Source organism: Pogona vitticeps, chromosome 5 (genome assembly GCF_051106095.1).
Source record: "Pogona vitticeps strain Pit_001003342236 chromosome 5, PviZW2.1, whole genome shotgun sequence".
NCBI classification, from domain to species: Eukaryota; Metazoa; Chordata; class Lepidosauria; order Squamata; family Agamidae; genus Pogona; species Pogona vitticeps.
This window is the reverse complement of record NC_135787.1, coordinates 23,715,587-23,787,675: the sequence shown is the minus strand read 5'-3', so window position 1 is coordinate 23,787,675 and position 72,089 is coordinate 23,715,587. Positions and strand designations below refer to the sequence as shown.

At 40.5% G+C, this 72,089-nt stretch overlaps 1 long non-coding RNA gene across 3 annotated transcripts; it reads left to right on the top strand.

The window, feature by feature from the left end:
* Positions 1–45,463: 45,463 nt before the first annotated feature.
* LOC140707792 (uncharacterized) lies at positions 45,464–63,600 on the top strand. Of its 3 annotated transcripts, none has more exons than XR_013536854.1 (4): positions 45,464–45,547; positions 49,556–51,241; positions 58,723–58,807; positions 59,479–63,600. It is a non-coding gene; the product is annotated as an uncharacterized LOC140707792 (long non-coding RNA). The 3 variants fall into 3 exon arrangements; XR_013536853.1 differs by lacking the exon at positions 45,464–45,547 and adding an exon at positions 46,540–47,755; XR_013536852.1 differs by lacking the exon at positions 45,464–45,547 and having other exon boundaries at positions 47,794–51,241.
* Positions 63,601–72,089: the final 8,489 nt, after the last annotated feature.

Below are 72,089 nucleotides of genomic sequence, written 5' to 3'. Positions count from 1 at the left end.
CAGATTCCCTATTCTCCCCAAATGGATGTAATAAACTATAAGTAATGAAGTAAACCACCCTATGCCAGAAAATGCAGATGTGCTGGGCTCTGCACTATGGACCTCTAATGTTCAATCCACTGAAAACCTTTGCCAGAAATAGGTACCACGCCCAGCAGTGTTCAACAAAAGCTGTACCTCCCTCCGCAAGGCAATAAGAGGCATTAAAACATCTCTATAGCATTGGGTCAGCATTCATGTCCAAGTTAAGATGATCAACAGGACTTGGGGGGAGAGGGGAGAAACTACTAAAATCATCATGCGAATGTATCCTTGGTACATCCTTCTGCCATGTCCAGGCAAAAAAAGTCTTGCAATTGACAAAATCCAAATTGGTCTACTGCTGATGTCGCTCAGAGGAATATTGGTTAGGGACACAGTAGCCACTGAGATACGACATCTAAGTCCCCGATCATAGTCATCTGGGTCATCTTGACCTAAGAAGACAAATGCTGCTGCCACCCATCCTGTCTGAAGTCCTCATGAGTCAATGGCCAAAATCATATTGTTTAGCATAGTAAATTGCATTAGAATAGGCCCATTGAATCATTGGGGGGTTTAGTGAGTCAATTCATCCATATGTCCCATTGAGTCAAACAGGCTTACTCTAACTGTAACTCATGTAGTTGCAGTTGCAGTTAGAGTAGGCCCATTTGAATTAATGGACCTTATGGAGGATTTGACTCATGAAATACCAATTGATTCAGTATGACTATTCCAATGCAATTCACTACACTAAGCAACAGGATTTTGGCCACAGTCATATACACCCCTTATCACTGCCCTCACTTCTGTGTAGAAGCAGCATGAGCTACAAAAAACAGCCAGTTCTGATTTCCATGTAACAGGAAATCTCCTGGGACATTCCACCCACATTACCTGGCTCTATTGTGGGCTGTCTACACTATTAGCAAGATGAGCACACTGTAGTTATTTCAGTAGCTCAGTATTCAGCAGAACACCCAGCTATTTAGCAAAACAGTGGACTAACAAGTCTGGATGGAGTTACAGCATGACAGTCAAAATCAGTCATAATCCAAAACTGTTTCTGTGTTTCCTAGGACGACTAGGTCAACATTTTGTGTGCTTCCATAGTAACAGACACGTACAATGTCATAACACAAAATACACTCACTGTATACCCCCCAAAATTGAGATATTTTTTAAAAAGAAATACTTGAAGAGTGTGATGAGATAGGAATCACAGTTCATATTTAGTGCATTTGCATTAAATGCAACAATACATGGCAAACCTACATATACTAAATATTTATGTTGCCTTATTAACATTTATGAATACTTTGGTAAATTGTTGAGGAAAATCAACTCATCTTTGTTCTGCTTTTGACGTTTATCCTGTCCAGAGGCAATAGACGGTAGATTTTCATTCTTCACTTTTTTTACTTTTTCTTCTCCATACACACTGACCATGTATTTTCATCACTCATTTCCAGGCTCTTGTTGAATGTCTGTTGCTATCATTTGGCTGAAATGATGGTGAAATTGTAGACCTGGTCACGTCCCAGTATAGACTCCAGAGTTTTGCAAGCATTATACTGGGAACAATATCGTGCTGAGTGAATTTTGTTTCCAAATGTTTGTGCAAGTCTCTGGGAATATGTTTAAACTTGAATGCCTTACTTCTGTTTACTGAAAACGTAATAGAATCCAGAACGTTACTTGCCCCCATGAATAAGACATAATTCCTCTATAAGGTTCTAAGTCATGTCTTGATCAGGCCAGGACAACAAAGCGAGAATATCTCAAGCGCTGAGTTTGCTGATCTCCTGTCCCATTATGTCCTGGTGGTTTCTAGCTGAAGTTCTTCCTTCAAGAAAACTTCGCACAGCTAGACTGTCTCCCAGAAAGCTCCTACCATTGACACTCCACTCTCTTTGAGACTTAACTGTGTTATGCTTATCCAGTGAAACAGCAGATTATATTTCTTCCTTTCACTAACATGAATAGCTGGAATCCTCCCTCCTCTCCCACATTTTATAGTCTTCCTTACATATTTATTTTGTATGCGCTCATTGTATGCAGGTACACAAAACTGTCAGTATTACTTTCTCTCCACTTATTTTTCCCACTCCTAAATTTAGTTTCTCCTATTTTTGCATCACTCTGAATTTGTTGTTGTTGTTTAATGCATGAAAATTCATCCAGATTGTCGTGCACATTTCTGCTGGGTGTAAGTAATAGAATTTTGGTCATTGAGTGAGACGTGAGGGAATACCACCTTTCTTAATTGCATTAAAAGGATTACAATTTCCTTTTGAGGCATTTCCCAACTGTTTATGTCATCAGTTCATGGTCTATGTCATTGGTTCTTAACCTTGGGTTACTCAGGAGTTTTGGACTGCAACTCCCAGAAGCCTTCACCACCAGCTGTCCTGACTGGGGTTTCTGGGAATTGCAGTTCAAAAACATCCGAGTAACAAAGGTTAAGAACCACTGGTCTATGTGACCCTTCCACTTCAGCCTTATGGCTTCATCTATCATCTCAGGGATGGACAGTGTTGTTGAAGGCTTGTTTCTGAGGGTTTGCCCAGTATTACATTGCTACTGTTAAAGATTCTGGGGATCTTTCCTAGACTGGACTTTTTACCATCTACTCCAGTGTTTTGAGCAAGTAGTATGTACCCATGGGAAAGAAGAGATGTGGGTCTTTTTATATAGAAACATAATGAATATAGAAACATGATCATGTGTTGGATATGCATCTCCTTCAAAATGTTTACCACCCATCATCATGCCTGGAGTTCTTTGCATAAAGTTCCAGAAGAAGCTTCCAGGTAAGTTTGATGAGTGCATTTCAAAACAATAATGGGTCTGGGAATCCTACAAAGGCAAGGTTGGTAGTCATATGGACCCCAGTGATCCACAAGAATGTCATTTCAGTTTATCTTTGATAAGAATATATGAAAATCCACATGCATTTCTGCATATTTAGCTTAGAAAGAAATTGAGATGTTTAAAAGTTGAAACTAAAGATCCATCGGTTTGCATGTTTAGATCTTATATGTCTGGGTCTGAATTCCAGTGTGTTCCACCATCTTCGTGCTGAATCAGCTCCTTTATTCTGAACAGCTTCTTATCTGTATCATCTATATAGCAGGCAGCTGCAGTACCAGAGGACAGCTGCACCTATATCGAATTCAGCTGGTGCAAGTGGGGAGAATTTTATTTCAATTCATTTCTATAGCATTTGCAAATTTCCACATGGGTAAAATGGGAGGAACTGGAGGTTTAAAAAATTTGACTGCGGAAGAGAGCAAATCCTTTGCAGAGAATTTTTTTGTATATTTTATCCTCTGCGTAGGTACACTGGGGACCGGGCTTGTGTGCTTAGCCATTACACATGCATGGATGCATGAAGAATGCTCCTGAAATGACATTTTGGATCGGATCTGTTCTGTCCAATATCAACACGCTCTCTTTCTAGGGTATGGCTGCACTGAACATTGATGGCAGTCTCTTAACACTTAAATTGTCACGGTTGCATCCTATGGAATCCTGAGATTTGTCGTTATGGTGAAATCCTTAGAATTATCTGCTTAGAAAGTTCTAGTGCAACAGGCTGGGTGAGTGCACTACGGAAATCTGGGAATGCTCCATCTAGGATGCAGCCATGAGCGGCATCAAACTGTTATAACTCTGTAGCATAATAACACTCTTAAAGTCATCTTCCTGGTCTGAGGATTGTTTCTTGTTGGATCAAATTCATAGCTGTAGAGTTGCTTACAAACAAAACCTCTTGTTTCTTTCTTTCTTTTTTTAAAAGACAATTCTGAGACAATTTGAAATTAAGGTAGATTTTCTGCCTTGCCTATGAGTTGTTCATGCTTGTCTAAACCACTGCAGTCTTTGGCTCACACCATTTTAATAAGCCCCTGGGGTATTAAGTCAGATTATATGACACATGTTAAGGTTCATGTCTGATATCAAATTAAGTATCTGGATGATTTATGGAAAAGACTTCACCTCCCTTTCCCCCGCATGAGTTTTAATACTAATCTTCAGCAAGATCTTCCAACACTTTCTGAATTTTAAACCATCCCCACTCAGAACTGTCAATGTTGTTTTTAATTTCGCATGAGTCGGATACCCAGCCTCGCATCTGTTATTATTCCCTTGACTTCTCTCTTTGGGACAAAGTATGAGCCCAGTGTATATCAATGTGATTACTGGAGGCTGCTAAATTCCTACGGTTAAAGAAAGAAGAAAAATTGCTTTCCTCTGTCTCATAGCAGGATTTGATTATGCTATTACCCAATGCATTAATGTGCTGTTTGGCTATAAAGGGAATTGCTGAAAAGTTTCTTTTAAAATTCTTGCTGCACATTCCTTGAATATACAAATTCCTTCAATATACAATGAACCACAATTAGCACTCATCATCATCACCATCATCTTTGAACTGTAAAGCTGGAAGGAACCCTATGAGTCATCTAGTCCAGCCTCTGTGAAGGAGGCACAGGGGGGAATTGAACTCCCAACATCTCTCTCTGCAGCCAGAGACCTAAACCGCTGAGCTATCCATCAGTTCTACTCATACAGACAAGAAAATTGATCCATATAAATGTCCATAAAATTCCACTTATGCTCTCTTTTGTTGACAAGAGACACAGGGTCCACCTACCAGGCTTGTCCTTCTGTAAGCTTTGTTTGTTTGTTTTTTTGAAGGAGGACCAGTTGGGTCACAACCTGTCCATTCTTGCACTTTCTCTTCTCTTTTCTCTCTTCTCTCTCCCCCCCCCCCAACTTTCTTTCTTTACTGGAAACATTTGTTTTTAAAAGCCATCTGTGGAAATTTAATATTTCCACTTTTCAGCATGCTTGGTAATTTCGTACCATTTACTACTCCTTTCAGATTTTGCTCGCTATCTCTTTGTACTTTATGCCCCTTTCCCCAGTGAGCAGAAACAGGTGTAGGGTTTTCATCTCCTTCATTCCAGGGGCTTCCCCCTGCAATTGTGCCAAAGGCCCTTTTGGGGCTTGTACGGAAAGAAGTTTCCTTGTCTTTTCTTTCATTGACTTCCTTTTCTTTTCATTTATTAGATGGAAGGAAAAACAACAACACCCAAATCTTAAGAAACAACACAATCCAATCTAAACTCTACCCTTAAAGGTCTGTGTATATTGCATTTTGTACAGTGCACTCTGTATAGTGTGTTCAGACAGAGATCAGAGCCTAGGAAATTAATTTGTTTTATGCTGCAGTGGCCATGCCGGTTGGGGATTTTGGGAATGGTAGTCTGGTATAGTAAGTTTCACAATCTGTGGTACAGTGTCCATCTATATTTACATCTTCAGCTCTTAACTAACTGAGTCCTCACTGAACTGAATAGGCGTACCTTCTAATTAAAATATGGGATTATGTCCAGATTCATTATGATGGATTACATAGTTGAGCCAGGACTCTTTGGGTTGAAACCCTGAGCAGCTGTGATTGGGATATGATTGTCATATCTATAAGGCTTCCATGTTCCTTCTGAATTTGGCTGTTGTCATAGCTGCTGGGATTGAAATTAATTTTGTTGTTAGCTGTTGCAGTTGAAATGCAAAAGTCATGTCAGAGATGGAGAAGGTTTGTTTTTTGTCTATAAGGTGGATTTAAAGCCTAGGTTATCCATATCCAACCACTCCCAGCTGGCACCAGAGCTCACTGGTTCATCGTAAAGGGGTTTTAATATGTGTTATCCTTGTTCAATGTTGATGTACCAAAAATCACAAGTCAGAGGGGGGAACTGGGAAAGTTACTGATGAATACATGTGCTTGGGATATGTTGTGGTATATGTTGCAAGACAGGAAGTGAAGAACCAGCATTGCAACTTGTGAGTCTTCTTGCTGCAGAAGCCCTGGCAGTAGCAGGACATTGGCTGCTGGTGGTGGGGAGCTCTGTTGAAGGCTGGTGGTGAAACTACCACAAAACTTTGAAGCAGCACAACCCTCCCCCTCCCCAAAAAAAGACTTCCATTGTGTGCTATATACAATGCAAACTCCAGCAGGGATAGTAGCAAGTACTGCAGTTGCTGGGCACATTTTGCTGTTATTGGAATTATTTTTCAGTCTTGTATGTTGCCTTTAAGAGGTTTTGGCTTGGAGGGACCTTTTCTGGGCTGAGCTGACTGTAATCCAATCCAGCCAATTGTTTCTTCCCTGCTTCTGAGTTTGAAGGGAGACATTCCTCTCTGCCTAGGAGTATTTTCCCCTCCTTCTTCAGTCTGCTGTTGGTTAGTTAGAATGCAGCTAATTTATTTATTTATTTATTTATTTATTTATTTTATATCCCGCCTATCTAGTCAATAGACCACTCTAGGCGGCTCACAACAGGGGTACAACTAAGAGTCAGTTATGCCCTATTTGCGTAAGCAGTCATTTTTTTCCTACAACATGCTGGGCTTATTTAATCTGTCCAGAACTGTGAGTAAACAGAACCTTTTATTCTTTCTCTTACCAACATCCCAGACTGAGATATTGTGATGTAAGTGCCAGTTGATGAGAACCAAAAAAAGAGGTGACCTATTCTGGGGAGGCTTAAAGCTAGTGCACTAGCTCTGCACTATCTGCTGCATTGATAGATTTTTTTTTCTAGCTAGAGTCGTCTGCCAGGTGTTCCCTTCCTTCCTTATTATCATGTTGATCAGGTTTTAACTGGATATCCCTTATATCTATATCTACAGTCACCTTGCCCAGAAGTAGATCCATTTGCCTTTTCAAGCCCTGACTGCCTCGCTTTTATCACAAAGGCCCACTCTCAGGTTTCTGGTTCTGGTGCAGAAATCTCAGGGAATTAGATACTGGCAAATTTAACAATACCTATCACTTTTTTACTTTTATTTCCTCATGCATGAGGAGGTCACTTTTTCTCCCCTCACGTGTGGTGTCGGCCAGACATCTATAAATCAGTGTCTATAGTTGTTTTAACCATGACAAAACACATTGGATCCTGATAAGTCCCCAGGTGTGTCTTGGAAGAGTTTCTTACAAGCAGAAACACAAATATATATCTAAATCCAAATTATTTCTGGAACTTTGGAGCACCTTTATTCTTGAAATGAAATCATGTTCTCCATAATTCATTCCACTAATTTAATCAAGTATAATTGGATACAGAGTTGTGACCATGGTGGTAAGCATTTGCATTGCTGGCTGTGCATGAAACTTCCAATCTTTTATAAATATTATCAAATTATTTGCCTTTGCATTCATGTAAGAAATCTTTATTCTTCATTAGCCTCCTGTTTAAAATATGCCAATCACCTCCTAGAGACCCTGAAACAATGCCATTTGACAAAACATTAATAATAAAGAGCAAATGGTTTGAAGTAAACATTTCTACTAAAAGCATTGTTGTGAAAATTAATTTCACTGACTGTTTAGCTAATAAACATAAATGATGAACATCTATAAAAGAAACAGATGTTGATTTCCATAAATATATAAAAGAGAAAAACCATAATGAAGCTTAAGAATGATGGATTGTTTGATTAGTTCTGTTTACTATAATGCCATTTTATTCTTCCATGCAAACACACAGAAACAGACAAGACTATAAATAATGCATGTAACTGCTATAAACTAGTCTTTTTCAACCTCCAATCTGGTTCTTTCAAGATGTGGAGGACTATAGCTTCCATTGTTCTTCACTCACCATGGTCACTGATTGATAAATGTCTAGACAAACTGGGATTCCATCTCATGTAGATGTGGAGTGTTTCTATGCAGGTACATTATTACTTGTATAGCATCTCTCCATATATCCATCGGACTTTCTCCCACCACCTTTGATGAGCATGCAAATGATCTAGCTAGTTAAGAAGCTGCTCATCCACAGGTCACTGACTTCCTACTCTAGTGAGATGTGTATTGTATTTCTCATTAAGTCATCAAAATCATTTCTAAATTTCAATCTATGAATATAAATTATCATATGGATAATTCATGCAGTGCAAAAAGACAAACCCTATTTCCCTTTTCCTGTAAATATAATAACAGAATGCATACTTCAGACATGTGATGGCTTTTTTTTGGGGGGGGAGTGTGGGTTTTTGGTTTCATTCATGGTGGGATCCAAATACTCTGACTATGATTGGTAGAATGTAAACAATTGGGAATTTAGATTAAGATTGATCTGAGTTAGATGTACTATACCTGGAACTTCTGTGAAGTGTGGAGGTTTCATGGAACACCACCAGTATAACTCCAGAAGAATCATCCCATCATTATATGTCTTTTGGGAATCCTTGCAGGCTCTTCTCTTAAAGATGCTCTAATATTTGGATTAGCATTAAAGTGCTATGAAAACCTACTCTATAGCTGAAGCCATTAGTAACCCAGAAAGGGCAGGCAGCTATCATCACTCATAAAGCACTAACTGCTAAAAGGATTAAGAGAATATGTCTCTTGTTGATTGAGCCTTACTATTTCTACTGAAGGTAGAGAATGCCTGCTGAAGGAGGTAGAGGTCTTGAAGATGAAGTGGCAGAACAAACACCAGCGTTATTGCTTTTCAATTGAAAATCTGAATATATTTTTTATTAGAAGAATTGTTGTATGCTTTTTATTTAAGCCCAGGTTTCTACTTATTGCAGAAATGTATCTATGTCTAAAACAGCGGTCAGAAATAGAGATGGGCACAAAACAAATCCTATGAGTTGGGCTGTTTTGTGGTTCAATTTGGTGTGCTCCAGGAAAACCTGCTTGCCCAGAACGAAACAGTGAACTATTATCAGTGTTGGTAATTCATACGCTTCATGGATCATGCAATTTGGGATTTCCAGGAGCAGTAGAATGGTCTCCCAAGTGAGTTAGAGATGCCAAATTGCAGAGAGTCTTCATCTGACTCTTCTCCCAACCCCCTCCATGTTTGGTGAAGACAGGATTTGGGACATCCAAGTTATAACACACACACATCTCAAAGCAGGTTTCCCCCAGCCATCTGCTAAAGAGCAGTTTCCTCGGGGGACCTGCTTTGAGGGGCTATAACTTGGACATCCCAAATCCAATATTTTGCTGAATGTTAAGGGGATATGGAGGAGAGTCAGATGAAGACTCATGATGTGTATGGCATCTCTAACTTGCACAGGGGCCATTCTAACAATCCTGGAGATCCAAAATAGCATGAACCACAAGGTGGCTCATTTCATTAGAAAGTGTGTGGTTTGTGAATAGCAGTGGTCCAGGAACCATCACAAAACACAATTTTCTTGGTTTGTGCCCATCTCTAGTCAGGACCATAACATCTTTGGGTGACATACAGTCCCTGAAGTCCCAGTCTGACTCTATATAGGTCCTTAAAAAGCTGTGCTCGCTTCCTTGTGAGACTTTCTTTTGACTTTCCGGGTTTTGCACAATTTATCATCCGTTTGAAAGGTTGAGATGCCTTTTCCAAAGCTTACTTACTGGGAGTGGGAGTATTAAGCAAAACTGTGCTGATATTCTTCATTCAGTCTTTTTGTCTTCAGCTTTGCCCATTACTGGCTTATCGACGCCAAGGCAAAAACTGAACTTGCTAATTGAGCTGAAATAGTTTCCCCACCCTTGCTCTAAAACATCTTCTATTTATAATACACTAAAGGTTTTTTGTGCAGTTTCACAGGTAGCAGGATGGGGTTCTAAATAGCTGTATCATCTTCTCTTCTGCTTCCCTGTCCTCTCCTCTTCCATAACCTTACTCTCTCTTCTTCCCATGTTACTCAGGTCCTATTCTGAAGGTCCCCAGATATTAGGAACAAAGGGCTCAAAAGGGGAAATATATAAGAAAAGAGGGCAACAATGTCGCTCAGGTGCCCATAAAGGGCAGGAGATGTTAGCTGCCTGTAAATTGGGATGCAAGGACAACTACATTGTGCTTATGGAGGTTCTTCAGGCCTAAAACAATGGGCCAGTGTAAACAATGGGTGTTTTAATTTGTCAACCACAGGAAATGGTTGTCCCAATACCCTGAGATGTTCCTTGTGCAGAGATCTGGTGCCTAGGCTTGCATCGGTCTCTGACAACAGTAGGAAAATGGCCTTTACAGGTTTTGGCCCCAAACGTCTTGTGCATTAATGAGGAGTCACCTTTGGAGTGGCAACTGGAGAAGAAGGCACCAGAGTCAATTAGAAAGCAGGAAACTTTAGGGGTGTTGTGATGAACAGGTCAGTAACCACTCCTGTCCATCACAATGGAACCCTGATTTAACAACTAATGGGTGAACAGAAGAAGCGGAACTAAGAAAATATAAGAAGAATGGAAGACAGTTAAAGACCAGTTAGGGATGAGTTAGAGTTAGGAGTTAGAGTTAGGGATATCAGTTAGAGAGAAGCAGTTTAGACAGTTAGGACCAGCCTTGTGTTAGAGAAGAGTAATAGAGAGATAGCGAATAAGATAAGAAATGAAAAATACCTTGATTAAAATGATTCTACCTAAGCAAATATAAATGTCACCAAAGCACAATTTACTGAATGAATAAAATAAGACCATCCATGATTCACTTTATATGATTTACTTATAAACACTTAAATAAACATTGTTTTATTGATTAACACTGGTTTAAGAGTCATATTTCATAGGGTGAGGAATAAATCCTCTGGTGGCAGTGAAAAGGGTTGAAAAGTAAATGTCATACCCGAAAGTGAACCTGGGTTGTGTGGTAGAATAAACAGGGGAACTGGGGGTGTGTGATAGGTATCAGTGGAACAAATAGCCACTGCAAACAGCCACTGCACCTTTGCTGGATTTCAGTTCCTGATCTTACTGATTTTAAGACTCCCAACTTATTTCTTATCCTCTTTTCCTTTTCAAGGATGAATGACTTCCTTCGCTTTAAACCATCCTTTTCTTAATGATCTTTTTCCTGTTGATCCTTTCTTGGATCTTCCATCTAGGATCGAGGGGTAGGTTTTCTGGTACCTATCCAGGTTGGTAGGAACAAGTTCTTTGGATCCCTGTGTTGGATAAGTTAGACAGAATATTTCAGTTTCTCTTCTAATCATATTTTGCTTTGCAGATTTTCTTGCTCTTTTCCTCATTGAGAATGCTTAGCGCTGCATCTAAAATATTCAGGGCTAGTGGAAGTTTAGGCGGTGCTAAATAACACGTCAAGCAGCTTCTCATTCTATTGTTCCTTTTCTAGCCCAAAGATGAGATCACCTAGAGATAACTATCTGGTTTTGCCTTGCCTTGTACCCTGTCTCTCTAGGATACAACGGGTGCAAAGCTTCCTTGGCTGATCTGTAGGTCCAGAAGGGGCTCCCCTTCTGCCTTCCACTGCCAAAGGAATTGAAAGTTAGAACTTGGAATTCTTTTTTGGCAAGCTCTCTGCATGTGGCCAGTGACAGAGATCTGAAGGATCTTCAACTTGCTTTGATGTTGTTGTTCTTGTTGGAGGACAGCCTCCTAGTAGCCTTTGGTCAATATGCTGCTCAATGGCAGGGACCTAAATGTGGTTCCCATGAGTTCTACAGTCCTGGAGCAGCTTTCATATAACTGAGACACTAAACAGTTCAGAAATGTTCCTTTGTTTGAATTTCACTACATAGCACATAAGCAGACCTGAAAAATTCACAAAAATCATCGGCTTTTCGTGTATTTTATTTTACAGGCAAATTCCCCTTAGAACAATATTCTAGTAAATATATTGGCCAATATTCTTTTACCAGGAGAATGTCAAAGGGTAAGTGTTCTGCAGATTGGTGCCATATAGCCCTAGAACTGCAGATAAGATTTTATCTGTTTGCAGAAAAGGACATGCATTCCATTAATTTACTACTCAAAATCTAGTCATCAGTAGAGCATTTTTCAAGCATCTTATTTTAATGAAACACATTTGGAATCTTGTTTTAATGAAACACGTTGTGTCTTTATAAGCAATGAAATAAAATGGAAGGGTTACAGTCTTCCCTTCATGCTATCACAAGTTTTTCTCACACACACACACACACACACACACACACACACACACACACACACACACATGTTTGGCGGAGGGGGGGAAAGAGAGAGAAAAATATATGAAAGGTGAAAAACAAAAACAAAAATAGAGCAGTGAAACCACCTGGACGTCTAATTGTGGGTCTCATCCTGCTTTCATTTCCTCTTACTAACCAAAGGTCACTTTATATCTCCCTCGATGAAAAATTAAGGGAAGCAGGTCTTGCCCTTTTCAATTGAGGCTTAATTTTAAATACAGCATTAGAACCTGGGACGTGAGTCACTAAAATTAATTTCACACCATTGCTCTTCTAGCTAATATTAGTGGTTGTTGAACAGTGTGAGGATAAAGGAATTTAGAGACATTTCACACTTGCTACAATCCTTTGTACCTTCAATGTCAAATTCAGAATGGCATTATGGCCCTAAAATCATGCGTATGGCTTTCGTTGATGGTGAAACACTGACACGTCATTGCCCACCTTCATGGCTGGTGTTGTTTTGAGCAAAAGTGAGAGGGATGACCCATTGTTGATGGTTTCACGTTGATGGTGAAACACTGATACGTCATCGCCCACCTTCATGGCTGGTGTTGTTTTGAGCACAGTGAGAGGGATGACCTGGAGGCAACAGTGGAGCATTTGAGTGTTACGTAGGTAAAGCTATACTTCATAAGTTGGTTTCCATTGGGTGTGGTAGTTAAGAGTGCCCATCTGGTAGCACTGAAGCAAGATTCTAGTTAGTTTTTGTATGTGCATCAGGAGAGATGCTATTATAAATTTTGCCTTAAACAAACAAACAAAAACACACAAAAACAAATAAATGTGTTTGTTTCTACCTTGCTTTTCTCCTTAAAAGGAGCAAAGACAGCTTGCATCATTAAAAAGACAACATTTAAAAGCTAAACATAGAAAATACAAAAATATTTTTAAAAATATGATACTGAAAATAGTAAATAACATCAATATTAAAACACATTTGAAAGCAACAGAGGACAACAATCCATTTAAAAAACACAGTCAACAGACAGCTAGTCGCTGAGGAAAAGCCTGCCTGCAGAAAAAAGTCTTTGCCTGCTTGAGGAAGGACAGCAAAGATAGGGCCAGTCTGGCCTCCTGTGGGAGGGAGTCCAGAATCTAGGAGCACTAACAGAGAAGGCCCTCTCCTGTGTCCCTTCAAAGTGCACCTGTGAGGGTGGTGGGATCAATAGAAAGCCCTCTCCTGATTATCTTAACAGCTGGCCAGGCTCATAGAAGGATGTGTAGTCTTTTAGATAGCTTGGATGCAAAGCATTTAAGGCTTTATGGGTTAAAATCTGCACTGTGAATTGTGCCCAGAAAGGGATTGATAGCCAAAGGAGTTGCTGTAACAGGGGAGTTATATGTTCTCTCTCAACCAGCCCCAGTTAGCAATTGGGCTGTAACAGCATAATATCTCAAACTAGCACTACTGCCCTGCCTGGTTCTTAAGCAAGAGGAGAAATGAAAGTAGGAGTTCTAGACTGTATGCAAGTTTGAATGTATCTCTGAGATCCATGTATATATTTAACATACCTATTTTCAGACCACATTTGTTATTTTGGAAATATTTTGTATTAGAACTGTGGACTAGCTTTGGCCAAATTCTGATTTCTGGACTGAACCATGGATATTTAGGAGCCTTGTGGCACAGTGGTTAAACTGCAGTAGTGCAATCCAGACTCTGCTCACAACCTGACCTCAGTCCCAACAGGCTTGAGTAGCCAGCTCAAGGTTGTCTGTGCCTTCCATCATTCAGAGGTACCCTGTGTAGCGTTTGCCCCTCATGGCCTCTGCCTGACTCCCCAAACACAGAGCACACAAAGGCAAACTACTACTCCTTTTTATTCTGCTGCCACCAGTTGATCACTAAATCAACATTAATTATGGAAGGATGAAGATGCAGGTCCAAACTTCACTGTCTTTTAAATAAAACTTGTTTATTGATTACAGATGTCTGAATATTAATCATAGGTAACTTCTATTATCATCAATCTCAACCTTCTGTTTGTTATTACAGTTCTTATTCACTTGTCACTCTAATCACACCTCAGATCTCCCAAATACCACAATCTATCTCTTTCTCCACTCACTCACTCTAACTCTGATTGACTGCTTTCACTCTCTGACTCTGCCTCTTTATTACATTTCTCTTGGCCCCGCCTCTCAGCAACATTAGCCTGAAACATGAATATTCATAACTACTTAACATAATAAGGATGAACACTACACCCTGTTTCCCCGAAAATAAGACCTAAGATGAAAATAAGCCCAGGATGCTCGTAATGTAAGCCCTACCCCAAAAATAAGCCCTAGGTAAGTGAAACCCCGCCCTTCACCATTGTGCAGCAACCAGAAGATGACATGACTGTATTTGAATAAATGTAGATTCTTGTACATGAAAAAAATAAAACATCCCCTGAAAATAAGCCCTACTGCATTTTCTGGAGCAAAAATTAATATAAGACCCTGTCTTATTTTCAGGAAAATATGGTAGGTAAATTGAGTACCCAGCTGTTGTTATGCCTGTTACATCTGAACATCATATGCTCAATAGATTCTATCTCACCAGTTCCACAAGGGCAGAGTCTCTGTTCCCTCAGGATATTAAATCTGCCTTCCAACACCTCTGAGGGAAAGGCCTCACATCTAGCCAAAGTAAAGGCTTTCCTAAAATTATATGTCTCAAGCTGTGATAAACAGGACATGGGGAGCAAGTAGTATTTCTGCATGTCTATCACTCTAAAGTTGGGGCATCTACTAAGATCTACCTGCCTTTCCATGTCCATTATTCCCTGTTTAAGGGCTGATTTCGCTTCATCCCATTGCATATTGCTTGTGGAGAGAAGCCCATAACTTGCAATTTGTTAAGGACCGCTTTCAACCACTTTGATTGAAAATTGTCCTCTAGAAGTAGATGGGTTAATCCCTCTAATTGAAAATTTATTTTAAGCCAGTATTGAAGGGAGGCTAGCGTAATTTTGGCTACCATTGTTATGGAGCCTGTCTCTAAATGAATTTGTGCATTTGTTACACATCTTGGAACTTCAAGAATTTCTCTAAGGAATTTAGTCTGAACTCGCTCTATCGGATCAAAGCAGCTAGATGAAGGCCCTATAAAGGTGCCATAGAGCAGTGGTCCTCAACCTTGGACTAAAACTCCCAGAAGCCATCACCACCACCTCTGCTGGCCAGGATTTCTGGGAGATGAAGTCCAAGAACATCTGGAGGCCCAAGGTTGAGGACCACTGCCATAGAGCATCTGGCTGACCACCTTTTGCCTGAAAGAGTTTTCATATTGACCTCCTTTGGAATGGTAGAACCTTAAGATGGCATTTGCTGTTTTTCCCCTTTGGGTAGTTGCATATTGTATATGAGCCTTTCTGTCCCCAGTGGATTGAAGGGCCACACCTAGATACTTAAAACAGGAAACGTGTTCAAGAGATTGCCCATTTATAGTCCAATGCCTTTTCTTTTGTCTTCTACCAAAGGCCATAATTTTGGTCTTTTGATAATTTATTTCTAATTCCTTCATTTTGCAGAAGACTGCAAATTTATTAAGGGCTCTCTTTAGGCTGATTGGAGTTCTTGCTAAAAGCACAGCATTGTCCACATAAAGAAGGATAGAAATATATCTTTGATGTAATTTAGGAGAGTTCAGGTATTCTACTATGTCATTTATGTATAAACGAAACAGAGAGGGGCCCAGTAAGCAGCCCTGTCTTACTCCTCTATAGGTGTTAATCAGTTCTGTTAAACTTCCTTTCCTATTGAGCCTGGAGGTTGGTGTTGTCATGTAGCACACGCAACAATAGAAGTAATCGTTTATCTATTGAGGTGGCTTCTAAATTGGCCCACAGTTGCTGTCTTGAGATAGAATCGAAGGCCGCTTTCAGATCAACAAATGTGGCATATAATGAGGTTTGACCCTTTGATGCACAGTTCTCTATAAAGTGTTGGATAATGAGACAATGGTCCATGGTGGATCTACACTCTCTAAAACCAGCTTGCTCTACAGATATCCTATTTTCTTCAACCTACCAGGTCTCACGTTTATCCTGAAGATGCCTAGCATATAGTTTACTACATATATTTAGGAAACTAATGAGGTGATAATTTGCTGGCTCATCTCTTAGTCCTTTTTTTGAATAGAAGTACTATTATTGCAGTATTCCATTCTACAGGAAAGATGCCCGTAGAGTCGATATATGTAAATAATGCTGCAGTTAAAGGAGCCCACCAGTCAATATTCTCTTTGAAGAGTTCCAGAGGCAAACTGTCCGACCTTGGTGCTTTACTTATTTTCAGTTGGGCAATATGGGATATAATTTCCTCTTGGGAAATGGGAGGCCAAACCGGTAGAACTTCAAATTCACCAGCTGAGATTGGTATTGGAGTAAAATCTTTATAAACCTGATTATAAAAGGCAACCCATTTACACTGGGAGATTGGAGGATCAATTTGGCAAGGGAGGTTTTGTTTCTTAACAGTAACCAATTGCCTCCCCCCAACCTAGCGGTTCGAAAGCATGCAAATGTAAGTAGATAAATAGGGACCACTTCAGTGGGAAGGTAACAGCGTTCCGTGTCTAAGTCGCACTGGCCATGTGACCGTGGAAGATTGTCTTTGGACAAAAACGCTGGCTCTATGGCTTGGAAACAGGGATGAGCACCGACCCCTAGAGTCGAACACGACTGGACAAAGATTGTCAAGGGGAACCTTTACCTTTACTTAACCAATTGCTGGAACTTGGAAGAATTTTTCTGTTTTGCAGCTAGAATTTCTTTGGCCCATAGCGAATGAGTATAGTCTTTTTTCTTTTGATAAGAAAAAAGAGATACAGACCAGATTGTGACCTCACTCTGACATCGGAGGATTCCGACTAGGCTGGTTAGGAGAATCGTGGGTGCGGCAACTTCATCAAGCCCTGCTTGGCATGTGATAAGCTTGCCCAAGGCGACACAGGCCAGCTCTTCCTCCCTGAAGGCACAGGGACCAGATGAAGCCTCAGCCTGGCTGTTAACTGCCTCTCAGTTGGCAGAGATACAGACCAGATTGTGACCTCATTCTGACATCGGAGGATTCTGACCTATGGCTAGGCTGGTTAGGAGATTTGTGGGAACAGCAGTCAAAGAAAGCAACTTTATCAAGCTCTGCTTGGCATGTGATGAGCTTGCCCAAGACGACACAGGCCAGCTCTTCCTCCATGAAGGCACAGTGGGAAATCCAACTCCCAACCTCTTGCTCCACAACCAGCCTTCATAACCATACCCAAAGAAACCTTTAGCGTGACCCGAAAGCCTGCTTCCAGTAGAAAAGCAAAGATACAGATCCCAAATCCTGGGGATCACTCGTTACCTGAAGTCTGACATCCTGAGTCACAGGACATATTTTCCCTATCGATAGCTTAATTGACACTAAGGAATGAATAATTTCAGGAGCATCTTTAAAGAAAATGGGTAGTTAACTATTAGTACAAGGGGTCCTTAAAGGTTTTCAGAATAAAGTTATTTTTAAGCTCCTGCCCATTCTTCTAGGATCATCGCTGAAGGCCTCCTGATTTCCTGCCTGACACTCTATCCACTATGACAACATAGCTGCCAACAGGCCATAAAGCCCACCTTCAACCCTCAACTTGACCTAACAAGAAAATCCAGCCTGACCAGTTGAAGGCTCAGCCTGCCTGTTAACTGCCTCTCAGTTGGCAGAGATACAGAACAGATTGTGACCTCATTCTGACATGGGAGGATTCTGACCTATGGCTAGGCTGGTTAGGAGAATTGTGGGAGCTGCAGTCAAAGAAAGCACCTTTATCAAGCTCTGCTTGGCATGTGATGAGGTTGCCCAAGGTGACACAGGTGGGCCTTTCCTCCCTGAAGGCACACTCAGAAATCCAACCCCCAACCTCTGGCTCCACAACCAGCCTTCGTAACAATACCCAAAGAAACCTTTAGTGTGGCCCGAAAGCTTCTTCCAGTAGAAATGCAAAGACACAGATCCCAACTACTGGGGATTACTCATTACCTGTAGTGTGACATCCTCAGCCACAGGACATATTTTCCCTATCAATAGCTGATTTGAAAATAAGGCATTAATAATTTCAGGAGCATCTTTAAGGAAAATGGGTAGTTGACTATTATTACAAGGGGGTCTTGAAGGTTTTCAGAATAAAGTTATTTTTAAGGTGGTCCTCACTCCTCTAGGTTCCTCGCTCAGGGCCTCCTGAATTCCTGCCTGACACTATCCACTATGACACCATAGCTGTAAACAGATCATGAAGCCCACCTTCAACTTGTGTCTTAATTGACACATACATACATACTTTATTATTACAGCATCAAGCCATACAGAAAACAAAAGCTTCAAGTACTGACATATACTGCAAAAAACTAATGTGTCCCCTGCATAATCTTATGTACCCTGGCATGGCTTGGAAACACTGCTTTATCTATATGTATCTGTAGTTTGCTATATCCATGTACTCATTTTTAGAAGGGAGATGAAACTGGAAAAGTTGTATGGGGTTGTGTGGACTCTAGCACTCAGAAACTTTGTGGTCATGCTGGCCAAAAGTTTCTGGGACTTGAAAAGCGCCTTTTCTAAGTTGCCTAATCAAACCCTAGGCTGGCTCAGAGTTTCTGAGAGTTGTTGGCCAAAAAAATTAAAAGAAATTACTTTTCAAAGTTATGAAGTAGATAACATGAATCTTAATAGGTAGTGAACTGGCATTAAAGTAGCAGAAGAAAATAATGCCATTGGCAATGAACATGACTGGGGGGGGGGAGTAACATCTGGGGACAATGTTTCAGACTTCTCCAAAGTTTCACTATTTTCATACTGAAAATTGAAATGGCATATACTCAGTGCAACACTGGCTATAATTCGGACATGTTGAACCATGCACAAAGCCAAGATGTACAGGGGATCTGCTGATGTACACTTGAACTGAGATCATTTGAAAGCTTCTTGGATTCTTTACAGTCTGGCAGGATGATTTGCTTTTTTCAAGAAAAAGATTATTCACTTTTCTCTTGGATAAGAGTGAGGAACCTTTGGTATCTTAGATGTTGGGTTACACAACTTCCATTGCCCCTTACCTTTGTCCACAGTGGCTGGTACTTTGAGGAAATCAAACCTCCTCCTCCTCCTTTCCACAATCCTCACCTCATGTGCACTAACCATGATTTAATTTTTCGCAGGGATCTGCAAATTGTTCTTCATAACAGCATTACACTATGTCTAAGATGATGTCACAAATACCACTGAACCTATTTGTGAATGGAGCTTTTCAGTTTAGATGTCATTTAACTTTATTCACAGAACATAGTCTCAGACTGACCATTAAAATGTTTCTCAACGTTTATGGCACTATGCCTAATTTGGGAAAGTGCATGAACTTACTTACCTTATGCACTGTTTACTTACGGATACAGCCGGTGATAGATATGCCTTTACTTCATAAGCTGCTGAAAAATCCACGGATCATTAGTGCAAGATCTTCTAATTCTGTCTCCATTTAAGTGCCAAATCTAGGATCTAAAAACCACAAAAGCCAATATAGTTGCACTTAAGCCAGGGGAACTAAGTCAATTAAAATACAAGCCTGATTTGGTCTATAGGCTGTGCTAAACTAGTTTATTCAGGGTGCAATCCTGTATCCCTGGAAAATCAGTGGCCAAGAACAGGGTTATAGCTTCTGGCTTTTGCATTCAGAGGCACACATGTTCCGTTAATATACCATTTGGGATTTTTTCCTTGCTTCATTATCCTCATTGCTATTCTACATGGTTTCAACTCAAAATATGCTTTTTAAAAGTGTGATGGAAAAGTAAGCATGATGTAAATTAAGATGCAAAGGAATAAATCCACTGGAAAAAAATCTGGAAATGAGCCCAACTGTATTTATAAGGCACCAAGTAAAAAGTAATAGAAATCTTAATTTTCACTCAACCAAAACAGCAGAATTTAGAATTACAGTGTTCACATAACCTGTGGATTTTAGACAACTGAGACCTGAACAGTTTGATTTTACACACAGTTGCTGTTGAGTTCAGTGGTGCTTATTCCTAGGGCTGTGGGTAAATGTTTCCTGAGCAAAGACTGCAAATCTATATTCAGCTATCTGGGGGTAAGTCTACTGAAGTCAACAGATTGTACATTTGACTGGACACATTGTGACATCAGAAACATAGTTTGGAAATATTTCTTTTGGAGACTACGGTCCCCATAATGCTCCAGCCCATATGAGCAGTGTTTGGCACTGGTATATTTTCTTCTGCAAGTTTCGATAGAATAATGTTGATCTCAATTTTTTTCCTGCAGTAGTCCTGCTTAGATTCACTCCCCTCCTCTGTGAATACTGTGGGACGGGGGGAAGAGAGAGAGAGAGAGAGAAAAGCAGACTTTATTTTAAATCTCCAGGAGTTTGGTTGTCCTGTCCTGGATTTCAAAATGACGTTAAGCAGACAAGCGACTACTCAATTAGTAACGTAGCAAGCAGAGAATTATATTAGTCTTTCATGGTTCATGATAATATCTGTATAACGCTAAGTCTTTCAGTTGTGGGTTTCCCTTAGACTCTTAGCTGGAGACTTTCAATTATTTCCTCATTCATGGTGAAAATTCTTGAGAGGTCATCAGGAGATTTGAAATCCTGATCATTTTATTAGCTGCTTTGTTCCTGCCCTTTTCCAGGAATACTAGGGTGGCGTATGTGTACAGTGGTGCCTCGACTTACGAACTTCATTGGTTATGGAACTCCAGTCATAACTTGAAGTGGCCGTAAGTCAAAGCACCAATAGGAATGCATTGAAATGCAATTAATTCCTTCCGGCCGAGGGGGACGGGAAGCAAGGAAAGCATGCAAGACCCATCAGAAATGCAAAAACAGCAAAGCAAAAAGCAAGGAAAGCATGAAAGACCCATCAGAAATGCAAAAAAAGGAAAAAGCAACCAAACCCCGCAAGACCCATTGGAAATGGGGGGGAACCCCAAAAGCAAGCAAGCCCCCAAGACCCATCAGAAAGGGGAAAAAACCCAAAAAACAAACAACCCCCCAAGACCCATCACAGCACAGAAACATAATCCCCCCAGCCCAAAACCATGCTGCAAAACCCACCCAGAACAGTTCTTAAAAAGCAGAAAGCAGCCGGTCGCACTCACTCTAACCGTTGGGGCAAAAGAGCTACAAACAAGCAGCCTCTTCTACCAATGGTTAGCAATTTGAATTTCCTGCCTTTTTTCTCTGCCTTTTCCTGTTTGTAACTGGAAGCTCCAGCCACAAGTTGAAGCAAAATTTTGCAGCCAGAGCTCTTCGTAACTTGAAATGGTTGTAAGTCGGGACATTTGTAATTCGAGGCACCACTGTAGTTCCTACATAAACTCCATCCAGATGCAGTAGAGGCTGTCCTGTTATGGTAAAGGGAGCATTGCCCCACCTCAGGCTCAGGATGGCACCAGCCAGTCTCACTCACTGCCTGCCTTCTTACCTGAGAAGATGGGCCAGGTTCTTCCTTTGTCTTCCTCTTCTGCTGAAGTCAAGGCCTTGCACTTGCTGTGAATGAGCATTTTTGAGAGTGAGAAAAAAGAGAGGGAAGCAGATTAAGAAATAAGTGAGAGAAGGAATGTGAGTTAATAAACCAGCTGCTTGGCTTTGAGGCGGGACAGAGAGGGAAGCAGCAGCAAATAGAAATATTTTAGGGCAAGGTGACCAAAATCCTATTGAGTAAATTATTCTTATATAATAATGATGATGTCACCAGCAGGGAGATGCTACCATAATTAAAGAATTTCTCTTTCAGTCTTGGAAGGTGCCTGACTCACCCCAAACTCATCTACAATCAGTCTCATTGAGGATGAGTTGGGTGAGCGCTGGGATCAAAACACAAACTCTTTAATTGCCAGCAATCTCCCCCTGCCGGTAATGTCATCAACCTTACACAGTCATAGAAATCATAGAAATCATGTAAAAGTAAAGTTGGAAGAGGCCTACAAGGCCATCAAGTCCAACCCCCTGCTCAATGCAGGAATACAATGAAATCATATCTGCCAGGTGATTATCTAAGTTTTTCTTGAATGCCTCCAGTGTTGGAGCACTCACCAGCTCCCGAGGTAACTGGTTCCACTGTTGTACTGTTCTAACAGTTAGGAAGATTTTCCTGATGTTCAACCAAAATCTGGCTTCCTATAACTTGAGCCCATTGTTGTGTGTCCTGCACTCTGGGATGATTGAGAACAGATCTTGCCTCTCCTCTGTATGATAGCCTTTCAAATATTTAAAAAGTGCTATCATATCACCCCTCAGTCTTCTTTTCTCAAGGTTAAACAAGCCTTTCCATAAGGCTTGGTTTCCAGCCCCCTGATCATCCTTGTTACCCTCTGCTGAACTTGTTCCTATTTGTTAGCATCCTTTTTGAAGTGTGGTGTCCAGAACTGTAAACAATACTCAAGGTGAGGCCGAATAGAGGACTAGCACCTCATGGGATTTGGAAACTATACTTCTATTAATGCAGTCTAAAATAGCATTTGCCTTTTTTGTAGCCACATCACACTGTTGGCTCATATTTAGCTTGTGATCTACGACAATTCCAAGGTCCTTCTTGCTTGTAGTTTTGCTGAGCTAGGTATCCCCCATCTTGTAACAGTGCAATTGGTTTCTTTTTCCGAGGTGCAGTACTTTGCACTTACCCCTGTTGAATTTCATTCTGTTGCTTTCGGCCCAGTGCTCCATCCTATCAAGGTCATTTTGAATTTTGTTTCTGTCTTCTAGGATATTAGCTATTCTATCCAATTTGGTAGCATCTGCAAATTTAACAAACATTCCCTGCACTCCTTCATCCAAGTCATTAATAAAAATATCAAAGAGCACTAAGCCCAGGACTGAGCCTTGAGGTATCCCGCTTGTTACCTCCTACCGGTTAGAGAAGGACCCGTTAATCATCACCCTGTGAATACGATTCTGTAGCCAATTGTGTATCTACCTGACACTTGATCTATCCAGCCCACACCTAGTTAGCTTGCTAATCAAGATATCATGGGGCACTTTGTCAAAAGCTTTGCTGAAGTCAAGATATGCCGTGTCTACAGCACTCCCTCTGTCTATCAGGGAGGTTATGTGATCAAAAAATGAAATCAAATTAGTTTGGCAGGATTTGTTCTTGACAAATCTGTGTTGGCTTCTAGTTATTACTGCATTGTTTTCTAGGTGCTTGCACAACGACCGCTTTACGATCTGTTCTAGAATTTTGCCTGGGATTGGTGTCAGGCTGACTGGCCTGTAGTTCCCAGGTTCCTCTTTTTTGCCCTTTTTGAAGATATGGACAACATTGGCCCTCCCCCAGTCCTCAACAGGATTCTGGCCAGGTTATTTTTCCAATTCATTGCTGATTTGTGGAGTAAGCAAATGGCATGAGGAGGAGAAGGAGTCTCAATGAATGAATATTTGCTTTCCTCTCTGGCTTTCACTCCTGGTTATGCCTGTCACCTCTGACTCCATCAACTACAGTGGACCCTTGACTTACAGACGGCTTGACTTACAGACTTTTTGAGTTACAGACTTCTCTGGCCGCAAAATTTAGGTTTGACTTGCAGACTGAGATTTGACTTACAGACCAGAAAAAAACCAAAATGGAACAAAAACCGCCTGTTACAGGATTAATCGGTTTTCAATGCACTATAGGTCAATGGAGACTTGACTTACAGACTTTTTGACTTGAGAACCGCCTTCCAATACGGATTAAGTTCTCAAGTCAAGACCCCACTGTAACAGGTGCTATGCTTCTTGCCCCACTTACTGCAATAGGCACCAGATGTTATTATCCAGACATAGATCTACTTTGAGCCAGACCACTGGGGCTGACAGATTTCAACCTGGAGGAACTGTGTGGAACATTCTCAGTAGACTGGGAGGAGAGGCAGATGGAGAGTGTCCATTTGTTAGATGTGACAGGGGACAGGATAGTCCTGAGCATCCTCAGCCTGAAGAGCTCTCTGTTGCAAGTTTGTTGAAATAAAAAAAAACATAAGAAGGTAAAAGCAGGAACTAAGGCCTTGAAGTTAGCAGCAGGTCTGGGGGATTTTCTCTCTTCTCTCTATGTGTGCATGCACATGCTACGAAGTCAACTGTAGCCATTTGGCTAAAAATACTCCATTCCAGTCCACTTTAGTTCATTCATACCAAATATTGCAATGCTTATACATTCAATTTCTTGCTTTACAGATGCCCGTTTACCTTGATTCAAAATTCTCATGTCCATGTTCCAACTGTATGTGTTGTACAACATGGGGCTTTCCTTTCTCTTCTTCTTCCCTTTCTCTGTGCACAGCAGCCATTAAATGTCCTTTCAGCTTTAATCTAATTGCATCAGTAGTGACAGCTATTTGTTCTTGTCTTTTGCTCTTCCCCAGCAGCAGTTTGAGTGCTTTCCAACCTGAGAGTCTCATCTTCCAGCACTATCTCTTGCTTCGTTTTGGACTGTCACATCATAGGGTTTCCATGCTAAGGAAGCTTCAGTAGGAGTTTACTATTGCTTCTTTCTGCACAGTACTAACGTAAATTAGCTTGAGTGTCACTACTGTTGCTTCCTCTACTAGTGTCACCTTCAGTAACAACTGCTGCCCAGTATCTGTCTTGAACATACAGGCTACATAATCATCCTCTTGTTTGCATGTTGAGTAATCTCCTCATCTGAGTTCATCCATCTGCTGAGCAGATATATGCAGTGGCTTCCTTAGGATATAAGAGGTGGCTTTACAGACTCCACAGTCCCTCTGAAAAGTGTTAGAATATTTCTCCTCGTTTTCTTGTTTTCCTCAGGCTCAGATGGGTTAGGTTAAAAAAAACTGGGGGGAAATGTAAGACTCTCAAATATGAGATTCCTGACCTTGGCCTATGGATACTAAAGAAGTGCAATGCTATTGGGAGTTCCAGTAATGCCGGAAATTGGGCCAAGGAGACTATAATCTTGTCTGAGTCCCAAAGAATTCTTGAGGACTTTACCCAAAGACATTATAAAAATGTTTATTTCTATAGACTTTGAACAAATGTATAACATTGTTTGTGTGTGTGTGTTTTTATATTACAAATTCCTTAGCATTATGGCTTTCAATATAAACAGCCTGATCTGAGTGCATTATGTCTTTCATCTTTCTTAGTCTGCATCCAGATGGCTGGTGATGACCCATTAGCATTGTGCCAGTTACATTCAAAGTCTTTTAAACATCCCTATGGCTTGGAAAATCATCAAATGCCTGCTATGAAAAAATAAAATAAAATCACCATCATCATCATAATACTCGAAACATCCAAATGCTCACTGCTGAACATGCTAAATGAGCTAAATAATGGGAAACATATTTACAATGCACTTTAGTAGTAAACCTATCCAATTTGTGATTTAAGGGGTCAAACTATTGGTGTGTGTGTTTTTTCTTTTTCTTTTTTGCATTCTTGGTAATTTAAGAAGAAGCAGGCTGGGAACTACACACTCGCAGGCCTTATAAAACTGCCTCCGTTATTTTGAATAATAGACATCTATCATAAAAACGGCACCAGTGGCCCCTTTTCCTTCCTCTCCCCACCTCCCAATCGCTCTTTCATTCACACTTTCTGGCCAGAGCGTCCACCCCACCTGACGCTTGCAATGAAGATGAAACTTGGTGCATGTGCAGTTTGTGGGTGTGCACATGTGTTGGCCACGAGCACTCCCGCCACCCAAGGCTCCGGAAATTTCCAATTGCTCTGAGAATCAGGGCCAAAACAGCCACTGACACCAGATGGTACTGTTCCCAGAGAGATTGACTGCCCCTGAATTGAATTACAGTCAAGAATCGGAGCCAATACGCCTTTGAACAGGAATTCTGACTCCATTTGTTCCATAGCAGGGGTGAACAGCTGTGGTACTTTACTTGCTTTTTGGGCTCTGGTCCCCATCAGCCCTAGCTAGCCAGCATAGCTGGTGGATATGAATTCAGGGAGCAGCAATCTCAAGCCATTTGTAGAACCACGGATGCAGTGGCCATGTACACATCACCAAAAAGGGAGGGCAAGAGGGTGCTGAGTTATGTAAACTATATATGTTAATTCCTGTGCACAAAAGTTGCATATAGTTTTCTTTTCAAAGAAATGGGTGGGTTCTTTTAAAGAGCTCCCACAGGCAGACCCTCCTCCCTAAATGGGTACAAGTGGCCACCCTTGCCATACCTGCTCATTCCTGCTCTACAGATTCTTGACTGATGCGCTCAAAGCTACCTTCTACCAAGTATGGTTATTGGTTCTTCTCATGTTGTTTCTTGATTGGACAACAGTGGCTTTCCATGCCTTTGACCACCCGACTGATTGACCACCCGACTGATTGGACAACAGTGGCTTTCCATGCCTTTGACCACCCGACTGAATGACACTTCATCTCACCAGGGATGAGTGAAAACTTTGTTTGGTTCTGTTTGGGATAAGACCTTATCGTAGCTTAGAAAAGGGCGGGTTTCACCCCGTAGGGGACTGAAGGCAGCTTGCGACAATTATAATTATACAATGCTAACTGGTTTAGAATGCTATACAAGAATGATGTTAAAAACAATCAAACATTAGCCTATATTAAAACCAAGATTAAAAACAATTTTTAAAACATTTTAAAATCTCTAAATATAATAAATACACTGTTCCCTGGACCCCAATTTCTTGTTTCAAAGTCTGCCTGAAATAGACAAGAGATGGATATCAAGCCCTGAGGCATTCTGGGGGAATAAATCATGCAGTTTCAACCACCTTACTGGCACTTCTCTAGACAAGGATTTGGGCTTTCTTGGTAGTGGCCCCTATTATCTGGAGCAGGTTACCTGAGGAGATATGATCGATATAAAATGTTCAGGAAACTGTTAAAAACAGAACTATTCAAAGCTGCCTAAGTCTTTCAGATGCTGTTAATACTAATATTTTATTTTTCTCTTCATTTTTCTTTTCTCTCTTTTTACATGACTTCTAAAACATTGGCATACTGATGTATGTATTGCCATGTGGGGTCTTTGAGATCTGTAAGTCTTAAGTTGCAAACTGCCTGGACTAGTGCATGAACTAATGGGGTAGTACAGAAATGAAATGAAAATGAAAGAAAGAAAGAAAGAATGACATACAGAATGCACTCTTGACCTTTCAGTTCACATTGGTACTTACTCTGAACCCTAAAAATTTGCCATCAAATAGGAACTCTGAAGAAGCCACTGTCAGTGGAATCAAAGCAGCGGAGAAGGATTAATAAACCCCCTCCCCACTCACTGTGAATTTGATAATAATCAGACTTCACTGGCTGCTAGCTGCATTTGAAGAAATCCCTTGTACGTTAAGTGCAAAGGCGCATGTGACTGATGTGGCAAAAACAACACAACATCTAGTAGAATTTGAAAGGACAATGCATATATTGTGGTCTGAATTCTCTCAAAGTAGAGCCTATTCCATCACATACCCTAGCCAGAAACACTGTGACAATGGATATTTATGAGTACAAGTAGAGAGGTGGTGGCGCTGCGGGTTAAACCGGAGAAGCCTCTGTGCTGCAAGGTCAGAAGACCAGCAGTCGTAAGATCGAATCCACGTGACGGAGTAAGCTCCCGTTGCTTGTCCCAGCTCCTGCAAACCTAACGGTTCGAAAGCATGCAAAATGCAAAATGAGAGTTGATAAATAGGTACCACCATGGTGGAAAGGTAACGCCGTTCCATGTCTAGTCGCACTGGCCATGTGACCACGGAAGATTGTCTTTGGACAAATGCTAGCTCTATGGGTTGGAAACGGAGATGAGCACTGCCCCCTAGAATTGGACACGACTGGACAAATTGTCAAGGGGAACCTTTATCTTTACCTTAGAGAGAGATGTGCAGACATTTCAAGCCCTAAGCAAGGGTGATTCTGGCATGCTTAACATTTTTTATGTTTTAATTAGCAATATAATAAAATATTTATAAACATTTTAAAATTTGTATTTTTCAATTGTCCCAGTACCTGGAGAGGAGCAAGTTGTCTTCTTGCTGAACCATTGAATAGGACAAGTTGAGTTCAGTTGAGTTCAGAAGTTGAGTTCAGTTGAGTTCAGAAAGTGGTGCTGCACTTTAGAAGGAACCCAGCCAGCCTTTCCCTGCCTCCTCAGGCAGCCAACCACTCTAGAAAGGAGGTGGGATGGGGAGTCTCTCTGCACAGCCGATGAGTGGTTGGCTGCCTGGGGAGGCGGGAAAGGCTGGCTGGGCTCCTGCCTGGATTGGAATGCCACTGCCAAAGAAGGACCCCAGGAACATGCAGAGGCTGGTAAGTGGACCAGGAGGCCTGGGGGGGAGGGCAATAGAACTCAGCACCAGCTCCTATCTCTTTTTCCACTAATGGGAGCTGCATCTAGAAGAGGCGTTGAACTGAGGAGTTTAGCTCTGTAGATGTTTCCACCTACTGGCAGACAAGGAGAACTGCTTATTTTGATGAGCAATTGTCCCACTGGGACATTCCGACCTCTTTCTCTACCTCTAGTTTGAAGTTCAGAAAAGTTACCTTTTAGATTGCACCTCACTGAACCCCTAACCAGTATAACTGGTAGGCTCTGGGACCTGTAATCCAATAAGTAACTTTCCTATGCTCTGATCCTGTCTCATACTAATGCTGATAAAGTGTTCTGTGGAGTTGGGAGTTGTTTCCAGGCCGATGGCTAACAATTTGCCCTAAGACTGTGGGCTGCAGTCCGACTCTGTAAGTGGTGCTTGACAGGGCAAAGAGGGAATTCTAGGTCTGGATGCTGCACAAAGGAAACCTTTTAGAACTATTACTCCCAAGACGGTGCTTTGACATGGTAGATTTTTCAATCCAGGCTTAAATATGAAGTTTAGTCCTTTACACTGCTTTCTTTAAAATCCATATTTTGGAGTATAAAATGTTAATTTATGGAAATCTGGATTGTGATGAGAACAGACATGGGTAACTGCAGCCCTCCAGATGTTTCTGAACTAAAGCTCCCATGATCCTTCACTGTTGGCTATGCTAGATGGGATTGCTGAACAAAACACATCTGGAGAAGTCAGTCCGCCCCTGGATTATAGGATGGATGTATTTAAATATATGCTCCCCTAGGATGCAAACTCCTAGCAATCCCTTGAAAGGGAAGTTCCAGGCAATTAACTGAGAGGCTATTGTACTTTGGTATATCTATAAGGGAGGAGATGACATATGTAATAACCACCAACCCAAACCACTACAGGCCTTTGTCATCTCGATCTAACAAACTGAATCCTTGGACAATTAATTTATCAAATAGAAATAATTTACTGGTTTCAATGTGTGGTGTATCTCTTTTCTAGAAAATGGGAAAAGGTGTTTTAAACAGCATTATGTTTCAGTGCCAAAAAGATTGCTAATGGTCGAGAACTAGATTTGGAATGGTGCGTACTGATGTCTGAAGGCAGGCAAGATCACTCCTCACCCTTCATCTCTTGTTTTTCTTTTTCTCTTGGGTTCTCCTATCGGAGGAGGAATCCACCCTGCCAAAAGAATGTCATCCACCTTGCAAATCATACCTATGTGAGCAAAAAGTAGAAAACTAAGCCAAAATGTGTGGTGGGATCATGGAAAGTGTCATATAATTCAATATAATATCACATAACGGAAAATAAACCACGTTTTAATTTCAATCTTCACTGCACATAAAACACTTCCTAGCACTTTCTGGGTTGCAATTTCTCATCCTGTGTATTAGTCCATACACACACACCCGTCTCTCCCATCATTTAGTATAATAACAAAGATCTTTGGATAGCTCTCTGAATATGTCAAAGGAATTACTTCATGATGGGCGTTCAAAGTTTTAAAATAAGTATTCCTTTTGGAGTAGGTCTAATTTTTGTTTGTATATTGCTGACAAATCAAATTAAGCAACTCTTGCAGAGTTATCTACAGACATGGTGAGAATCTGCTCTTCGAGGGCAATTACATTTTCCTTGTTAAATGTTTAAGAAGTTCTCAAAGGCATCTACCAAATGCCTGGATGATTGGCATTGGATAATGTTTTAGCTCAACAAGGAATTGTACTAGAGTCCCCACCCCCTCCATTTATAAGACTGTGGGTGGAATCCTATTGGGATTCGAAGATTGACTGAGTACCTTGCCACACTAAATGCCACACTAAATGCTTAGCAAAGTGCTGGGCTCCTATCAGCCACATGACAAGGGCTGAGACCATACCTGATTACATGCCTAGCATGAACCCAGCACCTTGTCATTTAGCAACAATTAGCTTAGGCAAAGTACATCAGTTGTCCATGAGCATCAATAGGTTTATTTCCTGTATTGTTAAATTATTATTAGTCTGCTCTCCAAAGTAGGATGGAAGGGTAGTGGAGTGGACAGAATGATGGACTCAGGAGGCTTTGGTTCAAATCCCTGCTCAGCTATGGAAACTCACTGGGGGTGTGGAATTAGCAAAGCCTCTCCTTATATATCTCATTTACCCTGAAAGCCATCTTAGGCTCACTGTAAGTTGGTTCCACCTTGATGGCACATAACAACAAAAACATCCTAAGTAGCAATGACTGTGTGTCTTGTTTTAGCTTTTGATTAGAATGTATGAAAACACACACACACACACACACACACACACACACACACACACACACAAACACACACACACACACACACACACACACACACAGGGGGAGAGGGAGATCGAGAGAGAGAAAGGCAAATGTGAGGGGAAGGAAAACTGATAGATTTATTCAACTTGAATCTTAAGCATGCTTGTTTTGAAATAAAACTTACTGAGTTCAATTAGAGTTCTTTCTGGGTACATGTAAGACATAATTTACAGAATCTGACCACTTTCAATCCCATTTCAATGAAAGCATGCAAAGCACATGTTTGAAAATAAATAAGACTCCAGTAGGCATACATGCTTTTTATACGTATAAGCCATGGGGCCTTATTAATATCATTAATGCCAAATCTAATTTGGCCCTGATTATTATATTTGAATCAGTGGGACTTCAAGGCTGAAAAAAGGGAAAGTTACAGCTGCTTATTTACTTGGGTATATGAACTGTTGAATCCAGTTAACTTACTCCTGTGTAAACATGCTTATAATCAAGCACCACAACGCTTATACCCATATACTCTGGAGCTGTTCTCATATCAAAAAGTTTTCAATTCACATTTTGAAAATTATTAAATTCATAACTGGGCACTAGTTCATGGATGGAGTAGACATTTAATGCATTGTTTAAAGTGAGAAATCAGCCTATTAATTATCAGTTACAGCAAAATCTTATTTAAAAGACTGTTGGGGAGAGAGAGAGAGAGAGAGAGAGAGAGAGAGAGAGATCTACATATTACTGGCATTGGGTTTTTTTTTTTGTCTCAGCCAGTGTAATGTTCTGGAAGAAGGGGGAGCCCCATGACTCTTGGGGGAAACCCCCAAACAAAGAAACTGAAATGCTACATATTTCAGTAGTCTGGATGAAACAATTATCTTTAATTAGAGGAACATTTACCTGACCAGAGAGAGGTTCCCAAGGTTCATATAGAGCACATTCCCCAGTGTGGTGAAACATCCTTTTTATTTATTTATTTATTTATTTATTTATTTATTTATTTATTTATTTATTTATTTATTTATTTATTTATTTATTTATTTATTTATTTATTTATTTATTTGACTTATATACCGCCCATCTGGAACATGTCTACTCTGGGTGGGGTTTTTTTATGTTGAAAACATCAATGCTTGCTATGTTGTGGAATGTTTTCTATCTCATAATACATAGCTGGCTGGGTACCTCAGTGAGTTGGACTACCCAGCTGGGGTTTGGGAATTTGATTCCCCACGGTGCTTCCTGGTTGAAAAGACAACCTTTGTGGTGTTTGGCAAGTTACGTGGTCTCAGAGTGCCCCCAGAGGAAAGGAATGGCAAACAACTTCTAGGCCGGTGTCTCCCATCTTGGGGATCATGACTGTCAGGAGTGTTAGGACGTGTTTCGGGGGGGGGGCATCACAGGTAACTTTATATGCGTTACAGCTTTTGTTAAATAATTTTGCTCCCAAACTACCTTTGAGTTGCTTAACTTTTTTTTTTTTGAGTGCCCTTTTTGCTACTGTTTTTAGAAGAAGGAACAAAAAACCTCATGATACCGTTGAGGACCACAAGGTTTTTTTGTGGCATAAGCCTTTGTGGTCTGAAAAATCTGATTTGCAAATCAAATGCAAATCAACATTTCTTATCTGCATCCAATGAAGTGAGTTGCCATCCAAAAACCTTAAGTGAAATAAATTTTGTTCACCTTTAAGGAAACAAAGTTCTTTGTTGCTTTTGCTACAACAGTATAAAACAGCACCCCACCAAAAAATTATTTTTAGAAGGTATCTGGGGACATTATTTTGGGGACATAAAGCTCACACTGGATCATGCCAGAAAAGATTGCTTCCAGGATGAAATCTTGAAAGGACCCTGTAAAGCTGTGTTTCCCAACCTTGGGTCCCAGGGTGTTCTTGGACTACAACTCCCAGAAGCCTTCATCACTAGCTTTTGCTGGCCAGGATTTCCAGGAGTTGTCATCCATGAACATCTCAAGGTTGGGAATTGCTGCTGTTAAGTAACCTTTCCATCTGGTCTCAAGAGCACAAGGAAGGAAGGAAGGAAGGAAGGAAGGAAGGAAGGAAGGAAGGAAGGAAGGAAGGAAGGAAGGAAGGAAGGAAGGAAGGAAGGAAGGAAGGAAGGAAGGAAGGAAGGAAGGAAGGAAGGAAGGAAGGAAGGAAGGAAGGAAGGAAGGAAGGAAGGAAGGAAGGAAGGAAGGAAGGAAGGAAGGAAGGAAGGAAGGAAGGAAGGAAGGAAGGAAGAAGAGCAGACCAGCCACTTGACTACAAAGGTCTGGACAGGAGGGGCAGGCTAGTTTGCAATCTTCAGTATATTGTTTGCACACCAGCAAATAGAGCAAACCAGATTGTGGCACCCTGAAATATGACTGAAAACCCCATCCAATTGCATCTTTTGTCCTCCTGTAATTTGAGCACTTCTGTTGTAGCAAGAGGACATTATGACCTCTAGTGTTCCTACCTCACTGCAGGGGCACAGGAATGGAAACAAGGGAATAACACTATTCTAGTTGGGAGTATTGGCTCAGAAAAGTGGGTTATTAAAGATAAACAAGTGATTTATAAGAAATGCTTAATATTGTTGTTCCATTTTATTTCCAGAATGTAAGGAAATATGTAGGACCATTTAACATTCCTATTTTTATTATACTTCTTTCATCTTTCATAAGTGCTGAGCATATATTACCCTGCAATTGCAATTTATAAAAGCACTGAAATGAAAAGCACTTCTTACTTGGAACAAGATGGATTCCTTTGATGCTTTTGTTTTAGACTTAATCAGCAAGATAGACCAAAGACAGAACAAAGGAAAGAATCAAATGAAGTTACTTAGAACCAACTTTGTTTCAAGTTCTTGAGATGGCTTCTCATAATGATTGAAAATTAATGTATGCCTTATGTCAAAATAGCAGCAGTTGGAGGAAGTGGAGAGGTTCACTTATTTGGGTAATGTGATCACCCAGAATGGAGATGCAGAGATGGACAATAAGTGATGCTTTGGCAAGACAATGGCCATTTTCTGAAAGATGAACAAGTTATGGTCCTAGCCGTCCATATTGTTGAAGATTAAGTTCTGTCCACCTCTATCGTGATCCCAACAGCTATTTACGCTTGATATATTCCAACAGATGTGCCTCCACCAAATCCTAAAGATTTGATATTTCAACCACATCACCAATGAGGAGGTGCTCTGAAGGAGTGGCTCATGTAAACTTTATAACATTGTCAAACACAGAAGACTCCAACTGGCTGGTCGCAACTTTTGTATGGAGAACAATTGGATCCCTAAGGTAGCAATGAGTTGAACATCCTGGTGCCAAACGACAATGGGGATGCTCTTGAATAATATGGTAAATAACATTTACACAAAACATGAAGGTACTACATATTACAAGGGAGGACACTAAAGCACTTGCACAAGATCAAATAAGCTGCAGAATCCTTGCTGCCTGGTATGCTACATAGCACGGAAGTGAATCATCCTTTATGTCAAAATGGGATAGGGAGGCATACAGAGTATTGCTATAGTTATGTTTTGAAATGTAATTCTGAATTTATGTTGGATTTCACAATATTGTGTCTGCAAATTTTAACATTTTTCATATTTTTGGGCATTCTGTTCAAAGAACTGAATCCAGTGTTCAGTCCAACAACAATAAAACAGGTTTTAGTTACATTGTGTCACTTGCAATTTATGGCAATCTTAAATAGGTTTTCAAGGCATCTGAGCTGTTCAAAGAATAGTCTGTCATTGCCACATAACTTACCACAGTGGAGCCAAGATTTAAACCCAGGTCACCTGAATTCTAGTCTAATACTCTGTTCATTGTATCACACTGGTTGTCGACAGTGGACAGTAAATAGAGTAAATGGAACTTGTTGTCATAAGTTAGATGTATTCTATTCATTTTAATAGGTCTACTTGTGACTAACATGGTATTTCACTCTATCTTGATCATTTGCAACCCCATTGAGATTACTATGATCTGAGATAGTCACCACTAAATTGTCCCTTTAATATCAATAATGCCACAGTGCAACTGACTGCTCTCTAGTTCATTTTTAAAAGCAGACATGCAGGTTGTCCATATTACACATGATAGCTTATTGAGAAACCAAAATTAAAGATGCAACACATGCCAATGTGGAGAAGTACAGTTTGACATCTTCTTCAGCACTATTGTCATCATGAGAAATATTTGAGAAATGAGACATTAATTCTTTGAAATATAAGATGAGACATATCCTGATGTGTGTTAAATCCACTTGAATATACATTAGTACATCTATGTCACGAACTTTTGGCCTGCCAGATGATTTGGCTTACAACTCCCATCAGCCCTCCTCCCCAGCAGCATGGTGACCACACTTAGGGTCTAATACTTTTTGCCAAGAGAGGCTAGAAGATATAGGCAAGAACTGCTGATTCTGTGGTCCATGCTGGTTCATTTATCAGCTGATGTTTGGCACTTCAAAGCCTCACCTCCTTTGGAAAGTGCCCACTCAGACTTAGTGACCAGAGGAGGTGGGGCAGGGAAGCCAGGAGAGAGAGAGCTCATGATCAGCCAGCCAATCTCATGGCTTTCTGGGGATAGAGCAGGAACCCACCCAAATCCCAACCCAGCCCTCCAAACACAACTCTAAACTGACTAAACTCCTATGCCATGCTGTATTTATTTCAATTTATTTCAACTAAGGGTAGAAGCCTTGCAAGATGGAGTTGTACACGAGTATATGCTAGGAACATACCACAAGCAGATAACATTGTAACATGTATGCTATATTGTAAGAAGATATACCTTAGTGCATTTGCCAGGATGGGTCTGAGAGGGTTAATAAGCTCCTCCTAATGCATATGGTTCCTGTCTTAAATGTGAGATCAGTTATAGGTCTCTGGCCAAAGATAACAGTTAAAATGTAACAGATGCTGGATCCTCCACAGCTGAGGTGTAGTGTTTCCTTTCATCCTAACAAGTCACTGATAATGTCCCCACAGTTGGAAACATCAAGGGCATGAGCAGGTTATTACAAAATGAAATGGATGAACTGCCTAAAATGAGTTGAGATCAGCAAACACCGTGTTCATCACTCCTTTTTGAATGCTGGCGAAATCAGAAGTAAAGGAAAAACGGTGCAGAAAATGTATTTAACTTTAGAAGGAGTTATTTCATATACCCAAACCCAAGCATGGTTCAGTTGAAGTCCACAGTGCACTTACTCCAAAGCAGCCTTACAAAGCTCAGCAGGATTCTTCTGACTTAAACTAATTTTGAAGTTGCAAGTTCAACCTCAGTCCTAGTCAGCCTCAGGGCAGGCAGAAAGACACAGGGGGTAGAAACGTTATTCCTTGGCTTGCATTAGAAATCCATGGCTGTGATGGATACAGGATTCTGTTAATGGAAAAAGTAACTTCTGTATTGTGCAATATTTTGACACTTTGTACTGTTGCTAGTAACTGAAATCCTTTCAGAAGTAATTAAGCAGGTGGCCTGCTCATTAAGCGATCAGCTGCTAGGTCATTATGAATGCAAACCATGAGTTCTAACCACTACCCTTTGAATCTGAATGTGTGTGTGTGTGTGTGTGTGTAGTAAATTGGTTGCAAACAAGCTTTACTTTTTATATCCCATCTTCCTTTAGAAGAACTCAAGGTGGCATACATAGAGTAATCAGCAATCTCCAAAACACAAAGATTCATCCAGAAAATTATGGTTGTTTACAGGTATGTCAGCATAATTCATGTGTCTAACATGAACCACTACAATATAGTGGCTGAAATCTAGTTAAGTGCCTTTTGTTGTTATTGTTATGCAACTCCAACTTATTGCAAAACTTATGAATGAATGATTATGCATACATAATTTGATGTTATGTAGCTACCATTGTTCTAAGGCATACATGCTATTTATGAAGCATATATGCTATTTATGGCAATAGCATAATGCTATTTATGCTGGTGCATCATGCAACTAGTAAAAATGGGAATCAGACAACTGATTGTGCCATCAACCTGCACAATCTTTGTTGTCAGAGCAGAATGTCTGGAAACTTTACACGGGTGTAACAAAGAGTGCTGGCCAGTGTGGCTGTATGTGTATATTCAATTCTTTATGATTGTGGGGTATTGCATTTCTGTATCTGTGATTCAAAATACCAGGAAATGGCCTGATATTGCGGCACAATATCATGCCCACATTGCCAGCAGGAAAAAAGATGACAAACTTTACATATAAAGGGCAGCCTGAATGTTGACAACACCAATGGAAGCAGTCAAGACGGTCTACAGGTTACTCTCTTGTGCTCACTACCATTCACAAAAGATAGCAACCAATGGGGAAATGCCAGAATCTGACTCCTTTTTAGATCAGTTGACACATTTCTTACTGAACCCAGAGCAATTAACAGGGTTGTGTTTTTTTTTTTTGACAAGTTCTCTAGGTATCTATTGCTCAGAGAACAAAGCAGTCCAAATGCCTAGAAGAAATCTGTCTTTCAGATCAACTGTGTGCACCGAAGTACTTCTCTGTACATCTGGAAAGTACTGGATTGTTAATCCCTATGGAATTTATATGGATTTGAAGTGCCTCTGCCCCATGCAACCCGATGCACAGCACTCCCAACCATCTGTATTGAAAAGGAAGTCTCAGGCAGATTCTTTTCTTGTGATATTCAAGGCCAACATTCTTTTATGGTCAGCAATGGAACACAGCACGTCCAAAATTAGATACAATGCTGAAGGCAACGTTTAGATACTTGCTGCACAACTTGGTTTTAAATCATTTTCAGGTGTGTGCAGCATGGGTCTTTCTTCGCAAGATGATGCTTACTGGGGATTTACTTGAACCTTTGGAAAGGAAGGGAAATGCCTTGAATTAGGAGATCTACATGGCTGTGCCTTTTGGATTGAGTTCAACGTCTCCACCTTTCACTGCTTGCTTATTTGCTGATCTATGTCAAGATGAATGGAGCAGCAAATAATGTAAGCTTTCCCCCCTAGCCTCCTCCTTAATGCCAGAGTTTATGAATCATCTCCTTGTGCTTGAAACATTGACAACATCTCAGCTTCAAAAATGAACAGAATCAAAGATCAAGTTCAGCTGATATCATGCTTCATCAAAAAGAAGGAAGGTCTTAATGCAGATAGGAAGAAAATAAGACCTTCTTCCTCTGAACCTGCAAATCCAGTATCTGATATGTGGATACACATTGCCCCGTCCCCCCAGCAAGCTGGGTACTCATTTTACCATCCTTGGAAGGAAAGAAGGCTGAGTCAACCTTGAGCCACTACCTGGGATTGAACCCCAGGTCGTGAGCACAGTTTTGGCTGTGGTACAGCGGTTTAACCACTGCGCCACGAGGCACCACATACAAAGGAGAAACATACTGATGCAGACTAGAAAGCTATCTTCCTTCAGGGAGGTAACCTTAGGAAGAAAAGCTGTATTTGACCAAAAACTCTATGGACATGTTGTGTACCTGTATTTCCAAAGATGTCCAATCACCTTCTAAAATTAAAAAAAAGAGGAGGTTTATCATTTCAATTTATATGAGCTGTTTTAAATCTGGGGACATTTTACTTTTGGGGAAAAAAAAACCTCAGAAAAATTTTGCCCAAATGTCCACAAATCTGTCACATAACAAGAGCAGACTCTTTGCTATCTCTATGCCAAACTGGATGCTGATCTGAAGCCCCGTTGCAAAGTTATAATTTATGTTTGGGATGTCCTCATTTTTCAGAATTGCCTTATAGAATGCTGATTCACTCTGCCAGCAAAATAATTTTTACGGATGAGCAACTACATGGCAGACAAATACAACATAATCCCTTCTTGAAGTGAAGAACAGCCATACCTATCTAATTCTTCATGTGCTGTTCTGCACATGAAGAGCAATATGTTGTACCTGCTTCCTTTACCGCGCCCTATCTACAACTAGACTTATATCAGAAGGCTGAAGATATGGCTGTCATATGGTTCAGATTCCTCAAAGCAAGGAAATTGAAAGCGAAGCACAATGTTTTAGCAAATGAACAAAAATGGTGGTATGTGGTATCAGAGTTTGTGCTTGCACACAACTTTCCTGCCATGCACCCACATGTGACCATGGGTTTCTCATGCCCAAATCCTGATGGAGATGACTGAGCTCGTGGGAAACAGCAAAGATGCCTCACTAGGTCATGGATCTATTTTGACTTTTGAAATATTTGAGCCTTGCAGTATTGGTATCTTTAGGAATCTTTCTGTGACTTGAACCATACGTGTTTCTTTCTTATAAACATGATCAATTAGATTGTGGCTTTCAAAGTTCATGTTCATAGCTCAACAGATGTCATTTTTGTATGCAATAGAATGTTGTGTCTCATACCAGTGGAACATTTTCTTTAGAGACCCACCTTCAAAAGGTATTGACTAATTTGAATATGCTCGTTGTCATTTAGTCGTGTCCGACTCTTCGTGACCCCATGGACCAGAGCACGCCAGGCCTTCCTATCTTCCACTGCCTCCCATAGTTGTGTCAAATTCATGTTGGTTGCTTCGCAGACACTGTCCAGCCATCTCATCCTCGGTCATCCCCTTCTCCTCTTGCCGTCACACTTTGCTAACATCAAGGTCTTTTCCAAGGAATCTTCTCTTCTCATGAGATCGCCAAATATGCCAACAGATTCATAAAATCTGTTTGAGAGGTACACTTCCTGAACCTCTTTTAATGCTTCAGCAACAGTAAAATAGAATCCTTACATGGTACAGAAGGAATTGTCTTGTACAATGTGGCTAACTGAACCTGCTTTCTATGGCTTATACAGAATTCCAATGGATATGCCATTTCACTATTCTATTTGATCTCCCTGAAGAAGATGCATGGGTACAGAGCATTTACTCTTGTGAGGCTCAAAACTTTGCTTACAGCAGTACTCCAGGATGAATCTGGGAGAATTTCTTTTCAGCACAGACTGTCCGCAGAAACTCCGACTCACGTGCTTCTGTATTGTAATTTGTTTTATGATCTAAAGTGTCATTCCCCCCCCCCCCATCCTCTTCTGGTCAGTTTAAGAGAGCATTCAGAAGAGAGACTGGCAATGTTCTGCTCCATCAGACAAGTTACATTATGTAACTAGGTAAATTATTCCTTCCTTCCTTTTGAATTGTCATGCACTATTAGAGTTCAGTTAGCAGAACTGGCTAGATTGTACATTTTTCTCTCTGGTTGTTTCTTTGGGTGTTTTTTTTATAGTTACATTTGAAGAGTTCATACGATTGCAATGCACATTTGACTTGACTTTTGACTTTTTCTGGCACTGTTGGATAACAATGTTGTTTGGTAGATTTTCTTCACTCATGGGACAGAAAGAACTGTAGGTCTTTAGAGAAGGAAATATAAGGAGGAAACAAAACTGACGAGTTGCCCCACCCCAACTAACCTCTCTAAGACTTGCATCCAGATGTATGGCTACCACATTCCTTTGGAAAATGGGTCATATCAAGATAATGTCTAAGACATGACTGAATCCTTCCTTTACTCTCTCCTTTTAGCAAAATTCATGTCAAAATCACTCCTACTAGAGGAACAATATACGGGTAGTGATTTAGGATTATATGGAAGAAGATTGATTCATATTCTCTCTCTCTCTCTCTCTCTCTCTCTCTCTCTCTCTCTCATATTCCCCTCTACCCCATCTCAAACATATGTTAAAAGTATCATTTCCTAAAATATATGTTTATTGTGCAGTTATCTCAGCCTGCAGGCTTATAGTTCTACAGTATGTATAAAACAGTACATAACTATAACCTACAGAGACTGTAGGTTTATTTAAATCCCCTGACTGTTGGGAAAATACCAAAACAGCAGAATGTAAATAGAAGGTTATGTTATATGTAATGACCTTAACACTATTTCTGCAACAAACAACAGCACTTTTGTCTAGTTTTCCATTTCATGGGTTATTATCTCTATTGAGATTCTAGCGGAGTTATTTACATGGAATTCTCCGGCTTTCTATAGCTTCTGCCATACTTTCTGAATAAATCATGCAACTATATAAAGATCTTTTAATCGCCAGATGTATTTTGGTTTCTCAGTAGTGCAGATGATGTACTAAGGCACATCTGGTAAGGAACCTGTCCAGAGAAGAGCAATTTTCCCCTGTAACCCACATGCAAGCAGAAGATTCTGTGGAGTCTCAGAAGTCCAGTCTTGTTTCCCAAAGCCCAACCCTCACCTGTGGTTGATGACCCCATTTGTCTGGAAATCATATCATCATATTTCCTTCTCCCATAAGCAAGTATGTCTACTATTCTACTAACCAAACTATTCAGAATGTGTTTCTTCCCCTCCCCCTTTTTAATCCTTTGTTAGTCTGCTAAATCAACACTCTGCTGAGGAACCAAAACAGATGTCAAGCTTCTGAATCTCACGAGGTGTCAAAAAGCTGTATAAAAAGTCAAACGGAAAGTCACACCAGAACACTATTTGTGGTAATTTTCTCTTGTCTGTTATTGAAATTGATCAGACAATGGAACTCGAGTAGAACCCAGCTATCATTTCCATCGGGTTGACATTTTCTGCACAAGTCATTAACATTTTTCCTCTATTTGCTTGAAGGAAAGTTGTATTACAAAGGGTATACAGTGGTGCCTTGCATAGTGACGATAATCCGTTCCGGATAAATCGTCACTATCCAGAAACGTCACTATACGGGGCAAAAAACCCCATAGGAACACATTGAAACTCCTTCAATGCGTTCCTATAGGGGATAAACTCACCGTTATGCGAAGATCTTCCATCCGGCCACCATTTTCGCTGCCTTGGTAAGCGAGGAATCGGTGCGAAAATGCTGCATGTGGCCATTTTGTTGACCCGGCGGCCATTTTGGAACCGCCGATCAGCTGTTTTAAAACATCGCAATGCGAAGATCGGTAAGCAAAACGCTTACCGATCATCACAATGCAATGTTTTTGCTATCTAAACATCACAATGCTATCGCTTTTGCGACTGTAAAATCCGCATCGCTATGTGGGTTCGTCGTTAAATGGGGTGCTCATTATGCGAGGCACCACTGTATTTTGAACCATTTTCTTTGGACTGCTTGTTGTGCAAATATCTCACTGGAACCAATGGCAAAATTTAGAACCACTTCTGACATTACATTTCTCTTGCCCAGTTTTATATAAACTTTTAGCAAAAGTAGCCCCGGGTACATCTTTTTTTCATATTGTCATAAATGCCAGAGAAATAAAAGATACTTGAGCTTTAAAAGCCCTGTGCAATCCAAAAGCCTGATCAATATGGGAGTCATAATCATTACTTTTGCTCTGCATTGCTGCTTCGTTGATTGTGGGCAGCTACCAGTGTCGACAGCTGGGACTACACATGAAAGAAGGATCATTTAGACATCTCTTAGTATTGCCTGTTTGCTCATCCGCTTGTTCCACATTCTTTGGACAGCATTTCTTTTAGGTACAACAGAACAGCAGGATGAAAGAAGAAGCATCAAGTATAGCAATAGTCATGTTCCTTTCTATATACTGTATATTTTTTCAGAGCTATAGTCAAAGCTATGGTTTTTCCTGTAGTGATGTATGGAAGTGAGAGCTGGACCATAAAGAAAGCTGATCACTGAAAAATGGATGCTTTCAAATTGTGGTGCTGGAGGAGGCTCTTGAGAGTCCCCTGGACTGCAAGAACAAACCTATCCATTCTGAAGGAAATCAACCCTGAGTGCTCACTGGAAGGACAGATCCTGAAGCTGATGCTCCAATACTTTGGACATCTCATGAGAAGAGATGACTCCCTGGAAAAGACCCTGATGTTAGGAAAATGTGAAGGCAAGAGGAGAAGGGGACAACAGAGGGCGAGATGGTTGGACAGTGTCACCGAAGTTACCAACATGAATTTGGCCCAACTCCGGGAAGCAGTAGAAGACAGGAGGGCCTGGCGTGCTCTGGTCCATGGGGTCATGAAGAGTCAGCCTCCACTAAACAACAAAAATTGCAATAGCTAGTATGCAAAGCTGTAACTAGCAATTTTGGCACCATGGCATTGCCTTTCCCCTCATCTGTCTTGAGGAGTCACCATTTCTAAGGGGGAAGAGGCTACCCCATAATGCTATTAGTGTATCAATGTCTCCTCCTTGGGCATGGGATGCAAGGTTGCGCATCACATGTGTGGCAGACTTTTTCATTTTTCGATCGGACAGAGGATGGAAATGGTATCAGAGTGTCCTCTTTTCTTTCTTGGGTAACGTAAATTTCTCTTGCAGTGGCTCGGTGTTGGGGAGGGCAGCACTTTGTTTCTTGCCCCAACTACTAGGGATAATTCTCCTGATAATAAATAGCCCTGGGAGACATTGCTACTTATTATCTTGACATTCTCCAGATAACATATTGCTACACTTGCTGCCCTATAGATTTTGGTGGCCTGGGGCAAAGACCCAGTTGCCCTATACTAGTTGCAGTCCTGCCAATGCATAGAAGAAGTTGGCCTGAAAGGGTCCCCTTCTCAAAAAGCAGCTTTAACAGCTGTTAGAGTCAATAATTACCACTCCTTACTATGTAGAGTCCCAGGTTTCTTCCAATGTTACAAAGATATATATTCCCAACTGTTTCTGTTTCCCTCCCTGCCTGCTTTAAAAAAATAAAGTATACACAGAACATTTCAGATTGGAAGTATCTCATAATTGCACTTTATCTGAAGGTTATTCAACTGCAAGTTACAAGGCAGTCTAAGACAGTTTCCAAAAAAGGTCTCCTCAAGTTAAATAAATTCATCACAAGTTAAGAAATATGGTCTGGAACCTTAGCTGGTGTACATCAGGGTTGTTCTGTTGACATCAGTATTAAGGATGCAAATTTCCAACAGCTGAGATGCTAAGCGTTTTTTGTTTCATTTTTTTTTCTTCCAAAAAGGCTCATCACACTATCTCCCAAGAGCTCTTAAAATTGCGAAGGCAGCTGTGTGTTTACCTTAGGAAACAAAAAGGAAATCATTGATATTCATGTAATAACATTCTTGTAAAAATGTAACACGATAGTGTGAAAGTGTTTACACGGAGGGAGAAAGGCTTAGCTTCTCTTGACATGTTTTGTTGTGTTTTTCCTGTTGCAACAGGAGAACGTAATAAAGAGTTGGATGTATCATGTGTAATGCAGTCTGGGGCTTTTTAACACAGCTTTCTCCTAGAAAGTGAAGTGTGAATTTGTTGTTCTTGTTTTCCTAAAATACATCTAAATGAATCCCAAGAGTTTTCTGGGAGGATCTGGCATTTTTCTTTAGAGGTGGATACAGGGTGGGTGTGTATTTGTTCTGCTACATTTGTCCTCAGACCAAGTTGACTAAATACTGGCCCCAAAATAGTGACCAGAGGCTGCCAGTGTTATCCCTTCAGCATGCAACTCCCAGAATCCCTTAGTCACTTGAACAACAAGCAATCTCTATTGGCTTACCTGTAGACTTGTACTTTGGACGTTTTGTGTGCAAAGCATCTGCTCCACCACCAAGGTGTAGCTTTTCTCCTGAAAGCCATTCTCTTTCTTTGTTGTTTCAACACCTGGCAGTGGGCTACCTGTCTTTTGTCTGTTTTATTTAAACATACGGTATCACCTTAAGACTTGAGGCTAGAAGGCAAAGTATCATTCTCCAAATAAATACATACATAAGTAGATCGCAGGTCAATGCGAACTTCTGGCAGCCTACTAGGAGGATTTCTGAAGTACATGGGATATTGAAGGAACAGTTTTATTAGTGCTGCCCCACCAATAAATGGAAATTCACTGGCTGGTGGAACTGGTAAAACATAGTTTCCATAGTCAGATGGGGTTTGGATCCAGGACCCCTGCATCGTAGTCCAATTCTCTATCCACTATTTCAGATAAATATAGATTTATTTATAGATTGAAATATAGATCTACACAAATAATTTACAATGAATATCATTTTTGGATGGATGACATGGAATACATACTTTAAAAAAGTCATTCTCTACAAATTCTACACAACTGCTCAATGACATTAAAAGTATTCATCGATATATTTTAAACTGTATCTTTATATTTAAAGATATACCCCATCTGGACCTCTGTATCTATACAAATAGACACAATGCCTATCCAGAAAATCCAATTTTTCTTCCACGGTCCCTGTTCCCTGTGGCCTTAACATCATCCTATATTTAATAGAGCATCTACTCCATTATGAAAGTCGGAAATGAATAATGTAAACAGTTACCATCTTGAAAACTTTTGTTTAAATAAAACCTGAACTGCAAGGGCAAGGACCATCGAGCTACATATCTGTTACAGAGGGACAGGCATTTGAGCACAGCATTGTGCTTCACCACAAACAGCTGTAATGAATCTGCACAATGGCAGGAGGCTTCCAGCTGTAATGAAAGGCCCTCCATCATGGCTGCAAACCCACAGAACTAACTCAATTCCCTTTTCTTTGCAGGCTAGCAAAGCAGCAGCGGGGTTACTGGGCCAAATGAAGTGATATTTTTCCCAAAGAACAATAAAGGCAAATGATTCAGAAAAAGAATATCACCCTGGTTATGGAAATTACGCTGTATATAGGTCAGTTAGTTATTTTGAAATATATATATATATATATATATATATATATATATATATATCTTGATTTGCTCTGCAGGAAAAAAATTAAATAGATTATTGACCGCACAATCCCATATGTATGTACTTCGAAGCCCCATTAAATTTTGTGGAACTTCCTCTCAGCAAACTGCACTTAGCATTATAGTCATATTTCCCTAAACCACATTTTCCCCCTCTTTTCCTCCCCTTTTTAGCTGCGGATCTACACATCTCAGTTTCATTCTCCAGCAGAAGAGCCAGCAGTATTGTCCTTTACCTCTTTGGGTGGTAAATTGTTCCACTCAGTCCACAGAAGACAAAGGATGCCAAAGGACACAATAGGTTGACTGTGGTAGACTTTTTCCACACCATGCCCACAGAGAGGTAAGAATAGCCATGGCCTTTAACAGATTACTCTTGGTATTGTAGCTAGCAGATATAGCCTATGTCAAACAGTCCAGTTGGTGACTTAATCTGTGGTATTAGACCCATTGGTTTTCTGAGATTTCTAACTGAATTCAGCCTTATGATGGGGTACTTTCCATCAAATGTGTTGGCCACCTGTGCATGCTACAGGAGAAATTGAATACATACTGAAATTTATCCCCCTGCCTTAAAAAAAACAACCACCACCAATTTATGAATTGTTTGTCAGACACCACACATCTCTGGGGAGAAAATGAGTTTGATGTAACAGAGATAAATTTCATGGTATTCTTTCAGCAGAACATCACAGAGAAATAATACCACAAGAATATATAATGCATAAAACATGAAAAAGAGAAGGAATAAACATGTCTTAAAACACACTTAATCAGGCCATCCAGTTACTTAAACCAGTAATTACTGTGGATTCTAAAACGTCTCCCTCAGAGAGCAAAAGAGAAAGGGAAAGATTAAAAAACAACAACATCAACAACATCTGAAGTGAATGGAACCATGGAGATTGGAGAAATTAAAGAGCAGTTTAAGGGAACCTGAGGGCATCTACCCATTTCTTCATCATGCTTTTGTTGCTTTGAAGGTGCTCTGGTTGGTTTGCATGGGAGTTAACTTGCTTCCCACCTATCAGGAAATTTGTAAGGTAGATTGTATTAAGAGACAGATTTCCCAGTGGCCCATCATGGTTGATGGGATGGAAGATATAGAAATCAGCAGCGGGCAGAGCTGGGCAAAAGTCCTCATCCTCACAGAGAGAGATGCACTCATACAACCACATTTAGGGACATAGGAGGGCAACAATTCTCTGGTAAAGAAATAAGCAGAAGTGAGATAGCTGAGGGATAACCTGAACCTGAGGGGAAGCACCATCCCATTTGCTCTAATAGAAGGTAGGTTTTCCCCAGTAGGATATGTATTTCAGCTGTGTGCAGACAATAAACGGGATTTTCCTCTATACACCATGCCCATATTCCCTGTGTCATCTCCATCTTTTCTGTGCCTCCACACTTCAATAATGCTAATTGTCTGTAACCTGTCGCACCACCAGTTTTTACCTTGGATGGATATTTTTCCATTACTTTGCCTGGTTATAGGTATTCATGGTTATTGGTATCTGTCCAAGACAGATCCACTTGAAAGCTGCCAGTGTTAGGATACAGCAGCATAGTGCCACAGAGGCAACATCTCCTCACAGCAGAAACACATACAATTAAGGCTGCAATTAGAACTGGTATCTGAGATGTTTAACCTACCGTAGATCCTTGAGGAGATTTTTCTGGTAACATGACTGACCTAACGTCACAATAATACATTTAAAATTATTTTTCTGGCTGCATGGTGGAGCATTTTGCAAGACAGTGAACTGCCATGATAATATAGCAATATCCTATCTATCTTTGTTCTCTGTTGCATCTGTGTGTGACTGGAATGTGAAGTCCTTAGATGAGAAGGAGGATACTCTGCTAGTTCAATGAAGCAATAGTGGTGGGGAGGAGGGAAAGATAAACAAAAGGAAGAGGGACACCATTCTCATATTTATAGTCAGTAGCAAAAGCATTCTCCTGCTGTAAGGGAGAAGATCTATTACCTGGAAAGAATAGGAGATCAAACTATAATGGCACTGGAAATAAAAATGAATGAAATTGGAATCAGAGGAAAAAGATTCAGCTTGTACTGTTTCCTTATTATTAATATCACAAGACAAGTCTATGACCACAACCCAACATTGCAAGACTGAAAGAAGGATGTTAACCAGAACAGCTCATTGTAGTTTAGTTGCCATTTTTGTACCAAAATGGAAAACCATCACATATTTTGGAGAAATAGCATGGAATTCATTGTGATAGGGTTTCCATTGTTTAGATCACCAATCCCAAGCAGTGTTTACCATTCTCAAATGACACTGTGAGGCATGATACAACATCTGGCATCTATGCACATAAATTAGCCTTTGTGAATTTTATGGTTTTTCGGTGATTCATTTCCTCTTTTTCAGCAATGGCCACCCAAGATTCCAACCAGCCTTGATCCATTGTTGAATTTCTGGGGTTTGGTTGTTATAGTTTGCTTCATTGCGCTTGTTCAGAAGTCTCCTGCAGAGAGATGCTACAGTAATATCGTTGTGCTGTCTTATTTTCTCATGCATACATAGTAAGTCCTATTGTTATTGTGGCACACAGTGTAGTACAGTGGATAAAGCAATGGACTAGGACTCCAGAGACCTGGGTTTGATTGCCCAGCTCTGCCATGGAAATTCACTGGCTGGTGGAACTGGTAAAACTACCCCTTAAATACCTCACTTATCTTGAAAAGCCTATTAGGATCATTATAAGTCAGTTGACGGCACAAAAAATTATTATTGTAGTGTTGCAATGAAACTCACGGCACTATGGGTAGATCCCCAGGTTTGTTGTGGAGGAGTTTCCTTTGGGCAGAACCACAAACACATTTCCAAATTCCAATTATCTCTGGAATTTCATGACATTGTTATTCTTAAAATGAAATCTTGTTCTCCATTATTCAGTCCATTGATCTTATCATGTGTAATTGGATGTAGTCACCCCCTTAGATGTAAACACACAGAAACAGGACAAGAATACAAATAACACATGTAAAGATGACAAGACAGCCTTTTTCACTCGGGTTCCCTCTATATCTGTTGAACTATGAGATCATTAAGACCAGAATGTGATGTGGAACAGTTGTTTTTTGGACTACATTTCCCAGAAGCCACCAGCCAGCATATTCAGCAAAGCAGGAAACCTGCAAAATTTCAGGAAAATGTTGGAAAGACAAGGAAGTTAAAATGAATGGAAAACAGTTTTAAAATTTGCTTTGTTTCTAGCTCCACTGACACCAAAAATCAGAGGAAGTACCATAGGAATTAGTAGAAGATGAAAGCAGAACATATAATAGAGAGGCATAAGGACCTGAATGAACCTCATGCAGTTTCCCAGTAAGCATCCACAGTCCCAAGATCAACAGACTCCACCAAAAGTCTTTTAACATGTCTGCTTTCTGGGGAAAGAACTAGCATAGAGCATCATGCAACCGATCAATTCTGTGAAATATTACTTCCTTTTCCAAAGCACTGCAGTTGGAGAGCCATGGTAAAATCGTTCACTGTAATTGGAAGCTACAGTTGCCAATAATAATAATAATATATATAACCACCCCTTCTCTCCCTCTCACATCTTCTTTACTCTGTTGCTATCCTTGGGTGAAGAGCTTGGACAGAGATTATCATGGGAAGGTGCAAAGGCAGGAAATTAATCATATTGCAGCAGAAATAATGAAGAATATTTAGTTTGTTAAGGACTAACAACTTTCATTTGACCGAAGCTCTCATGGACTGCAGTTCACTTCTGTCTGTTTCTCTGTATCCTTCTAAATCCAAATTCCAGGTGAATCTTCAGCTTTGGATTCAGTCCACTTTGCAGGAGTACCACTTCCAATTCCAATTCCACTTCCCCACAGTCTGTTTGAATTAGCTCAATCCACTTCAAGATTTGAAATTAATCCCAAACCGAAGCATGCTGCCCAGAATCCTCTTGCTTAAACACACCAGCTTAAATCAAACAAAGTAAACCGCAGCTGCAAACCATTACTAGTTAATAAGTCAAGGCTCCTACTCCTTGCTGTACACTAGTTGTGTAACTAGTACACAATGAGGAGCACAAACCTCAGCTTCTTAACTTGTGACAATTCAGTCCTACACTTTGCACTATTTGACTTACACTGGCATGTGTATGTAATAGGATTCTGGCCATTATAGGTAGACAAATATAATACCTATGCAATATTTATTCCCTGCTGAATTCCACAATATCCTGCATTGGACTGGTCAGTCATAAACCACTTAAAGAAATAAGAGTTCAGCTTAATTCTGCTGAGGTTGTATAGATTCTACAGATTAACTGAGGGCAGTCTATTCTCCGTAATTTCTTTCAGAGCCAAAAAAAACCAAGCCACATTTTTTCCAGATACAGTGCCTGAGAGTTATGAGAAGAGATAACTTGAATGTCTGGAAGAGAAGAATAATTTTTTTTAAAAAAACAACACCTAAAAATGGTAATTCTAATTAACTGGGGATGGTTTGAATCCATAGATAATTCATTAGGATGTATTATCTGAAGCGTCATAACAGATGTTTTGTTCCATGTGTTGAGTGATACTAAAAGATTTTTCCACTGTCCCAGAGCTACAACCCATAATTTCTATGTAAATAATTTCCCAGCAGCAAGAAGGGAAATTAATTGCAAAAAGTGCATGTAACAAGCCTGATCTCTGGTGACAGCCATCCCCTTTCACATTTGAAATGCTGCGGAAATCTTTGAAGAGGTTAACAGAATACGGATGAGTTGGCTCACCCACAACTTCAGAGCCAGTGTACCTGGATAGTTTCATAGGGTCTATTGTGTTGGAAATAGTGAGGATCACACTGACGGCATCAGTGTGGCATGCAGTCTTAAGAATGCATGCAGCCAACAGCAAATGAAACCAAAGAAAATATACTGAACTCCTCTCCACAATTTAAATCACCATTTCTTGCCAAGTTGTGAGTAAGATGGGCATTGTCTTTGCTCTAGGGAAGGGTTCTGTTGTTGCTCTCCACAGCTCACTCATGTCAACAATCAAGAAATACAAGGAAGGACCTCAGTCCATTAGCACTTAATTTAAGGTTAACCACTCCAATTTCTCTGAGGTCATCCCAGCATTTTGCTTGCCTGACAAAAGCAGATGGAGTGTGCAGAAACTTTGTTCTGCATAACCTCCTCTATTGACACAGACTCCAAAAGAAAGGTCCACTCCTAGCTCCAGGTGAAACGTCAACCTTGATGTTCCTCTGCCCTGTCTCATATTTGGAAAAAACAGTTGACTAAAAGTACTAAGGCAGAGGGAACTTTGGCAAGTGAGAGCTTAGCATTTTGCTACACCAGACCCAGAAATGACTGGAAATAGAAATAAAGTAAAATAGAGGGGAAAAAACTCAGAAGTGCTCAAATAGCTACTTACAGATTATTTTTATGTTTGTTTGGGGGGATCTTGGAAGCTTATCCCAACTTCCTTGTCACAAAACCCACCTTGGAAAAATTCATTTTTAAGGGGAGAATTGTCCTCAGAGCACAGGACACACTGGATTGACCTGAGAGGTTGCAAAAATGTCCTAGGGGATGGAGTACTGCAAGCCCTGGACTATGGCAAGAGTGTAGAATGGTGCTCAGAACAACCACAATAGGGAGAATGATAGAGAAATTAAAATGGTCATTGTTTGTTACTTAACAACTTTGAAAAAATTAAAGGAGAACTCAAGTGGTAGGGGATAGCTCCAGATTGCTGGGAGTCTTGCAACAGCCAATGAATTCCACATAGTAACGCCAGGCTTTATCTGAAAGGTCAAAGTTCAACCCTCCTCTCTGCTACAATGAGAAGAGAGGAAGATGAGTGTTGTCATTGCCCCTCTTGAAACTTGTGCTCTGGATGTCGTTTATTTGGACGGGCAAATCCTGTTTTGCTGTCTCCTATTTTTTCTAACTCTCACGTTTTTTCCATCAAGTTTCTGAAGAACTCTGCAAATGTTGCAAAGTTCTTATCATAAATGAATGGCATGAAATCCCTAACTATCTGCAGGAACAGGTACAGCTATTCTCCATATGGAGTCAGTTATTTTATACCTATCTGATAAGTAGGTGTTAAAGATGAGAGATATGAACCCTATTTTAGCACAACTCCATTCAGTCATGCCTTAAACATTGAAATCCAGTACCAAGCTGCAACTAGAATAGGCTTGTTGAATCACAGAATAATGAAGTTGGAAGGGGCCTACATGTTCATCAAGTCCAACCTCCTGCTCAATGCAGGAATACAAATAAAGGATATCTGCCAGGTGGTTGTTAAAATTTTTCTTGAATGCCTCCAGTGTTGGAGCACTCACCACCACTTGAGGTAATTGATTCTATTGCCATACTGCTTTTTTTCCCTGATATTCAACCAAAATCTGGCTTCCTGTAGACGGAGCCCATTGTTGCATCTCCTGCACTCTGAGATGGTCAAGAAGAGATCCTACTCCTCTTCTGTATGACAGGCTTTCAAGTATTTGAAAAGTGCCATTATACCTCCACTCAGTCTTCTTTTCCCAAAGCTAAACATGCCCTGTTCTTTCAGTCTTTCCTCAGAAGGCTTGGTTTCCAGCCTCCTGGTTATCCTTGTTACCCTCCTCTAAACTCATTCCAATTTGTACGCATCCTTCTTGAAGTACGGTGTCCAAAACTAGACACAGAACTCAATATGAGGTCTAGCCAGTCACCCTAAGCAATGGGACTTAAGGAAGAGTTGATTAATCAAATCCTTCCTGATTCAATGGGCCAACTCTAGTTGCAACATACAACTGGATTTCAGACAAAGTGTATAGAGTTTGCTATCCCACTTCCTCCACCCTTCCTCCAGCTTTTTAATTATGGAAGTGCAACTATCTGAAGAGGTGGAGGTTGCTGAACCCAGGCAGTACAAAGTGGCAGTACAAAGAGCAACCTCCTGCATCTTTGGTCATGTTTCTGTATTTAAACAGATGATGAATGATGGGGAGCTTGCGTGATATGTTACACTTCCTACATTGCAAAGCATGACTGATTAGGGCTGATGGCAAATACTTTTAAAATACAGAAATTTTAAGTCAGACTTATAGGAGCTAAACACTCCAGCACTTCTATCAGGATAATCAGATCTGTCTGTTCGTGTTTCCTGACATTCTGTGAAAATATCTGACCTAACCAATGTATCTGTCTTTAAGGCCCTACAATAGTCTAGGTTAGGGTATAGAAAGGTTTTCAACTGTTTCTCAGTAAGATTGTGTGTAAGTAACATAGCAATGGGAGATAGTTTCATTTCCGTGTATTTATTTATTTATTTATTTATTTATTTATTTATTTATTTATTTATTTATTTATTTATTTTATTTATATCCCGCCTATCTGGTCGTGTGAGGACCACTCTAGGCGGCTAAGAGAAGGATTTACCAACTTTGCACACATAGGATGAAAAGAACTTGGGTTTTGAAAACTCTGAATACAAAAGAAACCCAAAACAGATGGACCACTCTAATTAGGGACAAGTCCTTCAAATCTGGTTTTAAATCCCATCTGTTCAATCATGTTAGTGTGGAACTAGGAACTGCTTTTAACAAATTCTGTTTCCAGAGAAAGAACTTTGTTATTCTGCTTCAGCGGTAATAATTCCAAAAACAAAACAACCACAATATGTATTGTGGTGGCACCTTTAAGACTAACAAATTTATTTCATCCGCCCAGAGTAGACACATTCTAGATGGGCGGTATATAACTTAAATAAATAAATAAATGAGTTTCAAGATTTCATTGTAAATCCACTTCTCTTTTTCTTCCTGAGAAGGTCCTTTATCTTTTGACATATAAAGAACTTTCCTTCCAAAAATCACAAAACTTTCTTGTTTGGATGTGGAAAAGCATGGGGCAAAATCCAATACTGTATTAGTCTTGCTGAACAGATCATTTGAAACAAATAGAGCTGATGAGTCACAACAATCTTTTAATACTTTTAACACTGAATTTTGACTATGAAGGGTTTTTTTAAAGAAAGCAGAACACATAGGTTTTCCTACCCTTAATTTCTCACCCTCAAAATAGAAGAGAGAAAGGTTTGCAGTGCGTTTGTGTGTGTGTGTGTGTGTGTGTGTTATGTGTGTGTTATTATTAAGCAATGCCATACAAAACCAGAAAGGTTGGTTCCAAAAATATCTATCTCACCAATAGTGAAGCTGGGAATATTTGCACAAGCACACACGTCTCTTTATATTTCAGTGTTGGTCACCTGGGGGTGGCCAGCTGCCAAGAAATTTCTGAGGAATCCCCTGTGAGGATAAAGGTGAACTTTCTCCATTTCTGCAGAACCTTTCAACCCTTGAGGTTAAGCATATGGTTGCAGCTGCAGTCAAACAAGGTCTGCTGAAGAGGGGATCGGCCTTGTGCTGAAGGAGATTTTTATTTCATTTCAGTGTGTTTTGTAAAGCTCTTAATATCAGTGTCCATCAAAAGGTGTAGGGTGGAGGACAGGATCCTTTAAATCATAGCATTTTAGACCTGAAAATGGACCTGAAGATAATTGGGTCTGCATAGCTCTAAACTGAAAAGAAATTAACCCACATTAACTTGATTTATAATATGTCACACAAGTAGGTAGGAGGGAAGGAGGTGCACGGAGCCAGATGTTTACTCTCAAATGTTCAGAGCTCAAGGATATGGAGACACAGAGAAAGAAGCACTCATCCAACCCTTCCCACCTACTCCAGGAAGAAACATTTATAGAGAAGGCCTGAAACACAATGGCAAAGTGCATGCTTTCCATGCAAAAAGATCTACATCCTTGGCATCTTCAAACAGGGCCTAGAAAGAGGCCTTCTGAAACCCTGGAGAGCCTCTATTAGTCAAGAAAGAGTAGGGTTAGGCAACACACTACATTGCAATTAAAATAAATTACTTCTGAAAGGAAATAAGGGGGCAATCTCACCATGTTTTGAAGGGCCCTCCACACATATGGAGATTCCCATCCTATCCCCCAACTATTTTAGTGGGTTTTTTTAATGTATTGCTAGTAGGTACAAGGGGGAGTTTTCAATATAACAACATATACTTGGTTTTGTAAAGAAACTTCATTGGATGTGGTGATTGCAGCAGCAGGTCTCTAAAGTCCAGGGATAGCCCAGAGACATCTGGAGTTTACTCACTCTTGATTTGGCCAGACTAGCTACATGGACCAGTGGCTTGGTTCAACAGGAAGCAACTTCTTATTTCAGAAAGAATACCTCAGTATCTCCATCTAGAGTGGCGTGCCATTTGGTCATAAAATACTGTTGTGAAAATTCCTATGCAGTTCCTCTCACACACAAGCTTCGTCAAGTCCTCTCCAGCAACAGTAGCCTACAGGTTATATGGAATCATTCAAATATTTCCAACTGGTCCCATTGTACTTTCTTCCTTATGCCTTCATGCATTTTTCTTGCATGCTGGAAACAAACAAATAAATTTGGTTAGTTAGTTCATGTCATTTATACCCAAATCTATACGTACATAAGTAGCTTCCAATGGCTCGGTGTGGCAATGGGACAATTCCCCATAGTTTTGATACAGTACCGAAAGATACATGTAGAGCTGGAAAGAAGAAAACAAATGTTTTGTCTGGATTCAGAGATCCAAATTGGGCAACAAAATTTAAGAAACATACATGAAATGTTGCTGGTAGTGTCCATGAGCAACAGGTACCAAAGACTGTCAAATGTTCCCAGTCTTGGGCCTCTAGACATTCTTGGACTGCAACTTCCAGAAACCTTCACTGCAAGCTGTGCTGGCAAAGGTTTCTGGGAACTGCAGTCCAAGAATGTCTGGGGACCCAAGGTTGGGAACCACTGTCCTATGAGATAGCCATTAAATGAGGAGATGGACTGTATGGGTCTGGAGTTGTTCTGTCTTTAGGAAGACTGACCCAATGCAAAGCCTTAACAAGCTGAGGCACATGTCCCAGGTCTTTTTAATAAAGAGTCTGACTAGAGAATAAGTAAACCAGGTGTGGAAGATCTGAAGTCCAAGAACAATCCAAATATCAAGCTAGGCCAGGAGTCACTTCAAAGAAGCAGGAAAGTCCAGGAAATTAATCAAAGCAGTCCAAAAAAAGGCATACACAGCCAGAGATCAACAACAGTTCAGAATATGCAAAGGGCATGATCAGGAACCAGAAAAGACATTTCCTTTATCAAACTACCCAAGCTGAGATTTATATAGCTGGGCAGCTGGAAATTCACCCAGAGCTCAACTGCAGGCATTTGGCTAGCTGACAGGCTAGCTCAGCTGTAGGATTTGGTCTGCTGGTCTCCTTGAAAGGAAGAGCTTTCTTGAAAGAAGACTCTCCTCTCCTAGGGAACTGTCTGGGGCATGTGGGGTTCCCTGCTGAAGACTTCCTCTATGGGCTTCTATCCACAGAAGAAGTCTTTATGGATGTGAAGCATTCACACAAACTAGGAAGGAGTCCACATGCCTTTGCCTCTGATGTGGCCCAGAGGAAGCCTTCATCTGAGACTGCAGGCTCTTGGCCCCCTGAGGTTTCACTATTGGACCCAGAAATGCCATCATCTGGAAATTCAGCCTCATGTATCTACAAGTGTTCGGGGTCTGCAGGACCTATTCCTTTCTCACCCTTGCCAGGTTCAGAGCGCTCTCTTGCTTGTCCTCACTGAAAGATCCATCCAGCACCATCTGGACAGTAATTTGAGTAACAAATATTTGAAAGCAAGGGTATGGAAGCTGTGGCCTTCCAGATAGTTGTCTGGAACGTAGTGTGACTCAGAGATAATGGGCTGAATAGACTCAGCCATACTAAGGGCCAGAACACATGTTCAGGGGAATTCACTCATTCTGCGTTTACATTGTCTTCTCTCCAGCAATGTGACCCCTTTTTGTTTTGTGTTATTCCAGAATCAGACATGCAATGGAATCTATTATTATTATTCATTTTCTGTACTGATAATCTACAGACTGCCTATACTTGTCTTTTTACCATCCCCCCCCCCCCGATTTCATCGCTTTGGCCACTTGGATCACTCATTCTAGAAACAGATTTCTGTGTATTTCTACCTTAAGATAAACCAGCAGAAACCATGATGAACATCACTCCACTTGATTTCAGCTTGTTTAAGTATCATAAAGTATCTCTTTTGGGGGGCTGACTCTGCCTGCCAAGGATGGGTTCCGCAGCTTGGGGATCCATCTGGACCTGGTGCTCACTATGGAATCTCAGGTGGTGTCCGTGGTCCATTCCGCCTTTTTTCACCTTAGGCGGATAGCCCAGCTGCGGTCCTACCTTGATGTTGGGGCGCTCACTACCTTGGTGCATGCGCTCGTAATCTCAAGATTAGATCACTGTAATGCGCTCTACGTGGGGCTGCCTTTGAGGCTGCTGCGGAAACTACAGGTGGTGCAGAATGCGGCAGCCAGACTACTTAGCGGAGTGAAAAAAGACCAACATATCTCACCCACTCTGGCTGCATTGCATTGGCTGCCCATCCGGTTCCGCATCGACTTCAAAGTGCTGATGCTTACGTACAAAACCCTAAACGGTTTAGGGCCTCGATACTTGGCGGAACGCCTATTCCCACCAAGATCTACCCGTGTCACTCATGTTAGCCGCCTAGAGTGGTTTTAACCGACCAGATAGGCGTGATATTAAATAAATAAATAAATAAATAAATAAATAAATAAATAAATAAATAAATAAATAAATAAATAAATAAATAAATAAATAAATAAATAAATAAATAAATAAATAGATAAATAGATAAATAGATAAATAAATAAATAAAACCATAGAATAAGTGAGTTGGAAGGGGCCTATAAGGCCATCAAGTCCAACCCCTTGCTCAATGCACGAATTGAAATCAAAGCAAATCTGACAGTTGGTTGTCTAATTTTTTCTTGAATGCCTCCAGCATTGGAATGCCCATCACCTCCCGAGGTAATTGATTCCTGTAACATGGCTGAGCCACTCTGAGGTCACCTCCTACTCAGGCCACTCAGAATGCCCACCACGCCACTAAACACTCTTGCTGCCACCAATCTTTCCTTTAAATAAAAAGGACAAGGATTTCTTTCAAAAATAAAACTTGGTTTGTTGATTACAAAAATAAAATAGGTAAATCATTGGAAGATAATCAAGGTGTAAATCACTTTCTGGTTTAAATCAAGCACATAGACTTTCCCTCACTGACACTCAGGCACGCAGGCCTCTAACAAACTTTCCAGATCTCACTCTCTCACTCTATCAATCTGCCTCACACACTCTTCCACCCCCCTTTTTATCCCAGCTCCTCCCCTTCATTTCCAACCTCCGTCACACCATTGGCTGATGATTCACTGCCCAGCTGTGACGGACAGGTGAGGTCATGGCTACCCGTTACAATTCCACTTCCAGATATTCAGCCTAAACCTGACTTCCTGTAGTTTGAGCCCATTATTACATGTCCTGCCCTCTGAGATGACTGAGAACAGATCCTGCCCCACCTCTTTATGACTACCTTTCAAGTATTTGAAAAGTGCTATCGTATCTCTCCTCAGTCTTCTTTTCTCAAAGCTAAACATGCCCAGTATGATTACATCCAGGCCAATAGAAGGGAAATATGCTGTTATGGAGTATTAGTTCTTATCTACTAAGTGGTATGCCAAATTTCTATCCCAACTTTCATGTAAGCCTGGATCTTCCTCTCTTCTTGACTAAATGTAGCTTTCTAAGGCAATTGTTCTGTGTGGGATGATGTGGAAGAGGGGTGGACACGAAAGGAAAATACTGAAGAATCTGAGGTTTCATTGAAGATTCTATTACCTACTTTAGAGGCAATGTGATTTTTCAATGTACAGTCCAAAGCTTAAAGTGAAAAGCAGATTTTATCATCAAGACTGCCAAAAATGGCTCCAAGTGAATACCTGAATGAATGAGAAGGATGACAATCGGATAGAACCCAGTGGAGAAACTTCCACAATGGGAAGTATTTGGACAAAAGCCCAGTATAATCCCTACACTGACATTCCTTTAATACTTCTGGACTACAGGACATATCTACACATGCTCCATAGAGAACTTAAGTACTGGGCACCTACACTTTAGGGCAGAAGAAGCTTAAAAAGATATATTAGTTCTAGTCTCCATGCAGTGGAACTTTGGTGGAGATGGGTATTTTGGAGGAGGTGGAGATTGCCATTCCCAAAATGTTCCAGACAGCATGGACAACAGAAAAAAGAAATAGCCTCGGATTTGAATGAAGCAGTCTGCTATGTTGGTTGTTCAGATGACTACTTGGTCTATGGCTTTATTTTGCACTCTGTTCAATCCTCTTTTCTGTCATTATTGAGCAAGGACACTGTTCTGTTTGAATGGCCTTTGGGTAAATAGAAGAAAAGTTATTTGAATGAACTAAACCTTATGTTTGGTGTTTTGGTCATCTTACTTACACCCACTGACGGAAAAGTGAGCATAACATTCTGTTTCATGAGAGATGCTTCTTTAACCATAAATAATCGACACAAGCCTTTTCTTTTTTTCAGTTGTTAAAAATTTACAGAACACAATGATTAGTACACAACTCTTTTTGGCTGAAAAACCAAGAAGTATCCTCAACTGTATTAAAAGGTATTACTTTACTTTCATCCTGTATTATGATTCAGCTAAGGTTTGTTAGAGGATGTTAAATAATTCATCCTCATTTAACTCTATTGCTTCTTGGCAGAAGCTTGAGTAATTTCCATTTTTGAGCTTCAGATCCTAAAATCTGGGAGTTGTGGTCTGAAAAGCTAACTGTTCCGTGCCCTGGACTAAAAAAAAAAAACCTTCAGAATTAATTGTCTTTGCATGAAATTATTGGCCTAATTACTTACCACATTTCTACAGATTAAAACATAGTTGAATACTGAGGAATGCCACAGCTTGGAAATAATTATAACTGTGATAATTCTGAATCCAACCCATGTCACAATCTGTAGAATCAGAAGATGTTCTTCCTTCTTCATTTCCTCCCATGTCTTCATGTCCATCTCTTCTTCATCATTCTTCTTACTGTCTCTTTCCCATCCTCTCTTTCTCCTCCTCCTTCAAGAGGGGCCAATCTCGGTCCAGAAATGGCAGTGAAAATTATGCCATAACCAGTTTTTTTCGTAACCAGTTTTCTTCTCTCAGAATTGTGTTCCTCCACCCCAGGATGGAAAAATAATCCTTGTTCAGAGAGAGAAAAAGCATTTAGAACCCAGAATCATCTGGAATCAAGAAGAGATGGATGATGAAATTAATTATTCTTCTTTGTCCAGATTCTGAAGAGATCAGAACCATATTCCTGGTTCACTTCTGGAGGCAGGTCAGAGCAGAACTTTTATTTGTGAGGTACTACGTATGAGGAAAGAGGATTACACAACTGCTGGGTACCATAACCATCTCTGTCTCTTCTACTGGTTGGCAATGCTTTGGGAAATGGAAGGCGTTTCTAGAAAGAGTTAACAACAAAAGAACATTTTAAGTTGTGTTCACAAACTGTTGTTAAAAGACAGCTTAATGATTTGGGTATTTGACTGAGGCTGGGAGTTCGATTCCCCACTGTGCCTCCTTGACAGGGGCTGAACTTGACAATTCATAGGGACCTTTCCAGCTCTGAAGTTATAAGATTATTAATATGTTCTAAAATTATTAATTACTTGACCTTGGAACATTATTGGGGATTTGTTCCTGTCACTCTTTACGTTGTTTGAAAAGTAATTTCTTGCCATTACTTGTTGCATTTCTGAAGAAGTAATGGCTACTTACAATGTTGAGCAAGCAATTACTTATTGTGCTGCTTGTTACTTTCTCTTTCTGTTTTTTGGTTTTAGAAAATGCTTGGTATTGATTAGCATGGCATAAAATTTGAACAATTTCAGTCAAAATGCCTCTGAAAATGACTTACAATGTTTATTAAAAAGAAGCTTTTGAAAGTGACTGGAAATTATTATTTGCTACGCCTGTTTGTTATGTTACTTTTGAAATGTAATTTCACTACACTCTAATAAGCAAAAAACTAGTTCCAGATAATGTGTTATTTGCTAGACCCCATTTCCCCCCCATGATCTGGCATTCCCACTAGCCCCAGCATTGCTAACCCCAGATTTCTTCTTAAAATGAAATGCACACAAAACTGCATAGATGGGCTTTGCTGAAATCAACCAACTGCAACAGAAATATTATTGGAGGGGTATTGATTTGCACACAACTGAATGTCTCCCCACTGCTCTTGAGCCAACCCTAGAGTCTGGACTTCACAAAATCTATTCAATGCCTTGACGCGTAGGGCACTGGCTATTCTCTGTGTAACAGTCTGAAAGGGTTAAAACTTTCACCTCTGTCATAACTTCATAGGACATTTGGCGGTGGTAGGTTTTTAAAAAAATCCCTTAATAAAAAGAAAAAGACCTACACTTTCTAACAAAATATAAATGTTGAACCTTCGACTGCTCTGATTCCATCAAGGCTATTGGGCATTTGGGCTGAGCCATTAAGAAAAGCTGGACTCCTCTGCAAACCCAAATGGAAAAATGTATGACATCCTTAATGATTATTGCAGAAAGCATGATTTTATCCAGAGCGGAAGCCACACTCTACGAGGCACTTCCAGTTCTTTAATCTGGTGTCATATTGGGTACATTCATGGCTGCCAAAAGAAAGGCACAATACCATATTATCCAGCTTCAGTAAAGACATTAAGTGGCAATTTAAATCCTCTCAGCAGAGATGATTTGTGATTTTGCAGAAATGTATATGTAAAGGAAATGGAATAGCTTAACAGCAGCTGTTTGAACTGCTTTGTCTTCTTCATTTGGCAAGGCTAAGGTAACAACATAAGAAATTACTGTTGCTTCTGATACATTTCTTGCTGTGAATGAAGTGTTAAGGGTAGTTGCAATCTTCATTTTAGGAAAACCTGCACTGTAGCTCCCAGATACCAAAACATCTAGTCAGAGAGTCCCATACAGCTAGAAATTAGAGCCAAAACATTTCTGATGAACATTGAGCAGGAGATGTTATCCATGTGTTGCTTTGGGGAGACCCAGCTGTCATACATCTTCCTGGTGGTACTTCAGTATTTTGAAATAGAATTTCATGTCCAGCTTGTTTTAGGGCATGTTCAGCTACTGCTGATTTTTCAGGTTGTTTTAATCTGCAGTCTCTCATATTCTTTGATTCTGGTGTGAATGCTGTCTTTTGTGGTTCCAATATATACCTGACCACAATTGCATGGTATCTGGTATACTCCGGCAGTGGTGAGTACTGAAGTACTGGACAACACCAGCAATCTGTATGTTAGACTGCACAGGGAAGCCATTGAAATCCATAAACATAAACAGAACTTCAACAGGAAAGAAGAAGGCCTAAAACTAAACATGGCCGGCCGGCCCATTCTGAAAAATACAACCTGCAAAAGGTCAACAAACTCTACCCAGCCACAAGGGCCAGGGATCATTGCACCAAAAAGACCAGCTAACAACACCCATCAATCACAATGACAGATAATCTCTCCCTCCCTTATCACAACAAAAACATGCTGATCACCCTATCTCCTGAAAAAAGACAAAAAAAAAAGACAAAAGCTGTTTCCCACAGCTATAAATACTCAACTATGCAACAAACACCAACAGAGCACGGAGAGGGTTCCTACTCCAGTCCTCTGAAGATGCCGGCCACAGAGACTGGCGAAACATCAGGAAGAACAACCTTCAGAACACAGCCAAACAGCCCAAAAAACCCACAACCATTAGATCCTGGCTGTGAAAGCCTTTGCGAATACGTTTTCTCTAACAGTTTTTTTCTATAACACAACAAGAACAAAAAAAGGTAAGCTACGCCCATGTTACTCCTTAGAATACTCACTGCCACAACAGCATCTTTGATATGCATAGTTTAGGTGCTACTTGAAATTTTGTGGGACAGGATACACTGATCCCTGCATGGAATCCATACGTTCCACCCACTGAAATACCCAGAAGGTGAATCACCCACATGTTAGCCAAATCACACACCTTGCTTTCAAAAACATTAACAAAGTGGCCATTATAAAAAGTGATCAAATAAGGAAGTGAGTTTAGGACATTCCTCTCCATGAAAAAGTGCAACTAGACAATGAGAAGAAATGGGTGCTGCCAGAGGATGAATGAGAAATCAAAAAGTGCCTTATCCCATTCCACTACCACTTGACTCTCTCTTCCCCCTTAGGATATGTAGGTCGCAATGTCACTGCACTGGTGGAAGACACAGCTGGAACAAATCATCCTACTTCAAACAAGCAAAACTTTCAGGTTGTAGAACTGGTAACTCTACACTCCCCTGACTTGATAGTCCTTGAGTCTTCTCCTCTGGCTTCAGTAGTTTGACCCTTCCAAAGTACCTGTGTGAAGTAAACAAACCCCCATTTTTTTCTTCTTCAAAGGCTGAATTTCTTCCATATGTCCATCCCTCACTCTTTTGCATATCATTCCCTTCACTGACTCTTTCCCTTTCCTGTGGATATCTTACCTGGTAGGTTTTCTTTTTCTTAACTTCTCTGCTTTTTGGAATAGCTCCCCATCAGTTTTACAGTCCTTGGTCTGCACAGTTTGGCCTTTTTGTAGTACCTGTATGAAGTAAACAAACCACAGCTCTCTCTTCTTTCAGAACCTGAATTGTTAAGATTTTATTGCTGGCAGCTTTGTTTTTTAAGAAACTGTAATACTGTGAATATTCTGTGGCATCACACAAGCTCAGCTAGTTGGTGTCAGAGGCTCCCTTGCTAGGAATCAATAAAAGTGTTGCACCAATGCACTGAGGTAAAATTCATTGTAATGCTATGGCAAATTTGAGCATGCCATTTTAAATGTCAGTAGGGAACAGGTTTTAGCATCAAGCTTCTAGATGCTGATTAGACACAGCAAGAGAGCTTTTGTGATCAGGAAAGATTTTAAAACATTGTGAAAACTACCATGATGGTGCTCTTTTATGTTTGATGAAGTCCTGCAGCATAACATGGAAATATTTATACACTGGGGAATTAGGCAATGCCCTCTTTATTCCTTTCTCCCCTTGTCCTTTTGAATTCATAATTGTTTTTGAACTCCTGACACAGTTAATTAGACACACATAAAAATACAAGAAAGAATTCTTGCTGGCATTTGGCAATCTGTATATTGTGTGTACATGGATCATGTTTTGTTAACAACTGACAAAGCCCTGTTCTCAATTTTCTCTCTTCTTTCATGCAATAATAGTTTTGCTTTAAGCCTCCAGATATGTGGTAAATTGGATAATGTCTTTGAAGCTCTTGACCCTTAAATAGCTGTTCTTGTAAAAATGGCCAACATGCACATACGTGGTTGCTATGTTAGCTTCACTAGTGTGGATCCAAACTGAATTGAACTGTGCAGGTCCTGAAATATAAACTATGAGTTTATCTTGACTCTATCTATCTGTCAGAATGTCTGTCCCTTCTTCGAATTGCAGCCACAAGAAACAAAATAAGCTGAGAGCAAAATGGGAGAAAAGGCAGTGGGGTTGCCCTCTCAGCTGAGTGTGCTGTAGTTAAAGATGGACTCGCTGCCCAATGAATTTGAATTTTAAAAAAACTCAAATTATTTCTGTTTTTCTGTAAAGAAATCTGCAAATTTTAATAATTTTTTAAAAAACTAAATTAAATCAAAAGTTTCTCCCCTGTTGGCTTTAGGGAGATATAGCTATTCCTAGCACAGTAAACACTGCCTTGTACCAATCTCTCACATAAGTGTTATGGTTAGATGTGCGCTGAGGAGAAAAAGAGGTGACAACCTCATTTCCTCACTTACGTACATGAACATGTACAGACCACATCCCAGGTTTTCAAAAATTAAGCACTTGAAGCTCAAGCTGGTTGACATGAATGCATAAATGTGTTAGAGTTGATTTCCTCCACATTATTTTCTGTTCTTTTCCCTTTCCTTTCTCATAAATCTCAGGATCTTTCTATCCTGAATATTAATACACTTTAGTAAATTCTGAACTGAAACAAAATTCTTGCTTGTCTTTAGTTGTGATATGATACAATATGGGAAGGGAATAAAGGTAGTGGACTACAAAATTAGCATATTTCCATGGTGGGCTCCAAATCTGAGAATTGATCGTATAAGAGCAGCAAAAATATCCACCTCCCTGGGGAAGGGAAGTTGGAAATAGTCTGCAATTTCTAAATTCCTTGGACTAGAGTTCTCAGTAGTGATGGCAGGCTACTGGTTAAAGAGCTGACATATGGATATACTTGTTATGTCCATTCTGCAAGGCAAGGAGTGCAATGCCTTGGACCCATGTTGAAAGTCATATATTCTAGAAACAGTTCCAACCACCTCCAGTCCTTGCCTGTCATATCTCTGTGATATCACAAAGATCTGCTCTCTCGTTTTAGGGCTGGCCTGAAATCACAAACATCCTGCTGAGTTGGCAACCCTATCTGTTGGATCCCAGCCATTTACAATTGATAGGTGTGTGAGATGGAAGGCGAGAGAAAGAAGCCTCTCACTGGAGTGCCGTCCCTTCCACCAACTACAGAAAGAAAGATACAGACCTCACCCACTCCATCCCCTGTTAGAAAAGAACAGAGGGGTACTGATACCCCGGATTTGGAAGTTAAAATTGACGTTAACGGTAGCCATTCAAACTGAGGAACATTTGGTGGGAACGGGTAGGAAAAAGAGGGTGGAGATTGAGGCATGGATGGCAGAGATAAAAAGGGATGAGAAAGGGTTGCCTCCAGGTTGGGAGTGGATCTGGGCACGAGATCCTTGGATTGTAGATTAGGAATGACTCCTGGTGCCCAGAGAAGAGGCGGACTACCGCTGGAGGTGAGAGATTCCCCCATGACCATCTTACTGGGGTGAAACCGAGGCTTGTAAGTGGCAGAGGTGGCTAAGAGAGGAAAAAGAAAAGGTAGAAAGGGAAAAACAAGATAGATTGAGATGGACAGTGGAGGAGGTGAGGAGGAGGGATGCTCAAGGAGACCCTGGATCTTCTTCACCGACATCTGGGATGCTGAGTGGGTCAGAACCAGTGAGGATGAGACCATTCCCTTACTGGAAGGAGGGGACACCAAGATATTAAAGGATGATCCCCTCCACGGATGGCCAGGTCCCTGGAATCCAGAGGAAACGAACCCGTTCCTGAGTTATGTAAAGATGCCCTTGCCAGACCCGTTGGCGGCAGGAGAAGTGTTATGGGACAATTTTATAGACAAAGATTTCTTGTTAAATACTCCAATAAACCATTCCCTTGTTTCAAAGTTACCCAAGTCTAAGGATGTTTTTGTGGAGACCCAGGTTCAAAAACCAGAACCCTCACAAGTGGCTTTAAGGACATGATATCTCATCATTGTTATTACTGTTTCAACTTATATCACCCTAAAGTGCTTAGGGGATTCTCCAGGTGATTTACAACACAATTAAGCAAGAAACAATGAGTACTGTAAAGAAGAGATTTCAGCCAGTGTCTACCAAGCCATTTGCATTGGGATTTATTTACTTGCTTGTATTTCAGACGCGGTTTTGCACAGAAACGGTAAAAAAAATGTAATGCTTCTCTGCTTATGATCCATCCCCAGCTGGTAACTTTCCGGCCAGTTTGCAACTCATTATATCCAGTCCACAGTAGGTTCCTATGACTCAATGTATCTCTTTGAACTCCCTGAATGCAAAAATTATTTTGCTTTTTGTAACGTTGGCTAGAAGTTCTTAAGAGAAGAGAAAAGCCAACTCTGCCGTATTTTGGAATGGTCTAAGAACTCAGATGGGAAGCAAGACAGATAACTTTGCTTACCCTTTGTTTTTCAATTTTTGGTTGCCAGACTCAGCTACATTTGTTGAAATATCTGTGGTTAATTATTTCTTTTAACTAGCTGCCCATACCTGCAAAAGGTTAACACTGAGTCTTCTGATATACTGTCCAGAAGATATAATCGGCTCCAGAATGAAATCTGCAGGAGCGTGAAAGACTCTGCATGCACAATAGATTTTCTCTGTGATGTTTCTTGTCTAGTAGAAATGGAACTGCAGCCTTCATCTAGATATTTTAGACTACAACTCCCATCAGCCCTGCCAATGAACTTGCTCAGTAGAATTCTGCTTAATTTTTGACTGAGACTAGTAGTAAAGATATTCACTATGATTCAGGTTCTATTCAAGATCTTGATTTATGCTTTCCATGTGCCAAAGATGCCTTCTATTTCCAGAAGAACTGTTTGACATTTAGTGTGGAGCATCACTTGAAATAAAATGGAACTAAATCCAAAGATGATCTTCCCCTTGTCCAAGAGCTAGTGCAACCTCTTGCACAAGCAAGAGTTGCTAAAGAAACATACTTACAACAGACCTTGTGAACTCTACTGAAATATTTTGCGTGAGCATTTCCAAGAATACTGCTGCTGGCTCTCTGCCTTCCATGTGTCATTCTCCAGTCCCTGAATGAGCCTGGATAGATTCATGCTTTATAGTTATATTTTAACTTGCCCAGGTTCGAGGAGGCATCTTTGGAGAGGGATGCCATACACCTAGTGACTCCCAGGACGTGCTTAAGATCTACAAGGAAATTGGGCCTCTAGAAAAGATGGGCGAGAATCCAGCATTCTCTAGGAGAAGAGAGATCTATGTCAGAGTTATCAAACCTCTGAGAATATCAAACATCTGAGAAAAGTAGAGATGTGTAGGAAAAAAAATAGCCCAGAACATTCATGCCCAAAATAAAATGCTTAGCTGGAGCAGATATGTCCTTGGACTAAATGCAATTAGTAGTCCAGACTAGAGCAGATCTAGTGAATCAGTGGAATTTACATAAGTGCTGGTTTTAAATTCAACAGTCTGTTCAATGAATCTACTCTATTTGGTATTAGTATTTGCATTTAACACCCTACCCCTATTCCTTGTATGAGGTCTTATTATGAGGAGGACCCAGAAATCTCTAACAAAGGAACCTGGGTAGCTCTCTTGTCACTCCTGCTTGAAAGCTTCCGTCTGAAGTAGGGGTGTTGTGTGAACTCTGGACACCTTTTCTAGCCTTCTCTCTTTTCCACGGATGGAGACTCAAGTCATGGGCCTTACCATCATGTCATACTTAAATTGCATTGGTGACACAACTCAGACTCAACTGGGGGCTGTTTTTTCAACAATTCAAACTTGACCTGTGACTCAGAATTCATCCAACCCATATATTTTTTCTAGGAACTCTGACTCAGGAATTGAGACTTTTGGCTTGTGAACTACAGAAACACCATGATTCTGAAACAGTATAAAACAGTCTCTGACCTGTTTCTGACTTTGCCTCTTATCCATTCCTTGCCTATACTGTACTGTATTTTCAGGTCATCCTTGACTTTGAAATTGGATCTTCTTGATTCAGCTAAATGGCGGCCCCTTTGCTATTACAGGCTGTATCCCTAACAAGCCTTAACGGTGTACTGCCGACTACCATCCTTGATCCACATTCAGGAGGAAACAGGACACATTTAGTAATCAGGCTTGAAAGCACTACACTGTAAGATTTAAGTAAGTAGCCCTGTTCAGTTTGTGTACATAAAATCAGCGGTATAGGTCATGAAATAAAATATAACATTGGTAGGGGGGAAGACAAGCATCAGTTTATAGAATGCAGGTAATATTAGCTCTTAGCATTTGCTATATATTATCGAAACTGGAGAACAGTGCTAATGGTCCTGGCTAGCCAGGACTTGGAATGTATCAAAGATAGACCAAGGCTTGGATGTTCCCTGGCACTCTCTAGGTGGGGTTAGAGAGTGCCAGGGAACATCCCAAGCACCTTTTTCTTTATTGGTACCCTGGTGTGAAATCACAATGGCAGCACAATTGTGAGGATAGATAATCAGGCATTTTAATGTAAGCAGTCAGATTTCTGTGAAGACAAACAACGGCTATATCAGGGCAGTGAGCATGTGACCAGATGTCATTGGCATGGCAATTCCTGGCAACCTTAGCCAGTATAGCCAAGGGTGAGAGATAACAGAAGGTGCCAATGGACAAAATCAGAGGAGCCTCACCCACAATCTATGTCCTCAGTTTGTATATTTAAAAACACGGCCTGTAAATCAACTGATTTTAACAACAGCTACAATCTTCAATTTTAATTATCTGAGAAATTTAATCGATGGGCCTGCTTATTGCAAACACTTGTTTATTTGTTCCCACCAAGCTGTTATGTTTAATGTAGGAGTGAATGAAAAACAAAAGAGAAAAACCTTTCCTTTCAACAATGTGTGGGGTTCTTTTTGAACACAGGGAGCATTATATCTACCTGTGTGAATAAATAAGGTGGTTAGGACATCACCTGAAGTCTCACAAAGGTAAAGGTTCCCTTTGATATTTAGCCCAGTTGTATCCAACTCTAGGGGGCGGTGCTCATCCCTGTTTCCAAGCCATAGAGCCAGCATTTGTCTGAATACAGTTTCCGTGGTCAGCTCGTCTAGACATGGAACACCATTACCTTCCCACCAAGATGGTCCCTATTTATCTACTCGCATTTTTACATGCTTTCAAACTGCTAGGCTGGCAGGAGCTGGGACAAGCGACGGGAGCTCATTACGTTGCGTGGATTCGATCTTACGACTGCTGGTCTTCTGACCTTGCAGCACAGAGGCTCGTGCGGTTTAACCCGCAGCACCACCACGTCCATGAAGTCTCACAGAACTCCGGTGCTTTTCCAGGTCAAAAGATGCCAAACAGCTGCAGGAGTTGTCATCAACAGAATCCAAGCCTGAATAGGAATGATGGCAACTCCTGCAGCTGTTGGGCATGTTTTGCCCCTTCCTTGGCTTATATAAACATGGTTTTTCCCACCCAGCTCTGAACTGCTACATTACCTTGTTTAATTTTCTTGCTTTTGCAGTAACTGCTGCTATATGTATCTTGGTTTTGGATTCTGGGCCAATTGACTAAGATTGCACCCATGCACTTTTCCGGAACAAGTTGACCCATATGATGTTTCTGCTTTCTCTTCCAATCTGCTGCCTGCCAGCCTTGACAATGATCAGCCCCCATACTCCCCCCCTCACTTGTCTCAATTTTTAGCCTAAAATCTCAGGAGGTGGGCTGCTGCTGATGTACTGAACTTTAGAGATGAGTGAAACTAAGAAAATAGTAGCTATGGTAACTGAATATTTATCTGGGTGGAAACTCTGGTCACTCAAGTACGGCAAAAGTTTGTCTTTGCATATTTTGCCTAAATATATTACAGCGAGTTGAGTGAATTAATGGAATGAAATAGAAAGGCAGTCCCAGCAGACCAGAATTACAGAGGAGAGAAACTGGATAGTGTCTGTGAAAATTACTGCGGTGAAATTAAGACGTATATTTTAATGGCATGTTATGGAGAAATAGAGAAGCCTGGCTATTAACTAGCCAATCATCCACAAGCATCTAAAAACACATGGTTTGCGGCATCCCAAATAATGGTTTCCCAGCTCAATTTGTGACACCAAAGAAGTTGATTTAGGCAATGCAGAGATACCTCAGAGGGGAAATGCATTTTGCAATCCTTTTTACAAAAAAAACCCCCGCAAAACTTTGTTCAAGATTGGGGGGTTGGGAAGAGCAGAAAATTGCTTCTGACATATATAGCACACTAAATAATAAAGACATTAAAATTTTATGACACTCTCAGGATAAAGAGAAATTTGTTTTGATAGCCGATTTAATTCTCCGCAGTTATAAAACATCAAGATTTATACAAAATTAGGGAGTGTGGAGAACCAATGATCTATGCCAAAATGTCATATCCTAGTGGTCTGTTAATTAATATATTATGAAAATGTCTTGAGACACAGACATTGTGGACAGAAATATTAATGGCAATAAAGGAGCTTCTGGGACAGGGTACCTTTGCAACTTCAGAATGAGACTAAGCTTCAGAATGAGGCTACCACATGTATATCATAAAAATGAAAAATAAGATGTCACTTTGAGTTTGCCTGGCTAGACAAATACATATACGGTTGACGTTGTGGGGGACTGATGGTAAAAAAAACCTGTATCTCCAGTTACATGTGTTACAGGTGTCAGGGAAATGACAGAAAGTGATTTGGGAAAAATATACCATTGTAGGCTATGTTACATGGTTGTAAAGGTTGTTTCAGCTATAAAATCAAAGATGGCATTTGTCTTGGGATTTTATATGGAAGGCTTTTTTTAAATTAAAAAAGCTTTACTTGAAGATCAAAATGAATTTTTATTTTAAAAAGTATTTATTGGTCTTGTACTTTGAGCAACAATTCATTACAACAGATCCGGCAAAGTGCAGCCCGAGGGCCATATATGGCCCGCAAGCCGCTCCTGTCCAGCCCGTGGACAGTTTTGAACATCAAAACCATTTATAACTTTTTGTCTAAAGTTGATCAGTTGCTTATGTTTAACGTACTGCAAAAAACCTATTTAGTATTTGTCAAAATTAACAAGTTTAAAATAAAAACAATCATAATATCACTGTTTCATTTTATTTTTAAGTAAAGTTGGTTCAGCCCCCGAATACAGTTCAGATTTTTCATGTGGCCCCCCCATAGAAATTAATTGCCCACCCCTTCATTACAAGGTATTGAGACCAACAATCATACATAAATAATAATATTAAAGCAATACATTATGGCATTACCACTAGAGATGGGGATGAATATAAAAATGGACCGCTTTTTCCGACGAATATAAGCGATTTGTTAAATATTTGTTGATCTGTATTTGTGGGTTCCAGAGACTCCCACAAATATGGATGAATATTTACCCATTTGTTCTTCATATTAAAAAAGAAAAGAAAAATCCATTCTGCCTACTGGCCGCCAATTAGCTGATCAGTGGCAGAAAGGCAGCCACCACCCCACACAGCCACCCAATACCACAGCCTACTCCCCACCCCCTTCCTTTCCCTACCTTAGGTCCCATCCCCAATGACACTCTCTTACCATAATCGCTGCTGCTGAGGTCTTCTGGCCTCGGAGCCAAGCATGTAAAAATGGAGACTGGCTGCCCTTTGCAAAGATGGCAGTGGCAGCTTCATTTAGGGTAGGGAATCTGCCTCTGCCATCTTTGGAAAGGGCAGCCTGGATTCACTTAGCCTGCCTTAAGGGAATCCAGGCTGCCCTTTGCAAAGATGGCAGTGGCAGCTTCCTCCCCCCCAATAGAAGCCACAGCTGCCATCTTTTCAAAGGTCTCCCTCTTTACACGCTGTGGCTACAAAGGCCTGATGGAGTCCTTGGCAGCAGCTATTATGGTAAGGGGGTGTTGGTGGGAGTTGGGTGGGGGCTAAGGTAGGGAAAAGAAGGGGGTGTGGGAGTAGCTATTGGGGTGGCTGGCTCTGTGTGTGTAGGGGTGGCTGCCTATTGGCTTCTGATCAGCTGATAACTGGCCAGTAGGCAGAATGGGCTTCTGTGCCATGTGGTAAACTCTCCTGGGGGGGGGACCCAATTTGTGGGTGAATAACTTGGATGTCCGATATCCAATCTTTACCAAAGTTGGCAGGTGTGTTGGGAAAAGACATAGGAAGCTCCATTGTGATTCTGGAGTCTCTTGGTACCTGAGGGGAGCTTTCCTTGGGGGGGCTCTTTGTGACTATATAACTTGGAGGATTTGTGATCCAATGTTCACCAAACTTTCATGAGTTGTAGAAAAGCGTCTGAGGAAGCTTCCTTGCAAATTCAGTGTCTCTAGGTGGTTGGGGGCCAGTGCAGTTTAAAGCTGTTTAAAGTGCAGATGAATCAAAAGATTGATTCATCAATTTGTCAAAAAATATTCGTATATTTGTATTTGTTGATCCATTAACCTTGACGAATAACAGATCAAAACAAATTGCCATTTTTAAAATTTGTCCCCATCTCTAATTACCATGTTTTAGATGTCAGCTTTTCTTATGTTTG